Source organism: Diospyros lotus, chromosome 15 (assembly GCF_014633365.1).
Source record: "Diospyros lotus cultivar Yz01 chromosome 15, ASM1463336v1, whole genome shotgun sequence".
In the NCBI taxonomy this organism is placed as follows: Eukaryota; Viridiplantae; Streptophyta; class Magnoliopsida; order Ericales; family Ebenaceae; genus Diospyros; species Diospyros lotus.
The window spans coordinates 17,002,376-17,074,464 of NC_068352.1; the positions used below are offsets into that span (position 1 = coordinate 17,002,376).

At 36.5% G+C, this 72,089-nt stretch overlaps 2 protein-coding genes across 2 annotated transcripts; one reads left to right on the forward strand and one right to left on the reverse strand.

Moving 5' to 3' along the window:
- The first annotated feature begins 7,153 nt into the window (after positions 1–7,153).
- On the forward strand, positions 7,154–27,585 carry LOC127792367 (uncharacterized). Its single transcript, XM_052322838.1, has 5 exons — positions 7,154–7,343; positions 7,470–7,858; positions 7,940–8,609; positions 24,102–27,073; positions 27,159–27,585. Exons 2-4 carry the CDS (start codon positions 7,827–7,829, stop codon positions 27,069–27,071), a joined length of 3,672 nt encoding a protein of 1,223 aa, XP_052178798.1. The 5' UTR covers positions 7,154–7,343; positions 7,470–7,826; the 3' UTR covers positions 27,072–27,073; positions 27,159–27,585.
- Positions 27,586–30,374: 2,789 nt separating this feature from the next.
- Positions 30,375–31,882, reverse strand: LOC127792419 (HVA22-like protein f). Its single transcript, XM_052322903.1, has 5 exons — positions 31,725–31,882; positions 31,357–31,383; positions 31,113–31,235; positions 30,763–31,009; positions 30,375–30,674 (listed from the first exon to the last, which is right to left on the reverse strand). The coding sequence occupies exons 1-5, from the start codon at positions 31,769–31,771 to the stop codon at positions 30,648–30,650; spliced, it is 471 nt and encodes a 156-aa protein (XP_052178863.1). The 5' UTR covers positions 31,772–31,882; the 3' UTR covers positions 30,375–30,647.
- Between the last annotated feature and the right edge of the window lie 40,207 nt (positions 31,883–72,089).

Sequence of the window (72,089 nt, forward strand, 5' to 3'; positions counted from 1 at the left end):
TTCTAAGTTATATATTAACCTTCAACAAAGTATCAATATACACCTACTTATATAGGTGCATGTCAAATCTAAACTACTTGCACTTGAATCACATGCAGGGTTAGCTTTCAAAATTATATATATTATGGTCTTGTTTTCCAGAGAGCAACTCTTCACAAGCAATAGCAGGATTTAATTTTACTAAATGATAATAAATTTGAATAATAAAAATATTTTTTTTATAAAATAAGAATAGGATATCTTTGTAAAGAGATAATCTCATATTAATGTAAACCAAGGATAAGTTATGCCTTATAATTAAGCAATAAGTCACTTATGTTCTATATGAGTACTTATAAATCAAAGTAAATAGTATCTAGTGCCACTACAACAGTTTTATCTTTCATAATGAGATAATTAGAGTCAAATATATCAGTAGAAGCAAAAATTGATAAATGTCATTCGGTATGTGGTTCTAATAATAAAAAACTATCATTAAAGATAGAATTAGTGACATAATACATCCCTAATTGTACCTTTAGTGGTTATATATGTACCATTTACCTTGAGAGACAAATAATAAATTTAATATTTTAACGGCAACATATAGGGAGACCCCAATTACCCTCATATACTTTTAATAAATTTTCTTAAATAGGTCTTATACCCAATGGTCTAATTTTATATATATTTTAATATTAAATGAGATTAATTGAGAGTTATTAGGACCCATTTACATACTTAACAACGACATATATATAATGGTGTTTATGGAAACTTGTTTGTACAACTCCCCTCCGACCAGAAACTTGTTTTAGGGAAAGGACAGTCCATCATCGTACAAGTCAATAAAATGATATAATGTATTAAAGTCAAGTGTATAAATCAAATATACAAATTAACTTCATATATAAATATCATTTCATGCAAATTTGTGCAATTATATTTATACCAGTGTGACAATTTCATAACACTGTCAAGTTAAAAATTAGCATAATAACTTACAATTCACGATTTGTCAATGTAATTAAACTTTGATTTTTAAACCGAAAGGAGCACATATTAATCCATTTGAAGGAAAAATTTGCAACCAAAACGACAAATTAAATAAAGTTCACATTGATAAATTATCAGAGTTTATATTTACAAATAAAACTACAAATATTTCCTTCAAATAGGTTGACATGTACAACTTGTCTCCCTAAGTTTATAAATCAAAGTTTATATTGCCAAATTGTTGATAACAAGTAGTTCTGTTAGTTTTTAATTTGGTGGTATTATGAAATTGTTACAATTTTTTTAAAAGTTCAAGTATATAACTGATAAAAGTTAAATTTTGTTATGAAATTGATAAATAAGTCAAAATTTAGAAATTATTTTGTAGCTTACCCTAAATGTTATAATAAAAAAAACACATAAACTTGGTATGGAATAAATGGTAGATACTTTGCTCCTACCATGAAGCAGTTGGAGTGGAATGGAATGGAGGGAAAGTCCACTTATAACACACACTTACTTGCATGCCTAACCAACCACTTAGAAGAATAATGAGAGAGAGGGCGAGAGAGAGAGGAGACAAGGGTCTCGTTGTCCGGTTGCCTTTTCTTTGCCTCTTTTATATATTACGTGGGGGAGATGGGAGATATGGGGGTTCCTTTACCTTGGACTTCTCAGTCTTCATTATGGGAATTAATAAAGTAAGTGTCCCTTTTATACATACTTTTTCCCGGGCCCCCACCCCTTCACTTTCTCTCCCCCTTTTTGCGGCTGCGCGTGCGACACGCGCCACCACTTCCTCCATTCCGTCCTCCATTACATGAACCATCGTCACCTGTACTCTTCTTCATTACATATATGTTGGAGACAACGTTACATTATTCTTGTCTCCTTCAGTTGATATTTTACACGCGTTAGTAATTATTACTTAAATGGCCCATAACGTGAGTTATATGTACACACAACCAATGTGGTCGTACAACTATCCAATAAAGTTTTAATTTCTTTATTATTCAAAACGTTTTACAATTACATAAAATGTTAAACCTACTGATGACAAGTTATATTAATTATATAGGAACTTCGTTTATAGTTTAAAAAATCATAAAATCTTATCATGTGGGGGGGGGGGAATGTGTTAAATGTCATAGAGACAAAGAAAAGGAGAGATTGAGGAAGATAAATAGAATAACTTGTGGAGGAGTCCAAGAATTTAAGTTTTCCCAATGATCTGGGTCCTTTGATGAAGAACCCTCTTTATTTTGAAAGAAAAATAAGGGGAAGTAAAAGAGAAAATGGGGAAAAAATATAGCTACTACAGTTGTCTGCAATATCCAAACAACAAGGAGAGAAGAAGAGAAGAAAGGGAAGAGGGTTGTTGCGAGTTAAGAAAGGGGAAAGATATGGTAATATATAGATCGGATAAATATCTTTATTCTATAGTAAAATATAATTATTATAAAAACGATGAGAGAGATTCATATGATTGGCTTATTTTAAAGTTTGATTAAAATTAATTAAGTATTTTTATATGAGAAATTACTGTCTACTGATGTTCTTCTCCATGTTTAAATTGCATATGATCTCTCCTTTCTTTCTTTTTTTATGGCTAACTGAAATTTATTTTAGCAAACATATTAATTTATTGTGTCTGAACCTTAAGTTCTTTCAATGAAATTAGATTTAATAAGAAAAATGGAGATACTATTTTGACATTTAGAAGTGACATTTAATGTGACTTTGATACATTGATATATTATATTATCATATCATGTATTTAATCAATATAATTATATAATGTCACATTAAGTATCATTTCTTGATTGTCCAAACTTAGTGAGGATTATTTCAAAATAAATATTCTGCTGAAGCCCGACTAAAGTCCATGCTTGTTACCATTAAAAAGAAAAAAAAAAGTCTGCTTTGAAACCCAGAAACAGATTAAGAAAGCTAGACAGACACAAACAAACAAAAGCCAAGAAAGTCATGGAAAAAGACTATGAATCGAGCTATAAACAAAATAAATGGAAGCAACATCAGAAGCTGAACAATAAGGGGCTCAAGAAGGGGGCATGCAAGAGTTGGACTCTTGCCATGTAACCAAACTGAAGGGGAAAAGGTTGCATAATCAACGAAGAAAACAAAATAGAGAGGTCTCAGTAAACAAACAACAAATAAAAACGAAGAAACCCAAGACTATAAACAAAAGCTCAACCAACCTCCCATGAGATTGATGAAAAAGACAGAAGCGTTGATACCATGACAGGAAAACATGACATAATTCTAACACCATGCATGGTCAGAAAAGATAAAAGAATAAATTACCGAAATGCATTGTATTGTAATCTACTATATTTTGAATGGCATAACCTACAATGGGTGTAGATAATCCTTACGATGAACCTAAATAGGTAATAAGTCAAAGATAAAAATATTACAAAGAGTATATATAAAATATCTACAAGATACAGAAAATATTCTAATAATATCTTCTAAAATTTCTGGCGTCCCGTCTCAACTCAAGAAGCTAAGAATGAACTTGAGTTTGGATAGCAACTCATGAGAACGTCAGGTGGATAAAGTAACAGCTGTATACTGATATCAATTGAAGAGAAAACCGGTGCTAACCAAAAGCACCAATGCTAACCAAACCAGACAATGGTAGTTAAGTTGTACATGCCCAAAAGCACCAACTAAACCATATATCCAGAAGTAAAAAAATGGAATAAAATTTTGATCTAAGATAGTAAGAAAACACAAAAGAACCAAGGCATTGAAAGTGAAAGAGTTTCGATTAACAGCACTGTCACTGGTAAAAAATCAGCAAGACAAACCCCTTGGACCAAAGACAAGATTGGCGAAGATTAAGAAATCAACCACAACATGAAGAGATCGACCAAAATGCTAGAAAGATGTCAGTTGGATATAGTTTTTAAGAATTCAATCTTGTGCGAAGAAAAGAACAGCTGAAATTTCTTTTCTTCAAGAAAACCCAAAAAAAAAAAATTGTTGGAGAAGCCCTAAAAGACATCCCAAAGTTTTTGGTAGTGAAGAAGACAAGGACCAAAGCTACTATTAGTAAAATGTTTTGTAAGGGATGGAGATATTGATGCTAGAGAAAGAGTAGTATTACTGCAAATGAGAAGATTGAACTAGGGAAGGACTAGGGGTGTTCAGTCAGTCCACATTAGACAAGACTACAATCGAAAATGTCAGAAGAATCAAATCTAGGACTGGACCAAATAAATGTGAGACTAGATTAGATCAAATAGATTTGTTCCAATTTTGGTCTGATTCGATCCTATTTAATAAATAATTTATTGTTAAAAAATAAAGATATAAAAAAAGACAAGTATACTATAGAGAAGAGAGGAGACTAACAACGATGAGTTGGCAATGGATGGAGATGGATTAGAGATGGATGGAAGTAGAGATAGATAGAGGGTAGAAGAGGCGAGGGGAGATGATGTGAGTCATGATGGTTGTCGACAAGTGACACTAGCAGCAAGGTGAGTAGGCCACGATGACAAGCCAAGATTAGGCGATGACGAGTATAACTCTAACTAGTAGACATGGAGATGACCAACAATGAACTAAGTGACGGCAACGATGACGAACTAAAGCTCTAGTTGCAACAACGATAGCAAGAGGGGAGACAATCGATAATGGAGCCAGCAATGGATGACAATAGTAGGCACAAATAGTAAGGAGGAATGGAAGAGAGTCGAGGCACTTAAGGGTTTTTTCTAGGTTTGGGAGAAATAATTGCTCACTATGAATTTGTGATTCAATTTTAGTATTGCAATGAATGTATAATGTATATTTATTATTAGTTATTAATATTCTATTTCTAAATTTATAATCTAATTTATAATCGATTTTTGGTCCGAACCAAAAATCAAAACACTCAAAACCCTTAATCAAAAACTAGACCAGGGGTATGCAGTCTAGCTTGGATCAAATCGACTATTTTGATTTGAATCGATAACTGAACACCTCTAGACAAGACAAAGATCTCAATCGAATGTGAACAAATGAGTGGCTTGGTTCATTTCAAAAGGCTTAGCTCGTTAGTGATTTTCTTGTTGTCAGGAATAAAGATATGTGAATTTTAATGGTCAAGATCCATAACTTTTATACAATGCTGAAAAAGTTGGAAGCATTTATACTATGATTGAAGAAACATGTCTCTAAGATAGGAATAAATTGAAAGAGAAAATATATTGAAATAGATGGTATTGTATTTTATAATCTTTTGAATGGTATAGCCTACAATGGTATATATAATCTTTATGACTTAACCTATTCTCAAATAGGTAATTAATCAAATATAGAAAAATTACAAATAATATATAAAAAACATTTCAAGATACAACAAATTAATATTCTAATAATATCTTCCAAATATTCTAATAGAGAGCATAAAGCAACAAGAAGAAACCAAACACATCTTCAACATCACTACAATAGAGAAGGAACAAAATGAGGGCAGGGCTCAATATCAACCACCAGTCGCTTAAGAGGCCAAGAACTTATAGACTCTTCTTTGGTTGGCCAAATCAACAACAAAGCCCCTTTGTGGAAGAAGAAATGCCAAGCTTCAAGAGTAAGCTTAAGAGTAGGGTTTCGAAGCAAGAATTGAACAAAGAGGAAGTCCCAAATAAGGGATCTTCAAAATGCTATAAGAAAGGGCTTGAGAGGACAAATATCCAAGGACAGATAGATAAAGAGACAAGGACTAAAGTGAATGAGAGAAGGCACCAAAGGCTACGGGCGATTTGGGAGTATATGGGAGAAGGGATATATGAACAAAAAAAAAAAAAAAATGATTTAAGCAAAAAGAGATCAAAAGGGAATTTAGGGATGAAAGAGAAATGGGGAGCTAAAGGCCATTTGGGGAGTGGATTGAGAAAGACATCAAAGGAGGGCAAGCAAGCGAAGCTAAGAAAAGGATAAAGGAGGAGAATAAAGGTTAGCTAGGTTTGAAATGATGGCAGTGGAGCTAGGTTATTGCGTGGCTCTCTAGGGTTACAGGAGGAGCCAGCCAGATAAGCTTGTCAACGGATTGGATTTGACCCAGATCCGACCTAATTCAGACCCTTCAAACTCATCCCATTTAAATGTATGTACGTAGACTCGAGCTAAAAGTAATTTATAATTATAAAGCACCCTCCATTCTATTCTATTCTATTCTATAATTTAAGCTAACACTTATTTTAATTTATTTAATTAGTGTATGAATATATGACCCCGTAACAATAAAACAAGAAATTTTATTAATTATTTAATATTTGTTAACAATAACTAATAAAAATTAAATTAACAACTACCAAACATGACCGTTTGTTTGTGCCAACAAAGTCTTTTGACTCACTTTCATGCCAAAAAGTCCTCAAACTTTTAAGTCTCAAGTTCAACGAATTTTTTTTTTTAAATTTATTATTAGATTCATTTAATTATATTTATTTATTGTGTTATAATTACCTTTTATCCATAAAAAGGATAAACTTTGTCACTGTATTTTAAGACTAGCTAGAGACAAATTACAACTATGTAAGATTCAAATTGAACATTTGCAGCTATATATGTAGAGTTATTTTATTTAGGGATAAATTTAATATTTTTAATAAAATTAAAACATATTATTGGACAATATTAAAAAGACATACATACACCACAGTGACTAATTAATGTGACACGCATGGGTTCAAAAATATTTTTTAAAATATAATTGTTAAATTGAGTTCTAATAGTGTAATAATTTATTTGACATTAACATTGAAATCAACATACAGTGGCCTATTTTATAATTTATTTATTTTTATTTGATATTTTTTTAAGTATTATTATTATGTATAATATTATTATTATTATTATTATTATTTTCACCTTTGCTGTACAAAATTACTTGCAGGAGAGTGGGGGACGGGCAGAAACACAGCGCGTGGGAGTTCCTGCCCTGAAAGGCGAATCTTTGTTCACGATGGAGTATGTGTGTATAAAATAAAATAAAATAAAAAACTAATAATGTCACCCTCTTTACTATTATTTATTATTATAATTATAATATTATATATTTTAATATTCCATTTTGGTTCGGTTGTGGTCTCATAGGTCGCTCTCAGTCTTAAATAATAAGGTTGAAAAAGAAAAGAAAGAGCTGGAATTGGGACCGGAACCGAACCACCACCAGAGAGTCTGCAGAGCGGGAAACCAAATAACCCCCCTTCTCTCTCTCTCTACGCTCTCTCTTTCTCTCTCTACAAATCTCCTTCTGACGGCTGTTGCAACCGCGAATGCTTCATCCGCTCGGCGACGGACGATCTCCTCCTCCTGATCTGCATCTTCATCGCATGGTTCGCGTCGCTGTATGTATTTATCTCTCTTCTGTTGAAGTTTGTTAGGAATATTGGAGCTTGCGTTCTTGTTTCTCCGTGATTAATTGGTCTCTCTCTCTACAAGTACTGATCGGATTTCGATTTATCGATTTCCAGCGGTTCCGAGGACGATTGGAGATCGGATTGCTTGCTTGTGTTGTCGTCGATGAGTCGCGCCGTTTGATCTACTAGATATCTTCCTGTTGTGTGTTCATGTGTTTGTCCGTCCTTGTTTCTCTCTCTACTCTAGTCTCTACGGTTTCTTTATGTTTATGTATCGCTTTCTTCCTCTTTCTCTTTCTCAAGTACTTGAATTTCGACCGTAGAAACTCTGGCGAGATTTTGCTTTTTTGTGTAATTGCTTTCCCTTCGTCATCTCTTTCTTTTGCCTATTGTGCTATTATTATATGTGAGTCTCGATAGCTCTCCCTCTCTCTCTCTCTCTCTCTCCCTCTCTCTCTATTTGGAGGCGGCATGGCGATGGCGGTTGAGGGCTTTTCGATCCGGTAAGTTGCTCGTGCTTCCTAATTTCGCTATCGTTTTCTGTGTGTGTGGTGTTTGTTGAGCTTTATGATTCGGTGTTGTAGAGAGTACGCGTCGAAGATGAGGACAGTTGATGTAATGAAAAGCTGGCCGTTCGGTAGGGAATCAGATGAGACTCGAAGGGAAGATATAGAGGCTTCGCTCCCTTTGATTACCGTCGAGAAGTTTAGGTGGTGGTCTGACGAGCTCGAACTTGTGCGATCCAGCGAAGATATGCCGGAGATTTGTGGAGAATCGTCCAACCAATTGGCCAACGAGACCATTTTGGAGCCGGAGAAAATGGAGGTAGCTCTAGAGTTAGCTAAGATGGTTTTGTGTCGGGAAGGTGAGAAATTAGGTGTTACTGTAGATGGACACCTTGCTTACGCTCCAAAGGACGAGCAGCGGCGGCAGATGAAGATAAGGGTGAAGTCGAGGGCGCAGAAGAAGAGATCGATAGTGGAGATTTTCGCGGTGGCTCCGCAGGTGGAGAGGGTAGTCGACGACGACGACGATAATAAGGACAGTAGTCAAGAGGATGGCGCTTGCAATTCAAAGGTTTTGGCTTTGGGCGATGTTGGATCGAATGTGAAATTTAAGAAGGCAAAGAAGATGAAGAAACCCAAATTGATAAATGAAACCATTAGCAAGTTCAAGAAACAAAAGAGGTTGAAAAAGGGCAAGAAGAATGAAAGAGACTGTGTCGATCGATTGGTTCAGCCAATTCCGAAAAAGGTATGTGATTCCGACGGCACAATCTTGCTTATTTATCGAATAATCTTGCAAATATGTGATTACTACCATAAAATATAGTTGATCTCTTTATTAATTGTGGACTTTGCTTGTGATTTTGAGCATAAAATATTGTTCATTGCTACAGTGGTGATTGTCATTTGTTGATTACTTGTTTTCTTTCTTTCTTTTCATCACATTGGTCCTATATAACTACTGAAAAAGCTGATTAAAGTCTGTAAGCCTTCGAAGACTAAAGCAATAGCTTGTAATTGTACTGGTTGAGTGAGCAGCTACGCGGCATCGAGGTTCAGTGTAAAGAAAAAAAAGTTAAACATAGCATGGGGTTCTCATGTTGGGGGAAGTTTCAACAGGTTATAGAATGGAGTATGGTGCTCCAGCTGTGCTGTACGGATTTTGCTAGAGTCTGTCCTTGTTTTGGCAGTGAATCCAAAATAAATAATGCTGTTTTTTTCCTACTGTTTACACGGGACTTGATTAACTGGTATCATCATTTTGTTGACCATTGAGAGCGTAGTTGAACTTGACGAAATGGCTTTTGCCCATATTGGTTGGGTGTAGATCATTTGAATGGGCTGAATACTACTGGAATAAGCAGATTAAAGTAGACTTTTCTTAGAATTTATCTTGGAATTCATGTTTCAAACATATTCAACATGATCCAAAGGGACAATTTTGAAAAACATGAAACCTTCAAGGTGTAGCATGAATCCTATTATGATGAAATGAGTTTGCAGATTGCATGGAAATGCAGTACTGCCAGAAGTTCAGAAAAGTATCAGAGGCATTTGTAGCTTAAAGATAAGGACATCTCAATAGCCATGGGGCTAGCTTTTAGGTGGACTTGTTTTTGCGTAGATTGGCTGTTTTGTTGAGACTTGCATGATTATTTGTATTATCTTCTACTCCATTATTAAAGTAGAAAGAGGGCCAAAAATTGGATTCAATGTATATTTTGAGCAGTACTACCTTACTGTTTGGCCTATTTGCAGTTTGGTTAGCTCAAAAAAGTGATCAGAAGTGTTGGGTCAAAGGATGCAGACCAAAATGATACTGATGTTTGATCTGCTGGTACAGAAAAATTCCATATTGGATCATAACTTATTTCCTGCTGTGTGTTGTGTGGATCTGAGGCATGTATCTAAATGTAATGGCATTCTTATGGATGGAATAAGAAATAATAAGAATTGTATCAAAAGATTTCTGTAGCTCTTGTTAGCTGCATTATGAATTACTTATCTCCATTGTTGAGTAATCATGTAATTGCATTATATCGTCCCGCATTTTATGGTTAATCTTGGAGTAATAGCAGCGAGATAGTGCTGATATTACTGAAGAGCGGACTGCTGAATTTGGACAAAGGGGAAATTTATCAGCAGCTGTAGTATGTGAACCTAATAATTCTTAGGAGAACAATTGATTAACAATATGATGGATGGGTGTGAAAGTTTCTTATCTGCAGCTGACTAAGCATGGAATACACATAATACTTTATGGATTATTGGATTGAAGTCAGCATATGTGGACCACCTGGAGATGAAAAATAGTAAAAATAAAAAATTAGAATTCTATAGCTACTAACAATTAGTGTAGTGATATGGTGAAAATTTTACCATACAATCATTGGTAGTTTGATATGAGCTTAACAACATTTTTGTTACAAGGTTTATATTATGGTATTACAACTGAACTGGTAATACCTTGTTTGGGACCAAAAGGCAAGAGGGATTAATTAATCCCTAGGCTAAATAATCCCACCACCATGGCATAAAATAAAACCATCACCCCCTTGGATTTAATTTGTCTGACCAACAATAGGGTAAAATCTTTGCTCCTTTTGACAATTTTATCCCTCTATTACTGCATCAATTCTGTCTACCCATTTTCTTCTCCTTCTTCACTTATAATATTATATATATAATGATTTTATTGAAAATATAATTAGATAACCATTAAAAAGTAAATGTATTTAGATATATATTGCTGTAATCAAAATATATTTTTATGTAATTTAAGTATATATTTTCTATAATTGTAAGATATTTGGGCTAATTGGTCATTTGAGAATCATTGACTAGTGAGTAATATCACCAAACGTGGAACAGTATTACTTAGTCACATGACTATTTTATCCCATTCTTAATTTTATCCATCACCCTTTAATATTCGTACCAAATGGCCTGCATGCGTAAAGCTATTAGTTTGGCGCTAATGCCTGGCCTCTAAAACCATGGATAATGAGAAACTAGAAGTACTGAATTTTAATGGCTGATATCAGAATTCAAGTTTTAGTTAAATTTTAGAATTTATAATTTAGATTTTTTTTAATAAAATCTGTTTAGATTTTATCCTTTGGTTATATATTTGTTTAGAGGTTTGAATTATCTTTTAGTTGGGATTTCAGATTATAAAGTAGGCTTATGATGTAATTAGAGATAAGTTTTAAATACAAAGTGATGATTTCCTCTCCACTCTCCCCCTCTTCTCTCGGGTCTTCTCCTCCCTTCTTTTTTCCTTAATTCTTCTCCGCTTCTTCAATTGTTCACAAAATTCTGGTTGTTCCACATCAAATTAGTATCAAGCAAATTTCAATCCACCATATTAGAGCAACAAGCACCATTATGGCAACCAAAACTTAATTTTCTAGACTACCAAAATCTTTCAAGAAGTCTATTTGCACATTCCTATTCATAGTTTAGCCCATGCGCGAATAAAGGAGGGTTGTGTGACACAGCCAACATCTATGTAAACTCATCGGATTAAATAACATGAATTCTAGACAAATGAGCAAATCATTGAGGTATAACTCTCTTAGTGGTGCTCCGCATTGCATGAGTGTAGTGAAAAATAAGTTATGGCCATTGCATTAGTGCACGGGTATAGTATTAATTGCAAGATTTGTGCATTTTATGGATATATGCGAGAAAAAGAAGTTATTCCATGATCATAGATTAAGGATTAAATCATGGAATATCAAGACTTTGATAGGAAAAACTATAGAAGTGGCAAGCATGAGAGAAAAATTAATATAATGTGCCTCCAAGAGGTGAGATGGATTGAAGAGAAGGTTAAAATGTTAACATAATTTGGATATGAACTTTGATCTTAGGTAAGGATAAGGCAAGGAATGGAGTGGAGATTATCGTAGATAAGACTTTAGAGGGTTGGGTAGTGGCTATGATGAGAATAGAGATAAAGTTGTTCTAGGAGAAAGGGCTGAGTATTGTTACTACTATGCACCACAACCTGGGTTAAGAGAGGAGATAAAGACGACATTTTGGAAAGATTTATAAGGGTTAATACAAGAAACACCTAGAGGAGAGAAAATCATTATAGGATATGACTTAAATCATCATTTGGGTAGTAGAGAAGGGGATAGGTATAGAGATGTACTTGGAGGTTATTGTTAGGATTATATCGCACAAACCACATAGAAATCACAAGAAAAATATGGAAAACAAAAATTTAACGTGGTTTGGCCTCAATGCCTACGTTCACCATCCCATAACAATGGCATAATCCACCAAGCAATTGTTTTGCATGGAGAAACTACAAACCCTCCCAACACACATCCTCACCCCAGAGAACTGGTCATTCACATCTCAAGGACTTTGGTTATCATATTGAGTCACACACTTGCGAAACGCACAGCCATAGTAATTTGTCTACACCATCTCACTTGTTATTGGTGTGGTCAATCAACAACTAAACCGAGAGTTGCCCATCAATAGGCAATAACTCACAACTCAAGTCAAGAGTTGCCCATCAATAGGCAATAACTCACAACTCAAGTCAAGAGTTGCCCATCAATAGGCAATAACTCACAACTCAAGTGGGATTAGGTCTTTTATACCAATCCTTATCCCCTATTCTTAATCAGATTGGATTATATGAATTTAAGGAGTTAACTAATAATTATGAATTTGAAGAAAAAAATAATGAGGATAAAGCGATTTTGGATTTTACCATGGCATGTGATATGTTCATAGCCAACACTAGATTTAAGAAAGGAGACGAACATTTGATCACATATAAAAATGGCTTATCAACTACCAAAGAATTTACTTCTTTCTTATGAGACAACATGACTTCTTATGTTTTAAGAATTGTCAAGTTATATTGGGAGAATATCTGACCACTCAACATGGATTAATGGTCATTGATGTCCTTATCAAAAAATAGAGGAGAAAAATTGATGCAGAAGAAAGCCCAAGAATTAGATAGTGAGATCAAAAGTTGAAAAAGAAGCTATTTTCAAGGAAAAAATACTAAGAGAAGAGATTGGACTGTAGAAAGAAAGGCTAACCAAATATAGATTGAAATGGTTACTGCCATGTGAAAACACAACAAAAACGGTTCTAGGAAAGTCAAGGGGAAAACTCTCAAATCAAAAAGAGTCTTGGAAGCAAAATGAAGAGGTATAAGAAATATCAAAACAAAGAGAGCTTGCTACAAGACTTTACATAAATATTGTAATGAAGAGAACTAAAAGAGGTATGTTCTAGCTATGAAAGAAGCAAAGAAAGCAGGTAGTGAAATAAAGTGAAATGCTTATGACAATTTACACTGAAGACTTGATACAAAAAGATGGGGAAAGATACACACACACACATAAACTAGCCAAGACAAGAGAGAAAAATAAGGATTTTGATAAAGTAAAATGCATAAAAGACAAAAACAAAAAAGATACTTGTAAATGAAGGGGCAATCAAGGAGAGATGGAAGCAATATCTTTTGAAGATATTCAATAAAGGTGGACAAACAAGTGCTATGTTGGGCACCTTTGGATAACTTTGAAGAAGATAGGAATTAATGTTCTATAGACGTATATGTCCAAAAAAATAATGCAAGCATTGAAAAAAATGAAAAATAGTAAAGTAGCTGAACTAGATAATATCCTAATAGAAGCATGAAAATTCATGGGAGAAAAGATTCGATTAACAAAAATTTTTAATCTGATCCTTAGATTAAAAAGGATGTTATACAAATGGGTGAAGAACGTTTTAGTTCCTATTATAAAAATAAGTATGCAAAGTTAGGAAAATTATAGAAGAATAGAAGCTATTGAACCACACCATGAAACTTTGGGAGAGAAATCAAGGCATCTGAAAACCAATTTGGTTTCATGCTTAGTAAGTTAACGATAGAAGCTAGATACTTGCTAAGGCTCCTAATGGAAAAGTGTAGGGATAAGCAAAAGGATTTACATAGTCAACTTTGCATAGTGGGTTAAGGCTTAATATGTTGTTGTTGGTCTTTTACCAAATTCTTTCAACATATGACAACTTTAATCATCTCTATAATAGATCTCATCAACAACATTCACCATCATTCCAAGCACAGCCAAGAACCAACCTTCATCAACAAAGTTGACAGAGGCTTTATTATCAGGATCAAATTATTAGAACACAACCAACATGCACCATGAGGTAACACGAAGTTATCACGATCATCATTGAAACCACCATTAGAAGCCATCATCTCTATCTTGCAATCATCATCAGAATATTCTGAAGATCCCTACAACAGCATCCATTAACCAAGAATCAATGCACATCACCATTGCAAGATTGTTTATCTCTCTCATAAACCCATTATTCACATAGTGAATTTTATTCCTCCTTCAACTGTGGACTAGGCACATTGTCAAATTGGCGAATCATGTTAAATCTATGTTTCTGATCTTGATCCTATGTGGGTGCATGATGGAATTTAGTTTCTATGTTTGGTTTTCCCAACAAGTGGTATCAAAGCTAATTGCCTAACTAATTTTGAAATTTTTTTTTAAAAAAAATTGCCTTGATTGTCAATTGAAATCAAGAAAAGCTGGTCACATAGATCTTCTGTTAATTGAATTTTTCAATTACTTAGTCTGAATTTACAATGGAAAGACTCTTGGTTATTGTCTGGTCATTGTAAGATTGTTAAAGGAAAGGTTGATCCTAAATTTGGAGGCGTTGCTTCTACATAGAAATAAATGCCTTGTTATTTGACAACAATAACAATAAAATCACAAGATACCCATTAGGTGAGGCTTGCTACATGAATCTAGATCTTCAACCATCTCTATCTATGTCAACATCATCTATAAGACCATTATTAATCCCATATCACATTCAAGGTTTCTCATCATTAAGTTTCATTGTCTTCCTTTCCTTCTTTTGCTTCAAATTTTCTCCATTTCATCCATTCCCTTCACAAGTTTGTTTATCAGCCTTCTTTTCACATGTCTAAACTATTTAAATTGTGCCTGCTGTATCTTATCCGTAACATGCGCCACTCAAACCTTATTACTATCACAAGACAGAGGAGAATCTGAAATTTTTGCGGTTAAATTTTTGTTAGACTCGAATACTACCTACTGTGTATTGCCTAAGTATTTTATTCCCTTGCTTGTATTTCTTTTCCAACTGGATAGTTTGTTAAGGCAGTTCTGTCAGGTGTCCAGGTGCTAGAATAGGACAAAATAATTGGTTAGAGGTGGTGTGATCTGCTGTGGCAACACCCGTGGAACAAGCTATATTTGCTTGTTCCTTCTTCTGTAACAAACAATTTGGAATTTCAATCAAAACTCAGATATTCTCCCTCTTATTGCTCTTCCTCCCTTTTCTCTCTCTCTTTTTCTCTTTCTCGACATTTCCCTCTTCGTTCTTCTTCTCTATTCCAGCACACTCTTCCTATTCTCGTTGAATCAAGAGAGTTGTTAATTGTCACAGCACTACCGTGACATTTGGTATCAGAGCCTTGATCCTGGCAAGGAGTGTTAGAGGCGTAAGAGATGTCTCAGCTCCAGCAACTTAGTTCGGCTATGGGTGAATTCCAGGATCGAGTGGACTGATTGGACATTAGTAACCAGAAAAACCATGATGCGATCTTGACAGTTGATCACAAGATGGAAGGGGGACTTAATCGAATGAGAGACGATATCAACCAAATGAGGGAGGAGATGGGCAATCAACTTCAACAATTCATGTTGATGTTTACCCGAGAGAACCAAGTAAGGATGTCTCCCAACTTTCCCCAAAGAGATAGGAACGACCCCATTTTACAGAATGAAAGAGTGAATCAAGAAAACAGAGCCCATGAGATTGATGTTGAGCAGGGTGACGACATTGAAACGTTAATAGGAGGAGGTCGTGAGGATTAGGTTGTTCCACCACCACAGGGGTTTCCCATGCCCCAGATGAAAATACCCGCGTTTGAAGGGACTAATCCTAGATTATGGGTTAGAAGGTGTGAGCAATTGTTTGAGTGGTACAATGTGCCAATGGAAAGAAGAGTCGCTTTGGCTGCTGCCTATTTTGATGATGGGGTGGATGCATGGTTTCAAGGGTGGACTCGAGCAAGGGAGAACTATACCTGGAGAGAGTTCTCTGAAAGGTTATGTGAGAGATTTGGAGAGGGGAGTATGTCAAATACCATCGAAGAGTTCAACAAGCCGAGGCAAATGGGTGATGTGGGGTCATACTTAAGGAGGTTTGAAGAACTAAGATCATTAATGAGTAGTCATGACCCTTACCTAATGGAGGCATATTTTGTTTCTAGCTTCCTCAGTGGCCTAAGCAAAGATTTAAGGCCTACGGTAAAGATGATCAGGCTAAGAACGGTTGAGCAGGCAGCTGAGAGCATAGTTACCTAATACGCCGCACCCCCCCGAGCACCGCGTTCCAGTACACGCGCGCTAGAACGCGGTGTGTTTGCGTCTTGGAACGCTTGGGGACGCATCCCAGTTCTCCGGTAATGAAGACCCGGGTCCCTACTGCCATCTTCTTCCTCTCTCTCTGCACCAATATTGTCTTCTTCCTTTCTGCAACAACTTTTCCTTTCTCTTTACAATAGCTCATGGTTTTTGTCAAGAAGGGGAAGCAGCGACGAGGATCAAATCTGTATAAGTTCTGAAGAGAGGTTGTAGCAAGTTCCCCATCGTTTAAGCTTCTCATCTCCAAATAGAGGTGACTACAGAATACGGATGACGATGGACAACAAATCTTTGAAGCTTCTTCAACGATGGAGTACTTTAAGTTGCAAAAGATGAAGATGAGGTTTCCTTCTTCCACTGTGAGGCGTCAAGTTGTCGTAGCTGGTGGAGAGTAGCTAGTGGGTCTGCTCTATAGAGAGGCACAACCACCTCTCGTGAGTTGCGCTTCACTTTTTGACTTTTTGGCTTAAGTTTTTATTGGGACTCCACATCCCATAATTCCCATTGTACTTTCTAGAAATACACATGGGAAACATCTCATTGCACATTAAAATAACGTCAAATATAAAGTTCGACAGGTAGATCCTGTTTGTGGGTTCTAGAAGGAAGTATGTGTACCAGATAGCCCTTTAAGACTTTGTTCTTGAATCTTATTAATCTTGTTTGATGTCTTCATTGTTTTCAATCCTAAACTCGTAAGTCCTAACTTCTAATCCCAATTCCCATGTAAGTTTCATCATTTCTCTATCTTAAGAATTTTAATCATTTGTATTAGTTCCTATTTCCTAATTTATATGGTCAAAAAATCTAAAATATTTTTTAAAAAATTTATATATTCATCGACGTTCCACTTTGGCGCACCAAAGCGTACCATGACCCCAAGTGGTGAATCGATGAAACCTACCCCCCACGTACCGTGTCCCGGGAAAAGTGGCATACCACGTCCCCGTACTGTGTTCCACGTACCGAGCGTTCCACGAACTAGGTAACTATGGCTGAGAGTGCCAAGTTGCAAGAGATGATGGTGGAGGCACTGTTAAAGAAGCAAAAGGTACAATAGCAGAAGGCTGTACAGATAGGGAATTGACAACAAGGAGGGAAAAAACAAGGGGGTTAACAAGGATCTGGTTAGAAGTAATGCTGGGGGAAGGAGTTTTGGTGGGAGGCCTAATAAGCCTAGGAGGCGGCCCGGAGAATGTTATAGGTGTGGAGATAGATACTTTCTGGGTCACCAATACAAATGTCAATTACTGTTATTAGAAGGCAGAAGGGAAGAAAAGTAGAAGACGAAGACAGAGAGGAGGTGGACGAAAGATGAAGGAGTAGAGGACAATAGAGAGATATCCCTCAATGCACTCAAGGGGATCACCAACAACAAAATAATCAAAGTAGAGGGTAAGGTGGAAAAGGGCAGTCTGCTAATCCTTATTTATAGTGGAAGCACTCATAGCTTCCTAGATGAGAGCACTTCTAGGCAACTCAAGTGTCCACTAACAGGTACACCACCCCTAAGTGTCACTCTTGCTAATGGAAACCGGATATTAAGCAACTCGGCTTGCCTGGGATTCATTTGGGAAATGCAAGAGGAAAAGTTCGAAGGAGATCTTGGGCTGCTTCAACTAGGAGGATGCAATGTGGTGTTGGGGGTAGATTGGATGAAGGGAGTGAGTCCTATAAGTTTTGACTTCAACCGGATGGAAGTATCATTTGAAAAAGGGGATAGGAGGATAACTCTTATAAGTAGGAAGGAGGTTGCTACTTGCAAAATGATCAGAGGAAAGAGGCTGAGGAGAGTTCTACGGAGCAAGTGGAGCCAGCTCACGCAGTTGTTCTCGATTGTAGAAGTAGAAGAGAAGCATGAGGGGGAAGATCATGGAGAGTTGCAACTCACTGTCAGCCACCAACCAGGGGGTCCTGATCAGGTAAGCACACTGCCCCTTATTGATGAATTATTGATGGAATTTAGGGACCTATTCGAGGAACCAAACACCCTACCTCCTAGCTGCACCTTAGACCATGCAATTAACCTCAAACCAAATATTGAACCCATCAATATGAGATCATACCGTTATGCACCTGTCCAAAAAACTAAAATTGAAAAAATGGTGAAGGAAATGTTGAACCAATCCTTCATTAGACCCAGCCAAAACCCCTTTGCCTCACCAATCCTTTTGGTAAAGAAAAAAGATGGTTCTTGATGCTTTTGTGTAGATTACTACCAACTAAACGCCTTGACCATCAAAGATAAATTTCCCATACCCCTTGTGGAAGACCTAATGGATGAACTACACCAAGCCAAATTTTTCTCAAAACTTAACCAAAGGTCGGGCTACCACCAAATCAAAATGAAACCCGAGGATATACATAAAACAGCCTTCCAAACCCATCGTGGCCATTTTGAATTCTTGGTGATGCCATTTGGGCTCACCAATGCCCCGGCTATCTTCCAATCCTTAATGAACCAAATATTTGAACCTTACCTAAGAAAATTCATGCTCGTATTCTTTGATGATATCCTTATTTATAGCCCTACCTTATACCAACATGTTACCCACCTAAGAACCACCTTTGAAGTCCTTAGATGCCATTAATTATACATTAAAAGGTCTAAGTGTGCATTCGCCCAGACTTAAGTGGAGTACTTGGGACACCTGATCTCGAGGGAGGGGGTAAGTACTGACCCAAAGAAGGTAGAGGCCATGTTGAACTGGCCCAAACCCACTACTTTAAGGGCCCTTAGAGGATTCCTTGAACTTACAGGGTACTATCGCAAGTTTGTGAGGGGTTATGGAGTCATCAGTAAGCCCCTCACGGAATTGTTGAAGAAAGGAAATTTTCATTGGGGATAGGAGGTTAAGGTGGCTTTTGATAAGTTAAAGGTGGCTATGAGCAGAGTCCCAACTCTAGGACTACCAAACTTCAACAAACCATTTGTGCTAGAAACAGACGCTTGCAGAGTAGGGATTGGGGCTATGCTGATGTAGGGTGGCAGACCCATAGCTTTCCTAAGCCAAGCTCTAAGTCCAAGGCACCTAAACCTAATAAGTATCTACAAGAAGGAATTCTTGGCTGTTCTCTTGGCAGTGGAGAAATAGAGGCACTATCTGGAGATGGGTAGGTTTGTAATTAAGACTGACCATGAGTCTTTTAAATTCTTGTTGTAGCAGAAGCTGCAGACTCAATTGCAAAAGAGAGGAATGACCAAGCTAAAGGGGCTTGACTATTCCATACAATATAAGAAAGGTAAGGAGAATGTGGCTGCAGATGCCCTATCAAGGTGTCACAAAGAAGGGGAGGCAACTACCATTATTATGGTAATACCTGAGTGGTGCAGTGAAGTGGTGAACAGCTATGAGGGGGATGAACACACAAGGGGAATTCTAGAAAAATTAGTCGTGGGAGGCAGTGAAGCTGAAGGGTATGTTCTAAAGGAAGGATTGTTGAGATATAAAGGCCGGGTGGTTGTGGGTAACAATGCTGAATTGAGGAGGAACATTTTGCAATCTTTGCATGAGTCCCCTTTAGGGGGGCATTCGGGTATCCAAAATTCCTATCTAAGAGTGAAACAGTTATTCCATTGGCCTCAACTTAAGGGTGCAGTGAAGGAACATGTTCTAGGGTGTGACATATGTAAGAAGTGCAAACATGAAAATGTAGCCTACTCGGGATTGTTGCAGCCCCTACCGATCCCAGAACAACCATGGCTAAGTGTGTCCATGGACTTCATAGAAGGCCTACCGAGATCAGAAGGGAAGGATTGTGTGCTAGTGGTGGTGGACCAACGGACTAAATTTGCGCACTTTGCAAGGTTGGCTCATCCGTACACGGCCTAAGAAGTGGCCAAGGTGTTCATGGATCAGGTGGTGGCTTTACATGGGGTTCTCGAGACCATTATCTCAGGTAGGGATAAGGTGTTTACAAGTCAATTTTGGAAAGAATTGATGAAGAATGTGGGCATTGAGCTCAGCCTATCAACAGCCTACCATCCTCAATTTGATGGATAGATTGAAAGGGTAAACCAAAGCTTAGAAACCTATCTACGATGCATGTGTATGAGGCAGCCCAGGAGTTGGCATCGGTGGTTGGCCATGGCACAATGGTGGTATAATTCCAGCCACCATGCTTCTACCATGATGTCCCCATTTGAAGTTGTCTATGGGTATAAACCCCCTACTCTACTAGCCATGGGAGGTCAAACCACAGCCATAGTCGTGGAGGAGTACCTACAAAAGGGAGGTACTTCTGCAATAGTTGAAGCAAGAGTTAGCAGCCACCCAAAATTGAATGAAGCAAAACACTAATAAGAGGAGTGACCAGGAATTTGAAGTAGGGGAAAGAGTTTATTTGAGACTAAGGTTCACCTGAAGGCCATCACCCAGGGGCAGGTATCTAAACTTAGCCCTAAATATTTTGGTCCATTCCCCATCACAGCCCGGGTAGGCAAGGTAGCCTACCGGTTGCAACTGCTTGAAGGGACCAAAATCCACCCAGTCTTTCACATTTCTTTGCTGAAAAAGTCTGCTAGGAATGAAAGAGTCAGCCATGAACTACCAGCCCTTCCTAAGGAAAAAGAATGTCCTAAGAAACCTGAGGCTATAATGGAGAGACGGGTGGTCTACCATCGAGGAGCACCTCTCATTCAGGTCAGGGTCTGGTGGCAAGGAAGATTGTCCAAGGAGGACATTTGGGAATACCTACCTACGTTGTTATAGCAGTTTCCAAGGACAACCATCATTTTGAGTATTTCTTGAGGACAAGAAATAGTTGATGGGAGGGGTACTGTCAAGAGACGGGAGAATCTGAAATTTTTGCGGTTAAATTTCTTGTTAGACTCGGATACTACCTACTGTGTATTACCTAAGTATTTTATTCCCTTGCTTGTATTTCTTTTCCAATTGGATAGTTTGTTAAGGCAGTTCTGCCAGGTGTCCAGGTGCTAGAATAGAACAAAATAGTTGGTTAGAGGTAGTGTGATTTGCTGTGGCAGCACCCGCGGAACAAGCTATATATGCTTGTTCCTTCTTCTGTAACAGACAATTTGGAATTTCAATCAAAACTCAAATATTCTCCCTCCTACTACTCTTCCTCCCTTTTCTCTCTCTCTCTTTCTCTTTCTCGACATTTCCCTCCCTGTTCTTCTTCTCTGTTCCAGCACACTCTTCCGATTCTCGCTGAATCAGGAGAGCTGTTAATTGTCATGCACTGCCGTGACAATTACCTATAATCTCATTTCTTATTTTGTTTTTCTTTTATAACTATACACCCACTATAACATCCTTATCTCAATTACACCCAAATTTTGTACATGGATTCATAATTGCTGAATATTCTTATCAATACAACAATGATGGTCTTATGGCTATCCAACAAAAAGTTTAGCACAAAAATAAAGGCCTTCAACAAAGAATATTGAACTGGGCAATAAATGGGCAAAAAAGTACTGTCTACTGAGGTAATTACCTAATGTATATCAAACTAAGATTTGATTAACCTTTCACAACCGGGGTTTCTATGAATAACTGTTGATTTCAAAACCAAAATAAAAGCATGATTTATTTAAAATTTCAAAAATTAGACATATTACTTATAATTCATGTAAGAAATAAGGTAATAGAATATAAAACAGGATTCTTGTAGAAAATTACATAAATACAAGAAGATGACCCTGGTGATCTTCAAAAACTTGAAACTTTGACCTAAAAAACAGTCAGGCTGTTTATCCTTTTTGTGCCTTTTTCTTTTCTTGTTTTGGCTGAGCAAAAGGGTAGTAGGAAGTGATTTGACCTAATGACCATGCCTGAATGTGACCATAGCAGCATTGACTCTGTCATGGTCTCACTCAAATGCTGTTAAGTGTAGCTAACCTAAGACCTTAAATATTCATGCAGCACTCCATCTCCAACCAATGTGGGACGTGCCATTTTTCCACCATCCAATCATGTAATGTCTTGGCTCTTATTTCTCCAAACCCAAAGAGTGGGAGGGCCCACCTTGGCTCAAGTTTACCTCGACTTTAGTATCTCTAATGAGGTCTACAATGATAGTAATGATCCACTTGTCCAATTGTTGTTAGGTGTGGCTGACCTAAGACTTTATATACCCATGCGGTACTCCATCTTTAATTGATGTGAGACATGACTACACGCTAGGAAACCTGTTTTTTTGTTGCCATATGGACCTATATTCTTAATTCTAACACTGGGAACTCAACTTGTGGTATGGGAACAACTTAATTTGAAGGGATTAATGTAGGACCCATGCAAAACAAAACCAAGATTATTAAGTGTACCATTGTCCATCTATCTCAAAGTGAAAAGTTAGTGGAATTCTTATGGTGAATATTTAGTTTAATGCTTTTAATGTGCTAATGATATGTCTATATTAAAGAGCTTTGGCTACAAGGGAACTTAGGCCCACCGATATGAGTGTTTGAGTTGGTTTTGTCTTTGCATAGAACTAAAGCATCAATTACACAGTCTGGTGCTGTTCCATTTTTTCTTTTTTAGAATAATTAATGAAGATTAGATATCTGCAGCCCATAAGGAATAGCACAGGCTCAAGGTCCCAGCCTTCAGGTTATTCTCATCAATTATGAAACAACAGTAAACCTATTTGTGAGATGGATCTTGTTAATTGTACATGGTTAGTATTCCAAAGATACATATTCTACATCTGTACGAATTTGTCAACTTTCATGTACATTAAATGAAAGCTCAACTGTGAGATGACTTCACTTAGACATGCTGTTCAAGCTCATCAGGATTCATTTCTTTTTTATCTGAAAAATGGTAGACTTTAGGACTAAGTATTTTATGTGGTGCCTTGAGACTTGTTTTTTAGCCTGCAGGAGGATAAAGGTTTGAGTTAATAAAAATCTGCCACATTCAAACCTCCTTGGTCCCTGTGCATATATACTAGGGATTGAAGCTTGAGACTAACAGAGTCTAGGATGCCATGTGTCTTTCTGATTATGCAATTATCTTCTATTCATTGGGTGTCAAGCATGTAGATTCATCGGACTTGCTGCATGAAATTTTATACATTGAAGTAGGTGTCACTGGAGTGACTGATTGTATAAATAGATATAACCAGACTGTCAATATACATTCATAACTTTTGGTTGAATGTGTGGCAGTGAAATGCCAACTTCTTAGAAGACTTTTAATCCTTCTGATTATCATTTACTGTCATACACCTTTCTGTATGGAGAACTTGTACAGCTGTTAAAATCTGTTGCTTTTAACATTGGATAATTCTTTCTGTGCCACATAACTGTCTGCAGCATGTTCAGAACTTGGAACTGTTGCTTAATTGTTATGGTTCAACAGAAGTGGAGTTCCAAGTTTTGGGATAGACCTTTCACATTCTTATGTTGATGGATGAAAAAAGCAACAAAAAAGAATAAAACAATAAACAAGAAAAACAAACTTCATAGTTGTCAACATGCTTGATTCTGTGCCATGGCAAGACCAGGAGCTTGCTTTGAGAACTTCTAAGCATTTATACCTCAATACCATCCAGGTAATAGACAAAAAATCCTAAACTTGATATCTTGATGATACTGTATGTGAATGACATGCGTGCCTATTAAAACACAGAAATTATGGTGAATCTCTTTTCTGTTGGTTTGTGTCCATACCTAGAGTTTTCGCAACAGAAAAACTTGGAGAATTTTAAGAATTTATGTTAAGAAGCACAAAAATACTGTATGTTACAATTCATTGACACAGTATGGTAAGCTAAAGTGACACAGTATTATGTTCTGCTTTTCTCAGGGTAAAAGTCATAAGCCCAAACTACAATCTCCTATTGATCGCACTACAAAACTGAGCATTCCACTGTGCAGTAAAGGGTTAGGGAAGGATATTTGGGATGCTGCACCTATTCACAAGAAGAAACAGAGAGTAAAATATCTATCCGGGCAAAAGAACAAACTTGCAAAAACTTCAAAGTTGGTGAAGCACAAAAAATCAGCTTTTCCTGTTTGTGGAATTCTCAAGAATCACAAAAAAGGAATTTCAGGAGAGGCCTCCACAGTCTATGACTCACAGATAGGTAGTAGAGTGAATCAGTGTGGCCTTCTGCAAGTTGACAGGCATGTCAGGTTCTCTGATAAGGATGACATACTGGTAACAAGGAAGCCTTTTTCTTCTGCTGGGGGTCATAAATCACAAAATATTGGCAGTTTGAGTTTACCTATAGAGAGGGGTAAAGATTTAGCAATTTCTAAGGTGAGTGAAAGCGATGAAGATGTTTTGATTGGCACAGAAAATGAAACACAGGTTCACACTGTAAGTGAAAGGCAGTTGTCTGATACTTGCCATCTTGGTATGCCAAATCTTCTGAGCCCACAAATAGGTTGTCAGGATCATTTATCTGAGAGATCGATGACTGTTAATCAAGTTGCAGCCTGTAATGAAAAATTACATTCATTTGAACAAGGACACACAGATGCATCATATGGTCCCTTGTATGCTTACACCCCAAGATTCCTTTCTACCCTAAAAGAGGGATATAATTTGGAAATGAATACTCAGGTCAGTGGAGGCACTTTAGGAACTTCTAATTCCAGTGACAGGTTGATTGGATTTCAGTCTGGGAATTCTAAATTCAGTGATGCTGCAATCTGTTCTGTGGACTACAAGAAGGCAGTTCCTTCACTTTCGTCATCTTGCTTTCCAATTAATGGAAATGCAAATCAAATGCTTTTGCATCCATCACAGAGCACAACTGTAAATTATAACAATCATTCTATGCAATATCAGCCTCTCCATCATATTTCACCGAAGGAATTGATGCAGAGTATATGTTCCTTTCCAGACTGGAAGCAAAGAGCAATTATGGCTGAAGAAAAATGCATAAATGAAGATTTCTGTGGTTTGCCCCTTAACTCACAAGGGGAGCTAATCCAGTTAAATTCAAGGGGTAAAGGTGTGTTTAACCAGGTTATGCGGCCTATACAAAAAGCTTCTTCTGAGTGCTTACCTTTGCATGGCAATGGGGCGAACAGCTATGCAGTTCTTTCAAATGTTAAAGACACCAAACATGATGGCGGAGGACTGACAAAGGATCAGTTAAAACTGTTTCCTGTTTGGAATTCTGTGAAAGAGAACCCTAGCTTACCTGTCTCGCCTTGGGTAGGTATTTGTGGATTACAAGGGACCGGAAAATTGGATATCCAGTCTTTAGATTCTGTGGAGGGAAATAACCATTCTGTATATCATATGGAGTCAGGTTTGAATCTCTCTCATCATGGGCACCGACAAGATAACCAGGTTGACAACCAATTTAGAGATGCAAAGGGTCATCAGGTGGAGAACCCTGACCGTATTGCAAATCATATAACCCAACCAACAATGAAACTGATGGGTAAAGAGTTCACAGTTGGTAGAAGCAGCAAGGACTTGCAATCTTTTGAGGATGGAAATATTTGGACTGATAAGGAAATTATAGCAGAACATTGTCCGCCAAATGCTGCAATCAACAGATCCTCGTCAGAGAGAGAGTTTGGGCAGGACTTAATCTCACAGCCAAGTTCTAGTAAATTAAAAGAGAAGGTAAGTTGGTTATCAGAAACTCAAATCAGTCGGGCATCACAAAGCATGCTACAAATGAAACCTCCAGATTCTACGTTTTCTCAGCCATACCTCAACTGTGGAAGTGATGCCCAATATCAGAGTTACTATCCCTCCATCGACAGGAATCATATTTCTAAATTTCATTCTTATTTACCTTTGGATCCTTCCACTCCATTATTTACCCGGACTTTCCCAGTCAAAGAGCCCTTCATATCTGGTTATCAATCACTGAAAATTGACTCACGAATCTCAAATTTTGCCTCCAGTCATGGGAATGCCAGCTTAAATTCTGCTGAACTGCAAAACAAGCAGAAACTGCCTCATGCTACAACATCAATGCTTGAGTTCCCTTTCTTGCGTCAGGATAGTAGAGAGAATCCCCAGCCATCTTGGTTTCAGAACTCTTCTAAGCGCTTGCCCCCATGGTTGTTGAGTGCAACTCAACAGAAGGAATCATCACACGGTTATTATCAGCCTGATGTCAATTTGGAAGGCATACATCGTTCCTGCACAATATCTAGAGGTGGCCTCCAAACTCTCTCTTCTGTGCGGCCTGCGCCAGAGGTTTTCTATCCATGCAATCCTGCATGTTCTCACTCTGGAATGCAAAATTCACTTGGTTCAACATCCTTGACTCGGCCTCCACTTATTCCACTCGCCCGTGGATATATGCCAGCTTCTGCCATTGATAAAATCCATGGAGATAGAATGCAATCCAAAGAGAGAATGTGCCCAACAGTTAAAGAGCTCGGGCATAGCAAGAAAATCAGAAAGAGATCTGCGGCTAAATTGGATGATTGTGCAAAGCTAACCAAGATACCTCGCTTGACAGTCCAAGAAGAGACTGGTTCCAGGACACAGAAGACTGGCATGGTAGCACTTGGACTTGATTTAGTCAGAGATCAACCAAGCAGTGTAGGATGTGGCCAGATTCGAACATCAGAACTCCAAGGACCACCTGCCATTGATGCATTTAATGCCGATGCCATTGAGAGATCAGGCCCCATTAAACTAACTGCAGGAGCAAAGCACATACTTAAACCTGTTCCAAATTCGAACCAGGATAGATCAAAACAGACCCACTCAACCATTCCTTTTGCTGCAGCTACTAGTTCCGTTAGAGTTTCTGAATCTGAGAAGAAATCAGCGAAGATTTACAAGTTTTAGATGTAAGTCTATTTATCTGATGAAAATTTTAAGTTTTCCCTAAATCTACTTATAATGCATGAATGCGACCTTTTCTCTAATGCACAGGAATGACATCCTTTTCTGAAGACGCAAGCCTTGACATTTTGACATTCTGAAGTTTTGGACTACTGTGAAGTGATGAGGAAATGCAAGGACTTTTAAGCCCAGGAAAATTTGCATGACCATGACAGGTGAAGTGTGACATAGTTTATCTCGAGCTATCTCACTGCAGATGAAATGTTATCTGCCGACAACTGTTGTTGAATTTTGCCGTCTGTTTCTGTATGTTGGCTGTTATATCAGCCAAATGCAGTATGATATCCTTTCTTCTAAGTGGTTTTGAGTTTTCAGTGTTAGCATTAAGCTGTTTTATAACTTTTTTGTTAGTCCACCCTGAAACTGTTGGTGAAACAACTAGATTATGTGTTATAAAGCAGTTTAATTTATGCCCTATAAGTTGTTTTTGGCGAATTTCATTGACATTTTTAATTGCAAGATAGGAGGGGCGAGGATTCAACTCAACTCTCTTAAAAGTAGTTGCATTTTTGTTAGTTCATCATAGTATATTCTTCAGTGAAGGATATATGTCAAAACTTAAGATGATAACTGTTTTGCGCCTCGTTCCAAAATCAAAGCATGCATGAGTTTCATGCTGCCAAACATACCATGGGATATATTCTTCCCTTGATTTGTTGCATTGGAGGTGCATTAATAGAGGAAAGAAAGGGGGTGGGTAAAAATTATTGTGGGAAAATAATATTCATATGGATGTTACTATAAAAATAAAAAATAAAATATTATACAGAATGATTACCTCTATTATATATATATATATATGTATACACATATGTAATTTTGAGTTGCTCTACGGACTTTTTATTTTTCAATGTTATCAATACTAGGTTAATTAAATAAATAAAGTGACTTAATTAGCATTAGCAATGATGAACCATTATGTAATTTAGGGTAAAAAAAACTATTATCTTTCATATTATTATATGAACAAACACTATTATTTTGATGTTACAAAATTCCCTCAATAAAATGTTTTTTTTAAATAATATATATATTATTTAAAAAATAAAAATTAACTATATTAACAAAACTTAAATTCATAATCTCTATATAATAATTAACTTTTTAAAGAACTTTATCACTACATTAAAACTCACTTTATTTAAGCTTTGCTTAAAAAAATTAAAAAAGTAAATTGTAACGGTAGCATTGGTTATCCCTCCAATTACTATACAAGCAAACAATATATTTTGGTGACATGAACCCCTATTAATAAAGTATTTTTTTAAAATATTATTTATATATCTAGTTTAAAAAATAAAAAAATTAAGTTCACTAATAAGATTTAAACTTATAATCTTTAAATTATAACTAATTTTTTAAACAATTTTACCATTACAAGAAGTTCATTTTGTTTGAATTTTACTTGAAAAATAAATTATAATCCTTAAATGTCACGCAATGAACTTTCATGCAATTTTTTTTTAAGAGAGTAATAAGAATTACCCCTCTAATGTAAATATTTATATATAGAATTAATATTGTACATTAGTATTTACTTATTTATTATTATTAGCTTAAATTACAATTGTTAAAACTCACAGTTTAATTTAATTAATATTATTATTTTTTGCTAACCTAGTGCAATTTGAATTTATCTAGTGAATTCTTAAGTACTATTTATAATTAAATTTTTGCTAAACATCTTAACATAAATAATTTATTGCAATTTGGCCCATGCAGTTATCCAAATTCCTGTTTTCCTCCCCTTAGGAGGAATCAATTATAACGGTTGTTGCAATAGAAAAAGAATGCTTATGTTGTTATGTAAAGACATAAGCCCCTCACTCGAACAATGTTTTGGAGTTAGAAAGATTTTCTAATCACTCTATGACATTCCAAAAATTCCAATACAAATAACTTCCCTTTTGAGAGGCATGTATGGTACAAGAACATAGAAAAAACTACCTCAAAATATATGTTGAGCGGTTGGACAAGTGATATACTAGATTCACACCGATAAATCATGATTTCGATCCTCGCTTTATGTAGTGAGGCAAAACCTTATATATGCAATTTACTTTTTCTGTCGAAATCGAGGACGCGAATAACGGATGTCACACAATGACAGTCATCCTAAGAACATAGAGAAAACTCATGTAACTCATCCATCTGTGCATTAATTCACAAGCCATGGTGTGTATATATATATATATGTATGTATATATTTAATCACATTGATTCCATCATCACTATTCTTCAAATTAGTATTCATTTGATAGTGTTTGTTAACCAAGGGCTAAAAAGAGTGGGATATAGAAAATAAGTGTTTTCTATTGTATTTATTAAATTTATTTGATGACTTGTTGAAAAGAAGTCACATAACTTTTTATTTATAATTATTCAGATAAATTTATTTGAGACCTTACAAATATGAAAAAATGAACCATATGCTCTGCAATGCATTTTAAAATTTTTAATAAATAGTTTAATAAAAATTTTAGAATATTTTTTAATTTTATCTTGACCATTCTATATATCAATCCATAAAATATTCTAATTTCATCTTGATACAGCTTTAACTATTTTCAAATTAGTATTAATCATATTCTTTGATTTATTTCCATCGGCCTTTATCAACACAGTAACAGGTTAATTTATAAAGCTTATTCCAATAATAAAGTAAATTCAACATCTTTCTCTTTTCATATTAATTGCAATAAAATAAATTTAATATCTTTCTTTTCCTAAAGTGATAATTATTTTCATTCAACCCAATCATTAATCTTTTAGAATTTCTCTCTAATATATGAATCCATTAATTGCACAGAACCTTGCTGAACGTGACTTGCAATTAATTATAACTAGAACAATTCTAAAAAATATATATCATCTTAAATATTAGCCGAAGATTAATTAAACACTTGACTTGATTATATATATAGTCTCTTATATTTAAATTCACTTCTAATTAATTCCTTAATTTCAATTCAAATTGGACACAACTAAGTTGTAATTCCAAATTGATTTAGACTCCTCTAGTCTTCTTGGCTAATAAAATTTTTAAATAAGGCTCCCTATTTATATCTCAAATTATAATTTATAAAATTAAAATTGGACTCTAATTATTTCTTTAATTTTTATCACAAATAATACCCTTGTAAACCCAAAAAGATAATTATTTCATGTATTCTATTTCCATCCCCTATAAACATAAACCTATGCAACAAGGAAACCCAACAAAAATAATCCATCAGTGGCATGAGAATTAGGCATATTATATATATATATGGTTGGAGAGATCCACCTTTTTTTTTTTTTTTTTTTCTTTAATGATCCTTCTTGATGTGTAAATTAATAGAAGGACTTCAACTTCACATATTAATTAATTAGCACACATCGATCTTACAAAATGTTTAAGCTTAACATCAATAACAATTAATTAAATGTTTCATTTCTTCATCATCTTCACAAAAGCATATATAGTGGACGCCGGCCGTATTGTATTGGAGTGTTAATATTCTTCCAATCGTTTCCCAGTCAGTGTTTCTTTGCTTCTTTCTCGGCCTGCAATGCAAACAACAACGGGACCAAGTTATATATATATATATATATATATGAGAGAGAGAGAGAGAGAGAGGGGTTAATTAATTACTGCTTTGACGACACGATCGAAGGCATCGGGGCCATATCGGTTGATGTATTGCTCGACAGACTTGCGGGCGTCGAGGCTCATCATCTGGAGGACTTTGCGGTGGCCGTCGGAGTAGCTGGGGCTGACGTAGCTTCCAACTTTGACGTACTTCCGGACGACGTTCTCGTATATGTAGGCGGCGCCATTGAAGATGGGCAGCACCAACCACAGGCACGTCAGCAGCTTCACGTACGCCCACAACGGAACCCTGCATGCCCGCGCGCCCACAGCCCACAGCCCACTCATATATTTGTAGAGTCATAAGTTCGTTCAAAAATTTGATTAGCTGCATACGTCAGATATGTACTTACCATTGAAGGATTTTCCAAAAAGTAAGCTCGAAGAGTGTGATTAATGAATAGAGAATCCAATATGTGAGCCACTGTTGGTCATCTAGGGTCGAGGGGCTCTCTATGGCTCTCATTGATGCGTATCTGTCCATTCAAATCCAAACTTAATTACTTGGCTTTATATGTATTCACACACACACACACAAACACACTAGTCCTTCATTTCACAATAAGTATTGCAAGTTTAATTTAATTCTCAACTTACAGTGGATAAAGAAGCATCACTCCAGGCCTGCTCGTTCAGTGCATGCGTACGTATCAATTAATTTCCATCCAAACAAGAAACCAGTAGTCGTCAGAACGAATACAATATATAAGTCTTTATTATCTATACATGCACACAGACTCCAATATTATTCTGAACTTGGTACCCCAATATTATTTGGGTGGTCACTTTCGACGACTGGGATTTTGCATTGATTCATTTGCATGTGAATTTGGCGCGAAAGCGAAGACAAGAAACAACTACACTCGAACTAGACAGTCTCCACCCAAGACATATCAAGAATTATACGTACATAAAAGGTTTATCAGCCATTGGACGTTAATTAAATTCAAGAAAATTACGAGTACCCGATGAGTGCATCCACATGCCTTGCAACAGCTCCAAGAACACCCATGATGTTGAAGTTGAATCTTTGCCTTTTCTGTTTTCTTTTTTCGTTCTCTCTCTCTCTCTCTCTGAGCAGTAAACGATGGAATAGAATGGGGGTCGGAGATGGTTAACAGCTGCCGAAGCATATATAGATATAGATAGATAGAAGAGAAAGATTGGTGGGGTGAAGTAAAGGATAAACGTATTGGAGGGGATAAAGCATTCCTTTCTCCCAAGAGAAGAAAGCCATTGATTAATGGATGGGAGACTGAAAACTCAACTTTTGACCTCCCTCCCTCCCTGCTGCTGCCGTGCTCTCCAAGAAACTAGAAAAATACTTTTTACATCAAAAGTCGTATATATACAATGACCTACGTACCATCATCGTTAAATAAGTACATGCATGTGTGATTTTAAGCATGAATTCTTTTAATGAATCATGTTAATGTTTACCTGGATGGACACCCTACCCTTGGCCAATATATCATCTTCTTGTTGCTGTCGCTGTTGGTAACATAGCTGTAACCATAACGTACGTTGTTATCTTATATTCGTTCACTCCATTTAATAAATTATTAACTTGTCTCGCTCTTGCTCTCTTGTCTTGCTCTTGCTGCTACTATATATATATATATATATATATAGGACAGAGCCACTGTAAGCCCAATGCGGGCCTTGGCCCACTATTAATTTTGGCATGCACTCAAGCTCGGCATAAAATTTGGAAATCCTCCCTCAGTCCATCTCTCGCTCAAGTGCCTGCAGCCCACCCCCTCTACCCTCTTCGCCCTCTCGTGTTTTGCTCGTTGCAAGTTGCCTGTTTCTCGTTCTCACTCGCTTCGACTTCTATATATGTCTTCGTCGGACAACTCGGGTCGTCGCTAAGGTCACTGATTCTCTCGCCTCGCTCACCCTTCTTAGTCGCTCTTTCTTGTTGCCTCTCTTTGGCTTTATCGCTCGCTAGTGCCACCTTGACCTCGTCACTGAAAAAATTTCTTGCCTCGTGTATATATATATATATATATATCAATATCAATACTTCTTTAATGATTATTAGCTTTCAACGCTTTTGCAAAATTATTATTATTTTTGAAATAATTTTACAGAATAGTAATATTATCAAAAACATAACATTAGTTTCTATTTTTTTTATTAATAAAAATACTGAAAAAACAAACATATATATATATATATGAAAAGCGAGAGTCAATTGTATATTAATTTAATAGTTAATATTAATTATTAATAAAGTAATAAACTCAAACCATAATAAACATTCGCTTTCCACTTTATTAAATGGCAAGTTTTCAAAAGAAAATACAATTTTCGTTTTCTAAAAACAAAAACAAATATATTACTTTTAACTAATAAATAAATAAATTCTTTTAGTTACATCAACATGTGTGTGACGTGTCACCCTTTTTCCTTTGAACGAAGAAATCTAGTAAAGTAAGTCACTGATATTGACGAGACACTTTGAGACAGGCGGGCCCACCTGAGATTATTCCATTTTTGGCCCTACGTACATTCATCCCGCCCTGTCTCGTCACCTTATATTTTCCGAAACCCTTTGACCAACACAGCACCACAACAACAACATACATACATGCATGCATGCATGCTGATAAATACATTCATCCATCCATCCATCGCATGACCCTGACCCTGACCCTGACCCACCCCGACCCTCCCCTCACTCCACGCGCCCCAACAGAAACAAACGGCGGCCGATTAAAACCAACCATAGGTTATGCCCTGAATTTAGGAATTTAGGTTGGACGGTTGAAATTTAAAAAGTTAATGTAATAAAATTTTTGTATAATAAAAAAATTAGTATAATAAATTTTTATTAAACTGTGTTTAACGAGATTTTGAAACAAAAAAAATTCACCTACAATATGGTCTACATCTATTATTGTCGATTCAAATATTCGATAACAATAACAAATTCCAGACTTCCAACCACACAAATTCCTAAGTTCCTAGCTAAATACAATAGTCAAATAAGCAAGCGAACACAACAAAATCACTTACTTAAAACTTGCTAAAAAATGTAGCGATTTCAACGACAAATCAAGCATAAACAAGTAAAAAAAAAATATAGACGAAAAATAGAAAAACTATCGAGATTTAGCTATCAATCGAGAGAATCAAAGTACTGAAAGAAAAGAAAACATACCTGGGCTTGAATGAAGCAAATCTAGATTTTTTTTTTTTTGGGGGGGGGGAGTAAAACGAAGACCTGAATGGCTGAATCAGAGGCAAGGGCCAAGGTAGCGAGCAAGAGGGCGAGTAAGACCAAAAGAGACAGAGAGAGGGCGAGGTCGAGGCCGCGAGAGGCAGCGAGGGTGAGCGAGAGCGAGAACAAGAGAAATGCTGCGAGAGCTGGAGGGCGAGCGAGAGCAAGAGATGCAGAGAGCGAGGGGGAGGGCGAGCGAGAGCGAGAGAAAAGCAACGAGAGCCGAAGGGTGAGCGAGAACAAGAGGGTCCGAGCTCGAGTGAGAGCAAGAGAGAGCCAACGAAGGCAAGCGAGAGCAAGAGAGAGGCAGGGAATGAGGGCAAGCATAAGGGGACGAGCAAGAGAAGAGGAGGCAGAGAGCGAGAGGCAGCGAGGGTGAGCCGTGAGCAAGAGGAAGGAGAAGAGAAGAGTGGGCTGGAGTGACTTTGGGTGGGGCTAATATTAAATAATCCAAAAAATTACTCTATAAATTTAATTTTTGTTGTAAGCTATCCTGAGCTTCAGCCTAAGGTAGCTCACACATTGATCCGTCCCTGGTTATGGCTGAAAATGCTATTGATACACCATTGTATATATTTTAGGTTATATGATAATGTATTAATGCCTAAAATACCCTCATCCAAAATAGTGAAACGCAATGAGACGAAAAGTATTTATATCATTTATGTGTCGTATGTAGTCTAAGATGTACTATCATTAATATTCAACCCAACTATTATAATATAAACAATCTCGTATCATGTCATAAATTATGATGTCAACCTTAACGAGGTATTATTATATAAATTTTATATTTTATAATAACTTAATTATTATATTTTAATTTTTATCATCATAATTACTAAATTTTAAATTTTGCTTTAATTTAACTCATTTTTTTTCTATTTTTCATCAAACCATGTTAATAAAAAGTAATATGATATACATTAATGTAAATTTTAAAGTCACTAAATTATAAAATTTATGTTAATTTTAATATCAAATAATTTTTTATTTATGTTATTTATATCATTTTGTTAGTTTTTATTATTTTTAACTAAATGATGCATTCAAAGCATAAAATATATTTAAATTTGAATGGGATAGTTATTTTAATCTATTATTTAAATAAATATATATTTAAAATATAAATATTACTAAATATCGTGTGCGTATACATGTATAAACCAAATATATATATATATATATTTATCCCTTCCACCTTAGAATTTAACAATACAACCAAAATAAAAGGTTATTCGCTATGTACCCATCAAAAGTAAAACGAAAAAAATTGAAGGTTAAGTGGTGTTCTTTTTGTGTTTTAATTTTTTGTTTTGAGTTTTGAATTCATTTTCACTTTTGTATTTTGAATTTCTGTTTTGAGATTTTAAAAAATGCGTTTATTTTGAAATTTTAAAAAAATATATTTTATGATATTTTATTCAATAAATTTGATTAGTAAATAATAAAATTATCTCTTTTTAATATAACATTTTATATTAAATATTATTATACATAATATGTGTAATACCCTTAATAATATACTATATGTTATCCTATATTTTTTAATTATAATATATATACTACATTTTTTAAATTTTAAATAAATATATAATTTTAAGAATAATTTTTTCTTTTTTTTTCCTTTTATTTTTCTATTTTCTTTAGCACTTGCATCTTCTTCATTGTTAGCGACTATCGTTGGCCGGAGATTCACACGATCAAAACCTACCATTAGAAAGGCCAAGGCAAAGGGGGTTAACATACACAAAATGGGTCAGATTTAACAGCTATATTTTTATATATCTTATTTTTAATTTTTAGCCAAAATATAAAAAACACAGTTAGTCACCACTAGTTACTGTGGCTGGTGGTTTTCGGTGATTAGAACCCTCAAGCGCCTCGCCCATGTTTGACCAACCATGGCCTTATGCATTACTATGGCCGCCAGTCTTTATTCCTCTACCATGGTCGTTGTTCGGATGTTGCTTAACCATCCGCATCATCAAGCCATTATTGTCAGCTTCATGTGGTTGTCGAGAATAGTGGATCAAAAGAGAAAAGATGAGTCATCATCGACAGTGGCAGCAGGCGAGGTTGACGGTAGCTTGAGAAGGAAGGTAGGAGAGGAGAAATGAATAGAAGAGATGAGAGAAAAATATATAGACTATGGGTTCTATGTGAGATTGGGTTTGGGGGGCTGGGGTTGTTTTCCACGTTTTCGTGTTTTCAACTAATTTTGGTTGAAAACACCCAAAATAATTTGTTGTTTTGGATTTTATTTATATTTTTTTATTTTCAAAAATACTTTTTTGAAAATAGCAAAGTAAACGTGTTTTTAGTATTTTGAAAAATAAAAACTCAAAACGAATTGAAAACAATAAAAAGAATAGGGCTTTATTTATTGTGTACACCTCAAAAGTATAACGGAAAAGCTAAGGTTGTGTTCTCTTTGTTGTTTTCAAGTCATTTTTAATTTTTAATTTTCTAAAACAATGAAAATGTGTTTAATTTGTCATTCACATTTTCAAAAATACATTTTTGAAAATAAGAAAAAATTTTATAAAAGAAACTCAAAACAACAAAATGGTTGTTTTCAACCAAAACAATCTCTAAATGCAAAACATGAAAAACACAATCTATTTTTCATGTTTTAGCTCTAAAAGAGAAAAGAAAAAAAAAGAAAAGAAGGAAGAAAAAAAATTATTCTTAAATTTTAAAAATAAAATTATATATTTATTTAAAATTTAAAAAATATAATATATTTATATTATAATTAAAAATATAAGATAACACGTAGTATATTATTAAGTATATTACACATATTATGTATAATAATATTTAATATAAATTATCACTAGATGTCAGCAATTTATTAGTTAAATTTATTATTTTATTTTAATAATAAAATTTTATTAAAAAGAGTTAATTTTATCATTAATAATTAAATTTATTAAATAAAATATTATAAAATAATTTTTTTCAAAATTCTAAAGTAAACGCATTTTCTAATGATGCAATCTTATCATTTATAATCATATTATGTAATATTAGTTCACGTTTTTAATTTTTATTTTAATATTTCCTATTTATAATCACATTATGATCACATTTGCTATTTTTTTAAGTTAATTTATTTGTTTATTCAAAATTAAATAGTTTTAATTTTTTAGACAATTAAATTCATTTAATAAAATGTCATTAAAAAATTAATTTCAAAATTTTAAAGAGAACTTGTTTTCTAATTTTTTGTTTTGAGAAATAGTTTTTCAAAATGACAAAGAGAACACATTTTCTATTTTTTAAAAATAGACTATCAAAACAAAAAATTCAAAATTTAAAATTAAAAATTAAAAAATAAAGAGAACGCAATCTAAACAGATAATGACAATATTATAAAATTGAAATTAAACCCAAAGTTTTAGGGGTGTCAAAAAATATCCGAAAATCGGTGAACCAAACCGAACTGTGCTTTTTGGATTGATTTTATGGTTCAATGGTTAGGTTCTGGTTCTAAAAAATTAAGAACCGATATATTTGGTTTGGTTACTGATTTTTCTTTTTAAATCGTGGTTCGAACCGAACTGGAACTGATATTATACTTGTATATATATTATAATTTTTTGGGTATATATATACATACGCATAAATATATTATTACTTGTAATTTTAATATGCTAATTTTTGTTTATTTATTTTTGTTGATGGTTATTGTTATTCATGAACTCTTTTAATTTTAGACTTTTATGAGCTATTGCTATACTAAATGGTTGATGTAATCTAATTTGATGAGGTAGTTTATGAATTATTTTGTTCTACTTTTACTTCAAGATTTGAAACATTAATGAAGTTATGGGTTTATTTTAATTAATAAATTTGTTTGTAACTTCATATTTTGCGAAAATATTTAAAAGCTAAATGTTAATTGGATAGAATTGAAACCGAACCGAAACTGGTCCGATGCGACAGATTGGTCATGGTTTGGTTTTATATATGTAATGGTTCGGTTACGGTTCTTATTTTTTCGGAACCGTTAAAAATGGTTCGGTTACTGGATTCTTATAGAACCGGATCAATCCGAACCGTTGACACCCCTACAAAGTTTGGCATACGATTTAAAAAAAATAATAGTTCATTATAAAAATTAAAATGAAATCAAAAGTTAGCAATTGTTTTTATAATTTACCTTAACTCAAAAGATGAATTCAAAATATAAAATATATTTTAATCTCAAATATGAAATTAATTAAAATATATTTCAATTTATTATTTTTAAATAGAAGATGCATTTAAAATATAAAACATTCTTAAATTTCAATCGATAGAATTTCTATTTTTACATATCTCCACCAAATACAGGATTACTAAAGGATAATATTATTTTATATCTAAATGAAGAAAAAATGAGATGCCATTGTCATAAAGTTTATAATAATTGTAAGAATTATTCCTAACTTTTGGGACACTGAATCCAAGGGATTTATTACTATCTTGCAAGATCTCTTTTACCATCAGTTAATTTTAATTAAATATTTTAAAAAAACTAAAATATCCTTATATTAAAATCATTCACTGTCTTTATCTTTCTCTCATCTCACTGCAAAAAAAAATAGATTTTAGTAGTGATTTTTTGTCATTTTGCGACGATTTTCACCATCACAAATTTATATTTTTTGTGGTAGTTAAAGAACCACGCAGAATTTATTATTTTGTGACAATTCGTAATATTTAGTGACGGTTTAAAAATCGTCACTCAATTTCAATCTAAATTAATAGTGATTTTAGCAGTAGTTCTGAAATTGTCGTCAAACTTCAATGATTTTAGCGACGGTTTAAGAAATCGTCGTTGTTTCCGACGCACGTACAAGGCTTTTGATCACGCCAGTTGCATGGCTTTCGATCACGCCCTGTTGCGCGTCTGGCCGCACGTTTGCTCATTAAGTGACAATGCTGGAATTTTATTACTGAGCAATGTTTTCCTCAATTTCAAACCCTAGACGTCTCATGCGCGCGTGCGCATGTGAAGCCAATTAACCTGCAAAGTCCTATTGTCATATACTCGCATATATAATTATATAGTAATCCAAACACTATTTTTCAGAATTACATTTGGACCCATAAACTCAAGTTTCCTTAATTAAACTTCCCCCAAGTTTTCGAAAATACATTTTGGCTCCAACTTAAATAAAATAAAAAAAATAATCGAATAAATTAAAAATAATTAATTGAATTAAATTAAATAAATTAATTGATTAAAAAAAATAGAAGAGTTAGCATATTTTTATTTTTTTTATAAATTATCAAAATTTTATATATTTTTAATATGAATATTAGATTATTTTTTGCGGTAGTTCTTCAAAACCACTGTAAAATTTAAATTTTGTGGAGGTTCTTAACCGCCGCAAATGCTAATTTAATTTTTTAATTATTTAATTATTTTTTAAATTTTGCGACAATTCTTTAAAAATCATCACAAAATTTAATTTTTTAATGATTAAATTAATAAATTTTGCGACGGTTCCTAATCGCCACAATTATTAATTTTATTTTATTTTTTAATTATTAAATTATTTTCTAAATTTTGAGGCAATTTTTTAAAAATCATTGCAAAATTTAATTTTTTAATGATTAAATTAATAAATTTTGCGACAGTTAAGAATCGCGGCAAATGTTAATTTAATTTTATATTTTAATTATTAAATTATTTTTAAAATTTAATGATAGTTTCTCGAAATCGTCGCAAAAAAATCACCATAAAATAATCTTCTTTTTTTTTGATAATGTCTTTGAATTCAAATTTGGATTTGAGGTACGTTTGGGATTGTGACCAAATCTAAACGTTCATTTGGGTTTAATTGCAAACCTAAATCAAACATTCACAATCTACCTTATTTTAGATTCAATTGAACCTAGATACAATTGAGGACCATTGTTTGTTTTTTTTTTTTTTTGATAAAATTAGAAAGAGATGAGAGAGAAAAATAGAAAAAAAAGGGGAAAAATAAGGGTAAAATGATTATTTTGTCTCTTTGTTTAATAACGTGGGAGATTATTATTATTTCTAAAATGCGAGGTGTGATTCTTCTTGTTGTATCGTATCCTCCCAGGAGGGGAGGAGTTCTCCCGAAAAAGTCTTGCTACCCAAGAGAATAAGTTCTCCTAGAAAAGTTCCTTCGCGAAAGCCCCAAAAGGATATCCTATGTAGCAAAATGTACTCGATCGAGCATTCTCCCAAGGAAGTCTCAAGGAGACCAATCTCTCACACAATTTTGACCCACGTTGTTTTGCATAACATGGCCTTCTTATAGCTGGCTATCTTTCATCCAGAGAACTTACTCTCGGGGGGGGGGGGGGTTATCACCATGGTCTTTCCAAGCTTAACCCTGGGACAATCACAAGTGGCCTGGAGAATTGAGCATCCTACAACCTAAGGAGTCACGTCTTGTGTCCCTGCATGTGCATATCATGTGTCCTAGTTAATTGAAGCTTTTCGAATTTTGGATATTTTTCTTCTAGAGCTCTGCACCCTCACAACTCTTTTGCACAAACACTTTATCTACGCATTTCACTCGCATACTTTTTCTGTGCACTTCATCCACACATAACATCTACATCCTTATTTCACCATGGTAGCATTTGACTTAAGCATCGGAAGTCTCACGTGAGAGAAATCCCCGCATGCTTTCTAATTGCTTTTTACCTTGCAGATACTTTTTCGGGGCACTTCACTACTTTTCCAAACAAATTCTATTGTGTAACTCTTTGGGGCACCCAACTCTCTTCCTTGCCCTGCACAACAACTGTGTTGGCTTCTTCCGAACAGGCCTTATACTCTTGCCTGACCTTATCGATTGTTTACTAAGTTTTCCAAAAATAGATGTTAATTGTTATAGTCCGACAACAACACTTGTAATTAATTACATCAAAGCTGAAGGGTGGTTATTGTAAATTTTTATTAAATAAATATTTAACATTTTCAAATATAAAATATATATAAATCTTCAACAATTATTTAAATCTTGTTAGGATACCATGTGTCAAAATTAAGAGATAACTCTCTCTCATTTTTCTATATATGGGATTATTATATAAATAACCATAATTTATTATTTAATGAGAATTGATACGCCATGTAAACAACAAGCATAACTCGATTGAAGACTTCACATCGATCCTTTGAAGCACGAAGCATGACTTGTTAAGCAAGTGCATAATTGAGCAAGGCAAATGGGGAATGAGGTAATGACCTAGTGGCCACCACTCGGTCAAGAAGATCAAAGCTATAAAGATGGTCCATTGGTGAGCAAAAATAAAGCAAATCAAGTAAAGGAGAAAGCAAAAGCGAAAGGAAAACCAAGAAGGAAAATACATCATCAAGCAAGGGAAGAAAGGCCAAGGAAGAAGCACAACTCAGCCATGACTAAGTACCCGCTTGGTAAAAAATAACTAGGCCTTTAAGGATTCCCCACTAAATCTATTTATGAAGGAATATCACAAATGTGCAAAAATGTAACGAATTAAACAAATAGGAAAGCAAGAAGAACCAAGCAAATGGGAGATGGAGTAATGACCGAGTGGCCACCACTCCGTCATGATCGAGTGCTCACTCGATCATAATTTCCATCCACCCTTGGGAGCCTCCCTCGTAGCCAATGGACCTTCCCGGGGTGTTCCTTAAGCCGAACTTAGGATCTTTCATTGGACCCACAAGAATATTCTATGGAATACACTAAGAATATGCCAAGAATATACTCAAAATATGTCACCGGGAAACTCAGGATGACTATCACGTGTCCCTCTCTCCCTCCTCTATAAATAGAAGGATTGACTCATCTCTCAAGTAGGCTCACTTTGCCACTTTAACTCCATTTGCGCTTAAGCACTCAAAGACTAACTTAAGCATCAGAGGGTTTACGCGGGGACATCCTCCTATGCCCCAAACTGTTTGTTCATCTAGATAGGTTTTTCGATCATTGGAGGGCACTCGGTCATTTTAGGACCTCTTGGTCATTTCACGATCTCTCGTTCATCAGCACTTATTAATGTTGTGTTCCCTAATGCTAAATTTGGATGGCAACTAGCGGGCTTGTAATAAAGACATTCATTGTATCTTTGTATATATCAATAAAAGGCAAGTTTATCTTCATTCATAAACTCTCTTGTTATTATATGAATGAGTCCTTAGATCTCCTGTTTGAGAATCTTATTCTTAAGTGTTGAGACTATGTGATAGGATTCTCTAGTAACAAGACTTCTTAAAAGATTCATGGTCCTTAGATTCTTCGAATGGGGACTCCAATTAGTTGAGTATGGACTAGCATGTAGTTTACTACCTTTAATCAATATGAGTTATTAATGGTAAGGGATGGTATGTCATATATCATATGACATGGGGATGTCTCTCATAAACTCGTGGATGATTGTTGGAGAACAACGCATCGAATGTGACGCTAATGACTGACCACATGGTATGGTGGATAATGGTCATGTCGTCAAGTTGCAATGGTGTAGTTAATCCTTAGACTTGAACTAGCACGGTTGTCTTGTGTATTGGTGTGCGGGATTTGCTAATGCATCTAACTATCCAATTGCGAGATGGAATCTGGTCTTAGTATAGAAAACATTTCTATACCCCCAACTTAACATCAGACTTCAAGTATGCATTTATTGTATTCATGTGATGAATATATGTGTTGCTTAAATATCCAACCTGTGTATGAAGTGTATTTATTACTTTCGTTGCGTGTATCTTATGCATGTAAAATTTTTTAAATTTTACCTATGCTGCTGGTTGCACTCCTCACCCTACAATTTAAATAGCCTTAATCAGTTTGGATGTTCAGTGTTGAAATGGTGAGGAGGTTTAAACTCACCAGTGTGTGAGTGTAGTTGTAGCACAAATATAAATTCCGGACAAGTCCGGGTCGATTCACTAGGAGGTTTATTTAACAAAAGAATTGTTCATTCGAGTTGATTTATCCAAAGAGTGCTAAGTTTTCTTGATCGTGAAAAGGTTTTTTTTTTTTTTGGAATATTAAAAAGGTCTTGGGTTGAGGCGAGTTCAGAACCAATGCCTAATAAATCTCTTATAGCAATTTAAATAGCAACATTAATCTGAAATAAACAGAGGATCATTTGGTAGTTATAATTCAAGATACGAATGATTCTCAGCTAAGCAACCCTCATACATGATATGAGGGTTCTAGGTTAAGATGTCACTGTAAATTGTATTATACTACAGACTATGATTTGATTGTCTGAGCTTGGGTATATCTCATCTCCAATTCTAACAACTCTCATATATGACATGAGAGTTCTAAGTTAGGATGATGACCCAATCCAAACTCACAAAATCATTTACACACTCAACTCAAGTTTAACTCAAATAAATCTTGCATTCATCGAGGTTTGGCTTATCTTGAGATTTAAGAACATTGGACACTGTCCTCGCCTTAACCCAATATTAGATTTAGCTACTCATTTTCATTTAAAAATTAATTGACAAGAATTTAAATGACATAATTTAAATGACAGAATTTAATTGACAAGAATTAAAATAGTAGAAACTAACCAGCCATTTAGGCGGTGGATAATTTAAATGACAGGCATTAAAATTGCAGAAATTTAAAGGCAGAAATTAACCGGCCATTTAGGCGGTGGATAATAAAGTAACAATAAATGACATAATAATTTAAAAGAAGAAAGAAAGGAAGTAAGATTACAAGAGAAAACAAGAGAGAGAATAAGAGTAATTCTCTAAGAGAAACTCTAAGAACAAAACTAAACTTTGATTCAAGGAATAACAACTTCCTCACAAATGCACCAAAGTGAGCTATTTATAGCTCACAAGATGCAATACAAGCCACACAATAATTCAACAAAACATTCACCTAATTAGTGGAAGAAAATTAGGTAAAAGACAAAAAATACAAAAGACTTTGTGTGGTGGACTTCTCATAAGAATACAAAAGACTTTAGGCGGTGGACTTCTCATAAGAATACAAAAGACTTTAGGTGGTAAATCACTTATAAAAAAAATACAAAACAAAGAAAAGTCTTCTACAAATTGGGCTTTGTTGGGCCTTTGATTGGTCTTGGGCCTTTGGTTGGATTCCATTTGATAGTTGGGCCAAGTGCACTTGAAACATCCTCTAGACTCCATAATTGGCCTTTGAATTTGAGCAATAAAAAATGGGTAATCCAATGTCTTCGATTATGCCCCTAATTAATTGTAGAAGCCAACTTCCTTGCTTCATCCTGTAATAATATGTAATACGAATAATTATTTACTTTAAGCATAAATATAAAGCCAAAATAGGGATATAATTCATTAGGATATAGGAAATATTGACCCTTATCACACCCCCCAACTTGAATATTGCTAGTCCCTTAGCAATCGGATTATACACTAACCATGATCTAATCGCAATACTTGCATGAATATAAAAACTTCAAATTCGAAACCAAAATGCATAGAGTAGTTTAGCATACAGTCGAATATTCAAAATCAGATTTCTGGTTAAAGGTCATACAATCTCAGGAATGACAATCAGGATGACCAATACACAGATTTACTCCCTCGAAGTTTTGACTTTAAATCTTACTGTGGATTTTCCCTCTCAATAAAATGATTCCTCAGGTGTACACACAAGGGGGTGCACCGTTATAAGAGTAAATGTAAAACAAGTTCAAAACTCGGTGCCATCCCAAATACAAGGAACGTATTTTCATGAAAAAACGGGGAAATTGACATAGCTTCTTGACTGGAATAATGCCCTAGATGAATAACTTCTGAATTTAAACATAATTCCCTACTCCGAACTCGAATTCTGAGATCACATAATTTATAACATCAAAAGGGATCAGACCGGGTTATAATGGGGTTATGAGGTTAATACAGGTTGTCAAAGAAAATGATAGAGTATGCAAATGGTGTGCTGGGATCTTTTTTTTTTTTTAAACATTTGTTTTGAAACAATTGTGCTGAATAGCTAAGAGAATTTTTCTTTTTTTTTCACTTTTTTTTTAACATGAAAATAGCTAGACAGACTAATTCCCAAAATCACACCAGGTTGGACAAAATTCATATGATTATGGGTTAACTGATAGTAGCGAAAGAAATTGTACTACAAATGGCTCACATGGGCTAGTAATGGAGGTTAATGTAAAGAAAGAAAAAGGTTAATAGGACCAAAATAAAAGAAATTGATCCCCTTATCATGCTTCTACAAAATAATGTTACTCAGTCATCTAATTCAGAATTTGAAACCAGTCGAATTCATCCGCTATCATACTAGACATTCAAGGCGAATTGATGTTTTGAAGCCATTGAAAAGATGAGATAAACAATAAAGCATATTTAGAGTAAGTGTTATTCCACTCAGAATTAACGGTTATTAAGCTCAAACACTCACTTGGGAAATAGTCTCCACTTCTATTGAGGGATCATACAGTGTACAAATCAGCTAATTACTATCACCTTTGACTTTATGACCGATAACCATTTTTTTTTTTTTGAATACTTGATGAATGCAAATTACTTGTTCCAATGCATATACGTTTTCAAATAAGAAATCAATGCATTCATGTTTCGTATTGCAGACTTAACTAGCTATCAGTGCATAACTCCAAAGCTTTAGGAATAACGTTATTTAAAACACAATTTTTGTTTTTCTTTAATAAGAGCAGATAAAGATAATCAATTCACACAAGACTACAAGCAAATAATAGCAAACTCACAGCTAAACATGAACAAAATAATTTATAATTAGACCTTACACCCCCCAACTTGAATTACAGTAATAAAATAGGGTTGTTGGAATACCTGTAACTCCATAAGTCCATAGATTTACTATAAACTGCTAAAACTCAAACAAACAAATGAGCATAACATATATATTTATATTTTCACATAAAAAAAATAAAATAAAATTATGCAAGTCATAAGATAAACAAAATGCGTCTCAAGAGTACAAAAAGTACTCCTTACTCAGCCATCTTATCATAGACTTGCCTAACAACATTCCACAGTTTTTTTTTTTTTTTTTTTTTTTTAAGAGAACATAAAAAAAATTTCATGCAAGTCATAGGAGATGCGTCTCAAGAGTACAAAAGTACTCCTTACTCAGCCATCTCATCATAGACTTGTCTTACAGGGATAAATCTAAATTAATCGGACCCTTTTGGCGCTTGTTTCTGGTTACCTTAGACCAATCTATCCGTGGCTCATAAAAATCGTGTTGTGGAACATAAGTATGTAATTTCTCTAGTAGCTCATCAATGGTGGATGCGGAAATGAGAATCTTTCTTGCTGAAAGAGAAATGAACTTTTGATTCACAGCCTGATCAAGAAAAGAGAGCAACCCATCGAAAAAATGATTAACATTTAAAAGTCCAATAGGTTTGGTATGGAGATTACTCTTGGCCCAGGAGATTATACAAAAGATTTCTTCAAGTGTTCCAAAACCTCATAGTAAAGCAATGAAGACGTCTGACTGATAAATCTTACAAGCCATGCGCTCAGACATAGAAGTCGTTTCTATAAGTTGACCGCGTGTAATCCTAGAAATATGTGGTTCAGCAAAAGGGATTGGCATTCACCTACCACATATGATTTTCCAAGATGTGCAGCTTGCGAAACACAACCATTCAATCCACGACTTCCCCCTCCGTATATTAAATTATTTTTTCTTTTTCCCAATTTTAGGCCTAGTTCGCTTGCTGCAAGTGCGTAACTACTGTCGCTCCCGAGTTGAGAGCCACATAGTACACATATGGTGTTGATTCGACGAACTAACTGACCTTCCATTTATATTTGTTCTTTATGTATGCCATCTTCCTCTGGTTTTACGTCCAGAAACGGCTTAAACACTTTCTATGAAGCGGGGATAAGCTTCCCATCCAATTTTCTTAAAGATTGGCAAACAAGGTCGTTTTTAGTCAGATTCCCAAGACTATAGCATTGGTAGTCACTTATGAACTGGGTCCATAAAGTAAGAAGTTCTCTTTGCACTATTCCACATGGATGCGTCTCAAGAGTCAATCGGATATCATCCAATGACTCCTTACTCAGTTCATCCTTTATGAAACTAATTTTATCTCCTCGATTTATGGACGTAAACCCCACAGATTTGCATCGAGTGTTACAGGTCCAACGAGCACACTTGTGACAACCATTCACTCTTTTAGCTCTTCGTTTCTTCGCAAAACTACTCTTCCCTAAGCCCGGGAAGTGCTTAAAACTATGTGAAGTTTCGCCAGCTAATCGAATTTTTGCTTCAATCAGCCAACGAATATCTTCAGGAATGCTTCTATACATCAACATTCTAAGTCTTTCACACCTAGCAACATAATTTTTTTTCAAATCGTTCATTAGGAGAGATGGATAGTACTTGCGAATTTTTAAGAGTTGAAGATCTATTTTTTTTTAATTAAAATACAACTATAATAAGAGAAAAGTAAAAACTGTGAAACTTACAAAATGAACGAGAGTACCTGATCAGAGAACAACACGAAGGAAAGAAGATTGAGCTTGCTTGTAGAAGTGTGGCTTGCCTTCTATCGATATGTAGTCTCTTGTAGAGCAATGGGTGTCACTATTTCATACTCGGTTCGAGGCATGCCATAATTACAGGGTCAGGCGCGTCTCTTTTTTCAACGCTCGGTGCCTCATTTTTCAACATTTGGCAGTGTGCCTCTTCCTTTATAGGACAGTGTGATTGCACTGCCCGAGAAAAATGGCTACCACCAGTGCTAATTCTGTCTCTCTCAATTCAATTTATTATTATTATTATTTATTTTTTAATTTTATTATTATTATTATTTTTTTTATTTTATTTATTTATTTTTATTAGAGGCCTAATAAAATTATATATATACCACACAAGACAATATTATCGAGTCAAACAAAATTATTTGCACAATGGATCAATTTCAAATACCAATAAATCAATTCTTAAGTACACCTTACCCCCCAACTTATATTGCACATTGTCCTCAATTGGCAATAAAAGAATAGAAGATGGGCATACCTGGCGGTCTTCAATGCATAAATTAGTATACAAATATTTTATTTAGACTGCACACAGAGAAACATTATTTGAGTCAAAGTTAATTAAGTGATACAAAAAGGATCAATAAATATATATTATATATTATATATATATTTGTTTTTTTTGTTTTTTTTGTTTTAATATCCAAATTCCAAAGACATTCATTTAACTTAAATAGAAATGTGGTCTTTTAACGTCAGATTCCCAAACGAATGTGTTCCTAAAGGTCACTTAACCACTGACGGTGGTTCACCCAACTCCACCATCTCGTCATTTCCTTCAACAGAATCTTTCTCAGCTATGCCTAGATATGGTTTCAGCCTTTAACCATTCACTTTAAAACATTGTCTAGACTCTTTGATTTCAATTTCTATTGCCCCATATTCTGATATGGTCTTGATTGTATAGGGTCCTGTCCATTTTGATCTCAACTTCTCTAGGAACAAATGAAGCCTTGAGTTGTAGAAAAGCACCTACTGACCAACATGAAAATTTTTTCTGTTGATGTGTTGGTCATGCAACTTTTTCATATGCAACTTAGATAATTTGGCATTTTCAAATGCCTCATCCCTAAGTTCTTCAAGTTCATTAAGTTGCAATTTCCTATTGAGGCTCACTTCTGTTGATTCCTCATTAATCTTCCTAATGGCCCAGTAGACTTTGTGCTCTATTTCAACTGGCAGATGACATGGCTTGCCATATACCAACCTATAGGGAGACATGCCTAGAATGGTCTTGTATGCAGTTCTATAGGCCCAAAGTGCATCAATCAACCTCAAGGACCAATCCTTGCGGTTAGAATTGACTGTTTTCTCTAAAATCCTTTTTATCTCCCTATTAGCCAATTCAGCTTGGCCATTGGTTTGAGGGTGATATGGGGTTGCAATCTTGTGAACTACTCCATATTTTCTCATTAATTCAGCCACTGGTTTGTTGTAGAAATGAGAACCTCCATCACTTATGATGGCCCTAGGCATTCCAAACCTACTAAAAATATTTTCTTTCAAAAACTTCATTACAACCCGATGATCATTTGTTCTTGTTGGGATTGCTTCTACCCACTTGGACACATAGTTAACAGCTAACAAGATGTACTCGTGTCCACCTGAATTAACAAATGGTCCCATGAAGTCTATTCCCTAACAATAAAAAATTTCTAACACCTGAATGGGTTGCAAGGGCATCATATTCCTCTTGGTTAGGTTTCCTAGACTTTGGAATCTATCACATGAACTATAGAACTAATGCACATCTCTAAACATGGTAGGCCAAAAGAATCCACTTGTAAGATCTTGGCCAATGTTTTTCTTGTGGAGAAATGACCTCCGCAAGCAAAAGTATGACAAAAATTCAAAACACTCTGTTGCTCATGCTTGGGGATGCACCTTCTTAAAATTTGGTTAGCACAATACTTATACAAGTAAGGGTCATCCCAGAAATAAGTCCTAACCTTCCTAAAGAATTTTTGTTTATCTAGCTTGGTCCAATGATTTGGAATTAGATCGGTGGCTAGATAGTTGGCCAGATCTGCATACCATGGTGTAACAGAGGTTGAGGTATCATTGATAAGGAAGAGCTGTTCATCTAGAAAGGTGTCCCTGATTGGTTCCTTGTCTAGATTAAGGTCTTGGCATGGAAGTCTAGACAAATGGTCTGCCACCACATTTTCTACTCCCTTTTTATCTTTGATTTTTATGTTGAATTCTTGGAGTAACAAAATCCACCTAATAAGACGTGGTTTGGCATCTTGTTTGGTGAGCAAGTATTTCAAAGCAGCATGGTCAGTGAAAACAATGACCAATGACCCCACCAGATATGATCTGAACTTCTCTAATGCAAAAACTACTGCCAATAGTTCCTTCTCAGTTGTTGTGTAATTTTTTTGGGCTTCATTAAGGGTTTTACTAGCATAGTAGATGACATAAGGTTTTTTTATCTTTTCTTTGCCCTAGGACTGCTCCTACAGCATAATCACTTGCATCACACATGAGTTCAAAGGGCAGTGACCAATCTGGTGGTTGAATAATGGGGGCTGAGATGAGAGCATTTCTTAACCTCTCAAAAGAGGTTTGACAAGATGATGTCGACTCAAATGGGACATTCTGGGAGAGCAAATTACACAGAGGCCGGGCTATGCTGCTAAAAGATGCTATGAATCTCCTATAGAACCCAGCATGCCCTAGGAAAGACCTGATGTCCTTAACACTCTTAGGGACTGGTAATTTTTGGATGGCTTCTACTTTGGCTTTGTCCACCTCCATTCCCTTAGCAGAGACAATATGCCCTAGGACTATACCTTGTTTGACCATGAAATGATATTTTTCCCAATTAAGCACAAGGTGGGTTTCTTCACAACGAGTTAGAACTCTCTCTAAATTCTCTAAACATGCCTGAAAACTAGCTCCATAGATAGAGAAATCATCCAAAAAAACCTCCACAATGTGTTCTGTCATCTCACTAAAAATACTCATCATACACCTTTGGAAGGTGGCAGGGGCATTGCATAGTCCAAAAGGCATACGCCTATAAGCAAATGTCCCAAATGGACATGTGAAAGTGGTCTTTTCCTGGTCCTATAGGGCAATGTCAATCTGGTTATATCCTGAATAACCATCAAGGAAATAATAGAATGCTTGCCCAGCTATTCTTTCAAGGACTTGGTCTAAGAATGGCAATGGAAAATGGTATTTTCTAATCATTGCATTGAGTTTTTTGTAACCGATGCACACTCTCCATCCGGTTTGGATGCGAGTAGGGATCAATTCATTCTTTTCATTTCTCACCATTGTGACTCCAGACCTTTTTGGGACCACTTGAGTGGGGCTGACCCACTTTGAATCCGAGATGGGGTATATAATACCCGCATCCAGCAACTTTAGCACTTCTTTCCTAACCACCTCTTTCATGTTAGGATTGAGTCTCCTCTGCATTTGCCTAATAGGTTTAGCATCCTCCTCTAGAAATATCCTATGAGTGCAAGTCAAAGGGATAATTCCATGCAAGTCTGAGATGGTCCAACCTAAGGCTTTTTTATGAGCTCTCAGAATGTTTATCAGTTGAATTTCCTGTTGGAATGTCAAACTTGAAGAGATGACTACGGGGAGTGTGTTCTCATCACCTAGAAATGCATATTTTAACTCACTTGGCAAAGGTTTCATTTCAGGTGTGGGTGAGGTATTATCAGATTGTGACTCCTCATTGTTTAGAGAACCCAATGGTTCTGATTTGGGAATCCATTGAGCCACAGGCATTGCTTCTTGCTCCCTAGTGTTGTCTAATTCTTTTAACTCTCTCTCTTCTTGATCTTCTTCCATAGATTTGTTCAAAAATTCTTTTGCAAAATAGTCCTCAGCTAATGTTTGAACCAAATCTACTTCCTCCACCTCATTCTCAGCTATGTGTTGTTTGGAAACTCTAAAGATATTCATCTCTACAGTCATGTTTCCAAATGATAACTTAAGTATTCCATTCCTACAATTAATTATGGCATTTGAAGTTGCTAGGAATGGTCTACCAAGAATGACTGGAACAAGGGGTTGAGGACCTTGATGGGGTTGTGTGTCCAAGACTATAAAATCAACAGGGAAGTAAAATTTGTCCACCTGCACTAATACATCCTCCACTATCCCCCTAGGGACTTTGATTGACCTATCAGCAAGCTGTAGGGTGACTCTTGTTGGCTTGAGTTCTCCTAAGCCCAGTTGCTGATATACACTATAAGGAAACAAGTTGACACTTGCTCCTAGATCTAAGAGTGCTTGGTCCACCATCTGGCTTCCAATTATGCAAGAAATGGTTGGGCTACCAGGGTCTTTGTACTTAGGAGGTGTTTTAAGTTGCAGGATGGAACTCACCTGTTCAATTAAGAATGTTTTCTCATGGATGTTGATCTTTCTTTTAACAATACACAAGTCTTTTAAGAATTTGGCATAAGATGGTGTCTGTTTGATTGCATCAAGGAGAGGAATGTTAATCCTCACCTGCTTAAACACTTCATAAATATCAGCATTTTGTTTTTCCCTCTTTGTTTGAGTAAGTCTTTGAGGGAATGGTGGTGCAGGGTTGCTTTTGAATTCTTCCACCTTATTTTTTTCTTTAGCTTCTTTTTTTTTGTTTTCAAGTTTTTCCTCCAAAGTTGGAGCATTGTCATTTTTTATATTTTCATTTTGTTCTTCTTCTTGTGCATTAGGTTGGCTTGTCCTAGGATCATCTAGTTTGTCAATTATCTTTCCATTCCTAAGGACAGTAACTGCTTGCACCTGCTCATGATTATTGTTCCCACTATTTGATGATTCCACTTGATTTGTTTGCCTCACGGGGTTGTGATTTGGTTGAGAAAGGAATTTCCTAAGTTCTCTCACAGTCAAAGTTTGAGTTAGCTTGGTTAGCTGACTCCTCATATCCTCAATTACCCTATTTGTTTGCTCTTGGAATTTTGCTACCTGAGCATTGTTCCCCATCTGCCCTTGCATAAATTGTTGTAGAGTATCCTCTAGGGATCTCTTATGTGGTGGCTGATATGAGCCAGATGGTCCTTGGTTAGGCTGGTAGGGCTGTGGCTGAGGTTGTGGCTGTGGTTGTGAGGGAAATGGTTGGTGTGGCTGAGGTGCTGAGTCATTTCTCCAAGAGAAATTTGGGTGGTTCCTAGAATTTGGATGGTAGGTGTTTGAGTTTGGGTTGTACCCTTGATAATTTCCACCCTGGTTTTGGTTTTAGTATATCCTACCTTCTGTTTGCCTTGGTTGTGAGTTTGAAGTTTGGCCATACAGCACTTCTTTGAAAGCAGGGAGAGTTGGACACTCCTCTGTTCTATGGCTATTGGCTTCACACACTACACAATGCACCTCTACCTCATTGACAGCCTTCATTTTTTTCATCTCCAATTCTTCCATTTTCTTTGTCAACAGAGCTAATCTAGCACTGATGTCATCAATTTCATTTAATTGGAGTTTTCCCTTTGGTTGTGGATTGTATTGGTCTCTCAAATCTCCCATGGTTAATGACCCAACTTCCCAATTTCTAGAGTTTTTAGCTATATGGTCAAAGTATGCAACAACCTCTTCAGGAGTTTTTTCATAAAAATCACCATTACACATGGTGGACACCAGCATTTTCAAATTAGGAGTTAAGGCATTAAAGAAGAAACTAACTACCCGCCATTGCTCAAAGGCATGGTGTGGGCAAGAATGCAAGAGGTCCCCTCTTGGGTTGTAGTGCCATTGCTACAAAATTATTACACCTGTGCCTTAGCAGAACCTTTTTTCCACCCGAAAATGCTTCAGGGTTTATCCACTTACAAAAACAAACCACCCTTAGGGTCCTGTTGACTTCTCGGATGTCTCTTATAACCATTCGGTTCAGTCAACAATTCGGGCTTATACAAAAACTATTCACGATCTAATTTCTTTCAGCGTCATTAGCCTCGCCTTGAGACGCTAGCCAATCTCATGCCTCCTTTCCTAGACATCCAAGTCCCAGAGCATTCCTTGTCGTTGGTTCAGCAATTTATTAATTCATTACTTGAAACCAACTTTTGGGCTTTTTGGATAACTCAAGGTCCTTTAAAAATAACTGAAAATCATATATTTTTCAAAACCATGTAATATTGGGTATTACACCATTTGTTTTCTGTTTGACTAAGTTTCCATAAATTACATCTAGGCCTGTCATTAACACGTAATGACACTTTCACCATCCCATGATGAAACTGAGGCCCTCGTTAACTCTTAACAGCATGCTTTTTAACTCTTGATATTTGCTCCTTATTAGTTTGATCACTGAACTCGATCTATTAACTCTTAACGGTAACATCATTAACTCTTAATGGCGATTTCATCTTTAATCACTTAGTCAACCACTACACCTGGATATGAGTGTGACCTTCTAGGTTCACTATTAAGTAGCAATGAAGACGCGTCAAACTCTTTGACGTGAACCTCTCCATCTCCTCTATGTACCCCGAAAGATCATGAGTGACAACTAGCATTATGTTTGGGTGATCCTACTAGTAATGAAGTTTTACTTCAGAATAAAACCTATTTGGGCTTTCAATTCATGTGTACTATAATCCTTCCATTGATTATCATCCCGATTGAGTGAGAGTCATGGACTGATCAAACTCACTAACTCGATGCTATGCCAAGATTAGTGTGGTGAGATTGAGATAACACATCGAAACTTCTTCTGATATTGGAACACTTTTCAATCAAGTGTACCTTGGCCAAGGGTTTCTTCAATCAAGACCACCACTGATCGCATAGGATGTTCACCTCACGTCGGAGGTTAATGGATCCCATTAGCAATCACCTACCTCCATACGCTACTGCACAGGGATTATACAATGCATCTTCCATCCGATAACCAGATGGTTCTTAGCAATTGCAAATCCCTAACACTGACATACAGCACAATTGCGTTGCCTATGTTTAAAGGACCAATAACAAAATTGAAGCCTGTGATAGATCATAGATCCTCTAAGCTATGTGATCTATCACGTGCGTGACATTTAGTAGATGTTCCACTAGAATTTACCCACATGAATACTATATCCATCTCATGGATAATGGCATGAGACTCACCATCCTTTATCATTATACTAATCAAAGGTAGTATCCCATGTGTTAGTCCGTACTTGACTAATTATAGTCCCTTTCTGAGAAGTTTAAGGACTGGAAATTATCATTAAGATATTCTTAATACAAAGGTTTTTAGTCACATGTTCTTAACCCTTAAGAGTTATACCTTTAGCAAGAAATCTAGTGGCTCATTCATAAACATAATGATTATAAAGCTATAAATGAAAATATGACCTTAAAATATGAAAACACATTTTGTTATATATATTTGTGACATCATTAGTCCCATAATTATAATTGTCAGATGCCATCTAAATCTAGCATTAGGGCACTAACACTAACAATCTCCCACTTGCACTTATACCCATCTTCTCAAGATGGCGATCAAGATGACTTTATGACAGTGCTTTGGCTAGTGGTACTGCGACATTCTCTAATGACGCGATCTTCTGTAGTTGTATGTCTCCATGTGCTTTGATCTCTCGGATAAAAAAGAAATGCCACTCAATGTGTTTGGACTTCTGGTGAGACCAGGGCTCCCTTGCTTGTGCAATGACTCCATTGTTATCGCAATATAAGGATATCGACAACTCAATGGGCAGAACCACTTCAATCCTCATCCAAATAGTCTCCTTTACAACATCTCATGCTGCAACATATTCAACTTTCGTAATGGAGTCTGGAATTATTTCTTGCTTGAAACTCTTCCAAGTAACTAGTCTTCTATTACAGACAAATACAAACCCAGATGTAGACTTTCTATCATCCATATCAGATTAAAAATTTGAATTAGTGAATCCATCAACATGAAAATTACCCTCTCCATACACCAGTAACAAATCCTTAGTCCTTCTCAAGTACTTAAGGATACTCTTTATTGTTGTCTAGTGTTCTAAACCTAGATTGAACTGATATCTGCTTGTGATGCTCACAACATATGTGATGTCTAGTTTAGTACATAGCATGACATACATGAGACTCCCTACCGTCGAGGCATAAGGGATCTTTTCCATGCTTTCTCTCTCTTCAGGTGTCTTGGGAGACATCACTTTAGAGAGATGAATTCCATGCTTGAAAGGTATGAAACCTTTCTTGGAATTTTCCATGCTAAACCTCTTTATCATCTTTTCTATGTACAGACTCTGGAAAAGACCTATTAATCTCCTTACTTTATCCCTATAGACGCAAATTCCCAAGATATAAGTCACTTCTCCTATATCCTTCTTGGAGAATTTGTTAGACAATCATAATTTAATCGACATCAACATTCCAATGTCATTCCCCATTAAGAGGATGTCATCTACATACAAGATCAGAAAGGCTCACGCACTCCCACTATATAAGGTTCATCTGAATTTCTAATGAAACCAAACTCTTTGATCTCATTATCAAAGTGAATGTTCCAAGACCTTAAGGCTTGCTTAAAACCACAGATGGATCACTTAAACTTGCACACCTGATTGGTTTTGGAAGACTCAAAACCATGTGGTTGCTCCATGAATATATCTTCCTCAAGATAATCATTCAAGAACACCATTTTGACATCTATTTTCAAATCTCATAATCGTAGTGTGCTGCTATGGCTAGCATTATTTTGATGGATTTAAGAATCACGATTGGAAAAAATGTCTCCTCATAGTCATGTGTACTTAATGAAATACAAGTTTGAAATTTTCAAAAAGTTTAAAGAGTTCAAGACAAAAGTAGAAAACCAAACGGGAAAGAGTATCAAGATTCTTCAATCAGATTAAGGAGGTGAATACTTGAGTACTAAATTTCTAAGCAAGCAAACATATTTGGATCTATCGGATCTACATTTGTAGATCTGAAGCGGGCTAGATCTCTTGGTGGGTTGGGTCTAAACCAGATCTAGGAAAGATCTGGGCATACTTCAAAAAACCAATAAGGGCAGAAGTACCTGGTGACAATATCTACAACAATGGACTACAAAGAAGGCCAATGGTCGTCGGTGATGTAAGTGGACAACTGTTAATCAAAGAAGGAGATGAGACGAAGATCGACGGTGACCTAACTGAGGCGGTGATATAGAAGACCAAAAAATTTGATGTCAACAAAAATGACAGATTGACTTTAAAGGGCATCAATGATCAGAGGCTAAGGATGAAACAAAGGTCACAATGGTGGCCGACAATAGATTCGGGCAATGATTGCATGGTGTGTAACGACCCGAAGATGGGGTGTTGATATCAATGAATATCACGGTATAATCTTATGATATGTGGGTAGAATTATTCGTTGAAATTGGGTTTTGGTGCAGTGTGAGTGTGTATGTATGTGTTTTGGAAAGTTTAGGATGAGTGGTTAAGAGTTGGGAGGGTTTATGAAGAGGTATCCGAATGTGTGGGGCTTTGGGAGGCTAGATATTCAAATGGTGGAAGTATCATTCGAATGAGAGTAACCCCATTCGAATGGGGTGTGAGTCATTTGAATGGGAAGTGATCCATTCGAATGGTCTGTTTTGCTGGATGGTATTTGTTCATTGTAACCCAATTTCGACTATGTTCCAGTCCGAATATTCCAAAACTTAAAACATGAAAGTTGTATATCTTTCTCTTTTCGTTCTATAGAATCTTGAATCACCTCAATCGGAGTTCGGATGAGATAGTTATTCTCAAAATTCGAAAGGGTATCAAAGCTATCCAGAATCCAGTTGAGCCTTTATATTCGAATGAGTTGCCTTTACATTCGAATGAGCCCAGCGAAAATTGCAAAATTCATCTGAATCAAATCACTGTTGCATTCGAATGAGCCTCAAATTCCTTTAGTAATTCAAGTTACTATTTAAAATTCATCCGAATGTTCCCCTGCCTCATTCGAATGTTACTCACATAACTTGAAATCTTTCTCTAACTCATTCGAATACACGCCAGATCATCCGAATGACTTTCAAATAGCTTCATATATATGTAAATATCATCCGAATGCCTTAAATTATATTCGAATGCCTCCCTCAGCGATTCATATATATATATATATATATCGCCCGATACCTCATTAATTCTGGAAACACACAGAAAATTCTAGAACTAAAATATCAAAAAAATATGATAAATATATAGAGAATTTAGGAAATAATTAAATGGATAAAAATGATTTATAAAGATAGTATAAAAAGAGAAATTGTGAGAAAAATCTCACTAGAACAGAACACTCTTTTCCTCTTTCTCGTAAGTTATCTGTTCTTCTCTAAACCTTCATTTTTCTTTTCACAGCAAGTCAGATCTTGCCATCCAAAGAGTTCTTAGTGGTTGATCGGTGAAGTAAAAGGCAAGTTCTCTCTTCCTTCCTCTTTTCTCTTGGATTTTATTGCGGTATGAGCTGGTTACGTGTTTTAAGAGCTTGATTGGGGTTAGGGTTTTTAAGTTGGGGGAAAGTTTCTAACAGCCATGTGGGGCTTGTTTCTCCCCACAAATCCTAAGGAATGGAGTTTTAAGTGGAAATCTGCATGGTAGACTTGCTTCTTCTCCATGCCCTACTTTATATATCTCACTGTGAACTTGAGCTTAAACAAGAAATCCGTGACTCAGTGTTATTGGCTAGCCGTGTTGAACATGTTATGAACAGAGAATAACTTTAGATTGCTTATATATGTACTGTCATGGCATGTTCTGAAAGAATGGTAATTGTGCATCATGAGCATGTCTTGGTTTGACTTCTTGCATAACATCTCATGAGTGTGCACGAACATCAGTTTTTATTTCTAGCACGTGCAATTTGTATGTGGCCACTTTATGTGTTGCACGTGCATTGGAAAAGGCATGGACAGAGATGATTATGCGCGCTGCAGTTGTGTACCGCCGGGATATATCCCCTAAAACCAGTAGGCATTAGCCTGACTGGGGTTACGCTCCTGCGGTGACGACTGAGGGGCGCGCCCAATGGTGACGACCATGGGTGAGATTATATATGTATTTATATATATGTACGTATGGCTATAGCCAAGTGTATCAGATATGACCTATGGTCACCGGACTCAGCTACAGACTGGTACGTATTATGTTGCATTTATTTGCTATATGAGGCCATTGGCCATTTATATGTTGACAGACTTATATGCGTGTTATGCATGATATTATCATTATGGGTGTGTGTGTAACTCTTGAGTTATCACCTGTCATTTTCGTCAATATGTATGTTCACCACACCTGTATCCTATTATTATCTGCCATGCTCTTCCTTCTTATTTCTTATGCTTGCTGAGCTTTGTAGCTCACGTTGTACTCTCCTCCATTCCAGGTAAAGGTAAAGAGGTAGCAGGTGGGGAGTCAAGCAAGAAGGATGGGTAGACATGTGCGCGTGCGGGTCCCCTCTTGATTTAAAGGGTCTTGGGAAGTTGTGTTGGTAGATGTGTAGACTTTATTTTGTGTGTAATGTAACTTAAAGAAAAGTCATGCTGTAATCCTTGGAAGTATTTATCTTGGGTTTGAGTTTGATGATGGCAGGTGTATGCATGCTTGTGGCTAAGTGTTGTTTTGTCTATGTTCTCTAGCACCCATTCTTCCAGGTTGCCTTGAAATGGGTTAACTTGGGGGAGGGGGTGTTACATGGTGGTTGAACGGCAGCAACTAATGTTAGGAACCCTAGCCAAAATATGGTGTAGAAGTTGTAGATCTAATGACTGAGATCTACTAACCTCTAATGGTTTGATCCAACGGCTCTGATACTAGTTTGTTATAAAATTGGATCCAAAACAAATCACAATCAAACAATCAACCCACACATAAACATAGAATTTAACATGGAAAACCTAAATCAGGAAAAACAACAGATAGAAAGAACAAAATATCACTATAATGATATTGGTACGATAATAGTGATATAACTACAACAAAATCATAGCATTGGGCACCTATTTATTAATCTAAAATCATCTGTAAATGTACATATGCAATAATATATTGATTAGAAGATGATTCATGAGGATGTTCCTTCAAATTAGATAAATCCTAGGAAAAATCTAATTTGACAACATACTAATCACAGTCAAATTCGAATTCTCAATCACAATCAAATTAGGAATATCAATGACAGACAAATTTGAATTCCACAATTATAACAAATTTAATACCAAAATCACAAAGTCACTCTCTTTTTTGTTGTCTTCAATACCCATTCTCAATTTTTTTCCAATTGACTAACAAATATTTTAAAATCAAGTATAAAGTAGGCATCATGAACTTGTAATGACCTGATTATGGGTTTAGATTATTTTTGGCATTTTGGGTATTAATGATATATGAGTGAAATTTTGAGATATTAATTGAACTAGATGTTTGAGTGTTGTAAATATTTATATAAATGATATTTCAATTAACTAAGGAAAAGAAAAGGAAAGAAGGACTAAGTGGTCAAATGTGTGTGTCATGAGGGCAAAATGGGAATGAGGAGTTTCAAGAGGAGAGTGAAGGCTGGAATTAAGGGGCTTCTAGGAGAGGTTTGGAGGCATAGCATGTGGCTCTTTTCCTCTCCAAAAATCCTCCATTGAAATCAAAGGCAAGTTCCCTTCTAATTTCTTTAAATGGAAAGTTTTCCCCTAGGATCCTTGTTATTGGAAAATTTTGAGTTTTTCCCTTCCATTGTAGTCCTAGAAAGGCCCATTTTTGGGTGAAAGAAAAACTCTTCATTTTGGAAGGGGCTTTTTTGAGAAATCCAGTTGTTTACATCTCGTGTTGTTTTCTTTGAGTTTTTGATTAACTGTTACTACCATCTAAATGGAGACTTGTTTCTCTCCATGTTTTCAAAAGGAATGATGTATTTTTGTTAGGGTGTAGTTACATGCATGAAATTGGTGAGAATGCATGTATTCTTGGGGGTTTTCTGAAGCTCTCGGCTTCTACCTGTCGACAACCCCTGTGTAATACTCGATATTACATGGTGATGGAAAGGATATGATTTCCAGTTATTTGGAAAGGACCTTAAGTGGTCCGGGAAGCCCAAAGGTCAATTTTGAGAAATTAATTAATAAAGTTGTCGAATCGACAGCAGGGAGTGCCAAGGGACTTAGATGTCCAAGAGAGAGGGCCATGTGATTGGTGAGAATCTCGAGGCAAGGTTAGTGATGCTGAAAGCAATTAGATCGGGAATAATTTTTTGAATAAATTCTATATAAGCCGGAATATGTGCCAGTACCGAATGGTCGTGTGGGACCTCTGGGAAGTTGAGGGGACCCTAGGGGTGGTTCGACTTTGCAAGTGAGGCAGCCTTGAAGTGTTTTCGAGTGGAATAGAGGTCTTGTTCAGGCGCATGGACAAAATCGATATTCTCGAGTAAGTGTCAGAAATTAATTTTTGAGAAATCAAGATTTGGTGGGTTTGATGATAGTTAACTTAAGGCATTGGAGGGTTCAATGGAAATTGTTAAATTCTTCTAATGGAATTAATAAGAGTTTGGAGGGTTTATGTGATATGTGTGTGTGTGTGTGTGTGTGTGTGTGTGTGCATGAGTGAAATTGGGGAGCAAGCTTCCTAGCCTCTTCTCTGATATTTTGAAATCAGAAAGAAGAAAGAATGAGACCAGAGAGAGAGATAGAGACATAGCCGAGAGGAGAAATGAGGGCTTGGGAGAGAGCTTGGGTGGAGAGTGTGATCGAGAGAGGGAGCAATGTGAGAGAGTGTGACAATCGGCCATGGCAGTAGCTGCCATGGCCGACGATGAAGCGCAACAGCATTAAGGCGGTCGAAGGCAGCGGAGCAGCAACAGCACGCGGTGGCCCCAGGGAGACAGCTGACGGTGGTTGCAGTGAGCCACGACTGAGGCGATCGCAGACAATGGATGTTGCAGCTGTTGGGTGCGGCTAATGATGGCCGCAAGCAAGCGGCAGCTGTCGATGGAGCCAGGCGGTGGTGATCGACCACTGGCATAGTGGAGAGGGAGCAAGAGGAAAAAGAAAAAAAAAAGAAAAAAATATAAAAAAATAAAAAGGAAATCTATAAATTGTAGAAAAATAGAAAAAAATAGTAAGAAAATTCCATAAAAATGGGAGAAAATTATGAAAATTATTTGGGCGCTCAAGGAGCATGCCAGAGGCTCGAAAATGAGGTTTTGAGTGCAAGGTGGTGTCCCATGAGGAGACGTCGGTGTGAGCGTTTGGCCGATTTTCTCCTTTAGATTTGATGAGGTAAAATAATTAATTCTTTTCGAGTTATTTACATTATGTGAGATAATGTAATGTGAAGTGGTGGTTGGATTATGCCCGTGATTGGGGTTGTTTGGAAGTTATTGATGGGTGAGTTTTTGCGGTGAATGGCAAAAACATATACCCTAGTTTAATTTCTATTGTTATTGGGTTTTGTGTGGCATCTAGGTTCTACTGAGAAGGCGGTGGTCCTAGAAGAGTTCGAAGCAGGCTGGCATTCTCGTTTGTGGCATATGAGGCTTCGAGACAAGTAAAGCATGGCCCCAAGAGTGGTGGTCTTGTATGCATTTGTAAATGTTTTCTTATGAGTTGCATGCAGTAATTAGCACTTGCATGATATGAGTTCTAGTGTACCTATGGCCATATGGAGGACTAGTATTGTGGGAAGGGTTTGTTGATGCCTTAACCTACGGAGGTTATGAGGGCATGGAAGATGACCCGTTTTGCATTGCATGCTCTCTCATGTTTCATTTACTTATGCATTGTACCTTACTCAGTCTTTATGACTCATGAGGTTTACCTCATGTTGTCAATGTTGCAAGTCCAAATGTAAGCAGGGATGGCGTAGGGAGGATGTAACAGCGACTAGCATTGTTGCCCGAGATGTGGTTGTCGTATATTCTTCCGTAATTATATGTGGGATATTCATGTATGTATGCATGTGATTGAATGTAAATGTTGTTGATCGCTAGATGTATCCAGTTGTTGTAATCATCATAGTGTGGTAGGTGATTGTGAGATTGCGTGATGTACATGGCTTTAGTTGGTGGAGCCAAGATTTGGATCAAGGAAGGATAAAAAAAAGATATGTTCCCATAAATCCCTAGTACTCAGGTGATGTTTGACACGCTAATTTTATGCCTAGGTCACATTTGGCTTGCTGTATGGTGAGCTGAAGAAAGGTAAAGTTCACTCGAGTTTCGAATCTCGTTTCGTTGTGTTTCTTTATTTGTTTAGGTTACCAATTACTCGAGTGAAGCGAAGGGAAAGACGAAACCTAGTGCCCACTTAGGGCGTTTCTTGTTGAAACATAGTCCAACCCTTCAGTTATTGACTTAGCGAGTAAGTAATTCGATTGATTATTCACCGGTAAAACCCTTAGGTGGGAGCGGGTTGTTACACCCTGGGAGGCTATCGACTGTGAGATACCGAGAAAGTATTTTCAAAAGTGTTTAAGATGTCGATAGGCTGGTTGAGGCTGTCGACAGTTCCCTCTTGAAACCCTCAAAACTATCGACCGTTTCTATTTAACTATCGATTGGACGATTCCTTTGTTGCTTAATACTTTAAATTGTGCATCCAATTTTCCCCAAATAAATATGGGTTCTTCTACCAAGCCCTCTAACCTATTAAACGTGCAATTTATTCATGGAGGGTGGGAACTATATGTGTGTTCCAAGCCTCGTGTATTATACGGTAAATTTTATGTAAAGTAAGGAATAGGGTTATGGGTGTTATTGATTGCATTAAGCATAACAAGGGAGATGTTTTTATAAATTGTCTTCGGGGTAAGAAAACGGCATATGTTCATGATAAAGCAAGTTAAATACATGGGTATGCATGTGCACAGTTTAGCTTTTAAAAGGCTGGGTGTTGATGAGAAAACTAAGGATATTCTCACATGTCGGTGGCCTTGTGCCCAACCATGGTTATCATGCTAGTAGGTCTACACTCGACCGTGGTTATCATGCCGGTGGACCTATGTCGACCATGGGAGTTTCGACTCCTAATGCCTCCTAGGATGGACTAAGGGGTGGGTGGATAATGGTCCACATTTTATTATGATGTAAGGTCATTGATGAATTGATGCATAACATGTCATTTGAGCATGATTTGCATGACTTTGACTATGATGTTGTAATATCCCATATTTTCAAAAGGGCTCAAAAGTAATTTTAACGTGGGTCATAGGTAAAATTATCAAAAGATTTGAGACTTAAGTATAATTTTTTGCAATTATCAGCACCGAATTGACTGCAAGGAATGCCCTGGAGTGTAATTGTCTAAGAAAAATGATATGGTCTTGATGAGCGTCTCGAGATAGGAATTTATGGTATAAAAAGAAATCAGAATTGAGACAGTTTTTGGTACAGCTTTGATTCAGGCTGAAAAATTGAATCATCGTAGGGGACTCCCTGAAAGTCAATGGAACCCTAAGGGGGCTCCGATTTTTGGTAAGAATCAACCCTGAAGTGGTTTCGGAACGAAACAATGGTCTCGTGACGGTGCAAAGACGAAATCGTCCTTATCGAGTAAGTCATGAATTATTAATTTTGGATTTTAGGTATCATAATGCAAACTAATTTGATGTTTGAGGATATAAATTGTAATTAGAGAATTGTCCGAGAGAAATTAAGATGAAATATGAGGATTAATGAGTAAATTTCCCATATATGTATATGTATACGCGTGAGGCATGGGGGGGGGAGAGTTTCTAGCATTTGAGGGCATTGGACTGTGAGGCTTGGGGATAAACTTTGCATCATTTGAGGGCATTGGGATGAGAGATTGGCAGAGATATGTGAGGAGGAAATTCTGGAGAATCAAGATTATGATGTATAATATATACATATATATTTTTTGCTAACGACCAAAGTATTCAGCAATGCCCCGTTTCTTTCAAATTAAATGAGAGAGAGAAAGAGAAGAGAGGTAGGGAGCTCGTGAGAGCCATGGCTGAGAAGGAGTGAGGAGAGATCGAGAGTGTGAGTAGAGAGAGAGATGCTGGTTGACTGATGGACGGCCTTAAGTGGTGAGCTCCGACCTGAAGCAACGGCGGCGGCAACTCAGGAGGCCGCTGTGGTCGGTGATGGCAGCACTGGTTGTAGCAGCCAACAGCAAAGGGGCCATGGCAGTCGGGCGGAGCTGGAGCGGGTGTCTGTCGGAGCGACAATGGTCACGAGCTGCTGTTAGCAGTTAAAAGTGACAATGGCGAGGAGGCCCAGGGTGCGTCGATGGCTGGTGGATGGCCATGGTAACCATTGATGTGACGTTGCAACAGCTGGGTAGCGAGGTCGACGACGGTTACGTGGGGTCAAGGGCAGTCGGTGAGGTCTACAATGGCTGGTAGAAGCCCAAGAAGTGGCCGGCGGTGGCCGCAAGGCTGTCATACGTAGGTTAGGCAGGAAGGAAAAGAAGAAGAAAAAAGGAAAGGAAGAAAAATAAGAGGAAGCTTCCGAAAATTCTAGGAATTAATTTGGAGCTTGAGGAGCAGGTCCGAGGTTGGGAAATTGTCTGAGCACACGTTTCGAGGCCAAGACACACATACCGAGAAAGCCTGAGAGGCTAAGTTAAGGTGAGCAAAATTTTCTAGAAAATTTCAGAAAATCAGGAAAGCTATTTTATGTATTGTTATAGAGAAATATTTGAGAAATATTTAGTTTGGATTTATTGAGAATAAATAGGAAGAAATAGAGAAAAATTATTAGAAATTTAGGAAAAATAGGATATTGATATCCTTGAATAAATATGATGGACGGGGTATGTTGAGGATCCGAATTGAGTATGTTAGAACCCTAGCACGAGAATCAAGATGTTATGAGATACGTATGAGGTAAGTGATTCGACCTAAAACCCAATTTTATGTAAATGATTTTATCATGTTGTTATGTCTTGATGTGAATATATCAGGTAGATTGCATTTTCATTCTATGATGAAATGTGTATACATTCACGATGATATTATTGGCCATACATTGCAAAGGGTTTGGAATTATGGACTAGCACCGCTGCTTCACGAAGGGTGCACCCATACACCTCGACCTAGTAAGGAGGCTGTAAAAATGAGGAGCAGCAGTTAGGTGCGGTCAACTAAACTAGAAAGGAATGATGACATTTTGTATTTTGCATTCATGCACGAAATATGTTTATTATTCCCTTACTTAGATGATTTATCATCTAACTTGGGCTTTACCCCTGGAATATTCAAACGTTCTAGATGGAGATTATAGTAGAAACGAAGATGAATGAGGCATGATATGGCACTTAGCAAAGTGCAAGATGTAACGATTGAATGTTATTTAGCCCATATGTTTAAGTTCTGCTACATCGAATTCTAAATGTTTTATGGAATAATGATGTATAACCTCATTTATGTTAATGATAAAGTTAGGGTTCGAGGCACGTGATGTAACAACTAGTTAATTGTAATTTAGTTTATTTTAATAAATTAGGGTGTTAAGATAAAGGAAATATTAAATAATTTTAATCTGAAAAATCGAGAAAATTATTTGGAAGAATTGGGGCTTAAGTGTTATTATTAAGTTGGGTGTGCATGCTAATTTCTGAAAACTATGGGGTCTAGGTGTAATTATCGAAACTTGCTTGGGGAGTCTCTTTAAATTTAATGAAGTGCATAATATTAATAAGGTGGATGGTAGATCAGGCAAACGGTGCGCATGGTGGCTGGGACGCTGACGCGGGATCGACCTGGGCTGGAGGCGCGCGCGAAGGGAAGAAATGCTGATTTTAATCAGTAGCTTAGCCCAAAATGACATTGTTTTAGGGCAAGGCGATGAGCAGCCAGCAGTTGCCACACGACGCATGCTGGGCCACCCAATCCTTTGCTTTTTAAACCTCGATTCCAGCAGCTTCGAGGATTAAAATCGAGCAGTTTTAGTGAGATAATTACAGGGAAGAAGAAGGCGCACCATGTGGGAAAATTTGGAAGAAATCCAAGATTAAACGTGATTTAATCAGAGTTTAATTAACCAGGTAAGTAGATAAGCATGTATTAATGATTCTGTACAGTTAAAATTTAATGTTGGGTGCGATTTCGTTAATTTTGGGAAGTTATATTGTTTTACAACGTGTATTAACTTAGCGGCATGTGGGCGTAAAAACATCAAAATCTGCTAACTAAAGGCAAGCTCCTTACTTCCTTTGTGAGCCTCTTCCATTTTATGAATTCCACGCCATTCATTAATTCGATTCGATTTCGTGTATTAATTATACGAATTAAGGATTTTATTAGTATAAATTAATTTAAGTTAAATAAGAGACTCGCTGAGGTTTTATTTGTTGTGTGCTTACAGGGTATTGTGCCACCCCTATTTCTTTGGGAATGATGTCAAACTTGATCCGGGGCTAGGTTCCTAGAGATTGGTTGGATTTGCTTGTGGTTATGGTTTTCCGCAAGTGTGAGTCTTGGTAATGGGAGGCATGAGCTATCAACTGGTGAGGTGAGGTGTTGACCATTTGGTGACACCGAAGCAAACCGTCGACCGGCCCGAGGACGGCTATCGACTAGTTGTCCCTGGTCACAGATGGTTGACCGGTACTTGGTCACGGTTGACTGACTCTGTCATTATGTGACATATCACATGGCATGACATTGCATGGGATTGGGTTTACATCACTGGGGGAAATACATAAGCTGAGTATGCATGAACACGAGCATATTAGACTATCTAGGTGCACTAGCACTGCATTGGATGTGTATTCCTATATGGGCGGAGTATGGCCTGATGCCTGGCTTATGGAGGTCGATGTATCACGTTAATGCTCATTATGCCATTGCATCTATTACTTGTTGCATTGCATGGTTACGATACTACATATATCTTTACTAGCCAGGGCCTCGAGCTCATATATCTTTGCTAGCCAAGGCCGCGGGCTCATATTGTGAGGTCCCCATATTTTATTACTGTTTTATTTTTATTTTCGGGGACTCGACACCGGCATGGCTACCAAAAACTCATGGCAACTTCTTCCTTGAAAACTCCAATCGAGAAAGTCAAGGGAAAGTGTCAGAATGGTTGGTGCTTACTGCTTACCGAAGTCTTAATGAACAAACTGTTAGTGTAGGTGCTCTAGACCTAATCAAATTGGGCATGTTGTACACTGACAATTGTAATCATGTTTATTATTTGAATAAGGAGTTATTCAAATTCACAAGAAGTTATTCTATTAGTTCCTTGTTATTATTGTAATGACCAAATGAAACTAGATAGAAGTCCATATGATGTATACTGTGATTAATCTATAAAGATGTGAGATGATGCATCACAGTTTCTAGACATCATTAAACGTCCCAAGTCATAGCAATGTAAAGAATGGACATTGACAATTGCGGTAAGACTTGTATGTGCTATGTTTTTGCTATGTGATAGCAATGGGAGTCTCACACCCATAGGCATGGGGATGCTTAGATAAGTACATAGGTGACTAATGTTGGAGAACATGTCACTGGACATGACTCGCCATGAGAATCCATTTTGGTTATATGTTGATGGAATTCTCATACAAGATGGGTGTAACTAATCCTTGGATCTGAGGTTGTCACGGTCATTTCATAAAAAGACCGGTATGCTTTGACATCGTTTCGATAGGCCTAGATAAAGGCTGCACGTGGGCGATCGTTGGGTATATCGTGAGGCTTATGGAGATGAGTGCATAGCCAAGATGGGACTCGTCTATCCCTTGATAGAGGATGATGTATCTAAGGCGCCTTCGGTGGATATTCACTTTAAATCCATGGCCATGGTGAAAGAGATCAATAAGGAGTTATTGATTCACTTTCTAATTAAGTGAAGATATCCAAAAGACCGAGGAAAACTCATATGATCATTATCAAGCAACACATCGCCATACTTGAGATCACAGAAGATACATTGACGAGAGGATCGAATTACACAGTAACCATGCTCGTGAAAGGTTATTTGTGGATTATGAATCCTTTTGAATAATTGGGTAGGCATGACGCCTTGCTAGAGGCCAATCTTGTCTTATGTGTTTGTACCAACACATTGCCAGTATATTCGGAAGCCTAATGAGTCATACGCAATAGGCACGGTCACTGGCTTAAACCAGGAGAGTGGACGTATGGTTAAGTGAGACACTTCGGCAAGAAGTTGTGTCGTCGTAGGTTCTCACGGAAAAAGAACAAATAGACGTAAAGACGTTGATATGACGAGGAGTCGTCATAATGGAAAAAGTTTCCTAAAATGACAATTGATTAAATTAGGAAGGAGTTTCTAATTTAATAATTTTCTATTTGTTGGAGTGGCAAATAGGAAATAAAATATATTTGGGCTTAAGTTAATATTTGAACTAAATTAGATTTGGGCCAAATATTATATTAAATATTATATTTAGACCAAATTAGATTTGGGCTAAATATTAAATATTATATTTGGGCTTAAATTAGATTTGGGCCAAAATATTTTATTTAAACCTATAAAAGGATTTAGGCCATTTAATTATATTTCTAGTTAGACTAGAATAAGCCTACTTAAGATTCTAATTAAATTAGAATTAATGGGCTAGCCCAATCCATTAGGGTTTTAGAAACCTTAGGATATTTCACTATAAATATCCCTTTATGGGTTGCCCAAGAACTGTAGGGGTTTTTGGTGTCGTTTTTTAAGAGTTGAAAAGCGTATTGCCGCTCACTCTTCCCTGTTTCTTTTGGCATCAATACGAAATGAGGGCATTCTTTTTTCGTCCATACACAAGCCACGCAAAGGAGAAGGAGCTAGCACTCCTATTCTGCTCTCTTTGCCAATGGACGCGTACCGCGTATCACGAGTTAGAGGCCGAATGCTTGGACGACTCGAATCCGCGAACGACTCGATAATCTAAAGATTAGATTTATTTATTTGTATGTGATTGATTTGATTTCGACATTGATCCAATCGCCGGGATAGGGGTAAGTTCAAAAAATTTTGAACTACGCTATTTGCCCCGTAGTGATCTTGCTTTACTTTCACAAACTACAGCTAACATACACATTTCCAATCACAATACTCAAGTCTCACTTTATACATTATCATCCACAGTCTCATACCACCCTCAGGAACAATTACATTAAGCAACGTTATAGCTATCATGTTACCTCATTAGTACCTTATATGTAGCAAGATAACACCACCAGGACCTTCTGGTCAGGACTGCTCTATACACGTCTGACCCCCGTCTCGGATAACGCCTAGCTTGCCATCCACCGGTGCCCTGCCTTACTTGGAATAACGCAAGCAAACATGAGCCGCAAGGCCCAGCAAATATAATAGAACAAAAAGAGCAGTATCTGAACCCAAGACTATATACTGTGTCATGACATAACACATTAAGCACGTCAACTCATGGAAATCTTGGAAGTGACCCTCACCCACATACATCTAAGAAAGGAATCTAACCAAACATGTTTACCACGAGTCAGTTTCCTCTGACCCTCTTAAAACTAGCATAGAAAAACCATACACATGACCACCGCCACAAGTCAGGCACACAGCCACCCGAGCTTGCATTGCTTACCACGAGCCCGACATACAGCCCACTCGAGCTTGAAACATCCACGAGTTCGGCCCCTGGCCCACTCGAGCTTGGTAGGATATATCCCCGTAGACCACGTCTACTGCACGCAATAAAACCATGCATTACACATAAAAATGAGAGGGCATAATAAGTATAGACGTGATACAAGACTCCCATAGCCGGGCATCCGGCCATGCTATGCCCATGCAACACACCCACACACACACATGCATACCGTGATACACTATTATCCCTTAATTTTAACATTTCCCATGCTTACTCATGCCTCCTCATACCCATGACAATATATTTCAAGTACCACTCCTATCTCATCTCATACACATGAACCCATTTTTACGTACGAACATACTATTACATTTTACCCATTTCTCTTACAAGTGACTAGTGGTACCAGCTCCCCCGAATCGTCCGTCGTGTGTCATCACAGTTGATAGCTGATGCCCATACATCCAACCATCGACTGTCACGACTCTACGGTCAAAACTAGTAGCTTGCACCCTACACCCTTAGACACACAAAACCTACCCTTTACAAGGAGACCAGTAGCTTGCACCTTACACCCTTAGACACACACAACCTACCCTTCACAAGGAGACACAAATCCTTACGTAACCTGATCCTAACAACAATGCGCCAATCCTTAAGAATTTGAGGGTGATTCAAAACCCTCGTTCAAAGTATAGACATGACTCACCTTGATTTTATATTTCAGGCCAAGTAAATAAACCAGATCGATTTTACTCAATATTAAGACAATTGACGCATGGAGACTCATAATGGAAACGTTTACGATAAGCAAAATGAGAATAACTGAAAGACAGGTTTGGAGCTTACCTGACAATAGCCATTTTTGACGTGTTCTGCTCGCGCACCGTGAATATAATACGCACTGTATAAATATATAATTTTCCCCCATAATAACCAGGTTACGGCTCAACAAGTAAATCTAATTATACAGTAACTTAAATAAATATTTACTCCAACTTACCTGATTGTTTTAAACTTCACTTGCACAATTTTCCATTTTTGTTTTCCACTTTGCTTCCAATTTTAACTGCTGGTTGCTCCTTCTTCCTCCTTCAATTCTTCTCTGCCTGCTCGAGCTTCTCTCCCAGAATTGCCTTAATTTTTAAGCCTTTTAAAGGCTTATAGCTTGCTGCCCAAGACTCTAATTTGGAGGAAAATTGAGTGGCCTAAAATCCACAAAAAGTATGGTTGGAAGATAGCCACGTCGCAACCAAGAGGTTGCTATTGCTGGGTGTGAAACGGCGCCGTTTGGTACTCCAATTTGCTAAACAAACTCAACAAATGCCGCACAGCCCCAACACCTCCCCCTCAACTCGATCCCGCAACCCCTCCTCAAGCACGCACGCGCCTAGCCACCCGCGCACGCCATCTCCATCACTTTTAATCTGCACCCAAATATACTTAAGGAGACCCATGGCTAATTCCCCGGAATTGCATTACCACCTCGAAATTTTCAAAAACTGCCCTTCACGCCCCACATCGAGCTTTCCCCTTATTTCACTTACGCCCAAATGCTCCAAAATTAATTAATTTAGTTATTTATTTATTATTACCACCGTTTATTATTATTATTATTATTATTATTATTATTATTATCATCATCATTTTTATGCAAACTAAACTAGCATTTGTATTACTTATATTTCGGGATGTAACACATATAGATTAATACTGTAACATCCTAGATTTTCAAACTCAAATATGGTGTAATACCTGAGGTTATTAGGTTCTAATACTTGAGGAAATAGGTCATTTCAAGGGATTATAGAAGCCTTGAGACAAAGGTTAAGTTTTTGAGCTAGTGGCAAAATCGTAAATAATGAAGTTCAGATAAAAGTGTAATTTACCTAAAAATCTTGGGGTATTAGCGTAATTTATCCATTTTTGGGGACCAAAAAATGCAATTAAAAATAGCCTAGGGACCAAGTTGCAAGGGCCTAAATGCAAATTACCCGAAAAGTTCGGGCCAATGTGTAGTTCTTGAAACCTATAACTAGATCATTAGAATAATGAACTGGGCCAACTAAATCATTTGGGAG

What these genes read in the sequence shown, in the direction of transcription:
- LOC127792367 (XM_052322838.1), top strand. Translation starts at nt 7,827, where the DNA reads ATGGCGATGGCGGTTGAGGGCTTTTCGATCCG. An exon ending in GTTGAGGGCTTTTCGATCCG is followed by an intron (nt 7,859 to 7,939) that starts GTAAGTTGCTCG and finishes TCGGTGTTGTAG; the next exon opens with AGAGTACGCGTCGAAGATGA. An exon ending in TTCAGCCAATTCCGAAAAAG is followed by an intron (nt 8,610 to 24,101) that starts GTATGTGATTCC and finishes TGCTTTTCTCAG; the next exon opens with GGTAAAAGTCATAAGCCCAA.
- LOC127792419 (XM_052322903.1), bottom strand. Translation starts at nt 31,771, where the DNA reads ATGGGTGTTCTTGGAGCTGTTGCAAGGCATGTGGATGCACTCATCGG. An exon ending in TTTTGGAAAATCCTTCAATG is followed by an intron (nt 31,010 to 31,112) that starts GTAAGTACATAT and finishes GCGGGCATGCAG; the next exon opens with GGTTCCGTTGTGGGCGTACG. An exon ending in TCGATCGTGTCGTCAAAGCA is followed by an intron (nt 30,675 to 30,762) that starts GTAATTAATTAA and finishes TTTGCATTGCAG; the next exon opens with GCCGAGAAAGAAGCAAAGAA.